This window comes from Benincasa hispida, chromosome 1 (genome assembly GCF_027475165.1).
Source record: "Benincasa hispida cultivar pf3 chromosome 1, pf3_genome.v1.1, whole genome shotgun sequence".
NCBI classification, from domain to species: domain Eukaryota; kingdom Viridiplantae; phylum Streptophyta; class Magnoliopsida; order Cucurbitales; family Cucurbitaceae; genus Benincasa; species Benincasa hispida.
The window spans coordinates 14,823,459-14,895,547 of NC_143478.1; the positions used below are offsets into that span (position 1 = coordinate 14,823,459).

The 72,089-nt window shown below is 33.3% G+C and overlaps 3 protein-coding genes across 5 annotated transcripts; 1 reads left to right on the forward strand and 2 right to left on the reverse strand.

Annotated features, from left to right (window-relative positions):
• Positions 1-20,171: 20,171 nt before the first annotated feature.
• Positions 20,172-20,975, reverse strand: LOC120067286 (protein LIGHT-DEPENDENT SHORT HYPOCOTYLS 4-like). The gene has a single exon (XM_039018828.2). The coding sequence runs from the start codon at positions 20,792-20,794 to the stop codon at positions 20,246-20,248; it is 549 nt and encodes a 182-aa protein (XP_038874756.1). The 5' UTR covers positions 20,795-20,975; the 3' UTR covers positions 20,172-20,245.
• Positions 20,976-25,637: 4,662 nt separating this feature from the next.
• LOC120088421 (putative E3 ubiquitin-protein ligase XBAT35) lies at positions 25,638-31,552 on the reverse strand. 3 transcript variants are annotated; one of them, XM_039045720.2, is made up of 10 exons: positions 31,289-31,552; positions 30,811-31,050; positions 30,602-30,716; positions 30,298-30,378; positions 30,095-30,183; positions 29,901-29,992; positions 29,574-29,655; positions 28,425-28,527; positions 27,052-27,137; positions 25,638-26,436 (listed from the first exon to the last, which is right to left on the reverse strand). In XM_039045720.2, the coding sequence occupies exons 2-10, from the start codon at positions 30,910-30,912 to the stop codon at positions 25,810-25,812; spliced, it is 1,377 nt and encodes a 458-aa protein (XP_038901648.1). In that variant the 5' UTR covers positions 30,913-31,050; positions 31,289-31,552; the 3' UTR covers positions 25,638-25,809. The 3 variants fall into 3 exon arrangements, with proteins under 3 accessions (XP_038901648.1, XP_038901631.1, XP_038901640.1); XM_039045703.2 differs by having other exon boundaries at positions 31,196-31,449; XM_039045712.2 differs by having other exon boundaries at positions 31,285-31,425.
• A 4,558-nt stretch (positions 31,553-36,110) lies between these two features.
• On the forward strand, positions 36,111-37,112 carry LOC120089795 (cotton fiber protein). Its single transcript, XM_039047195.2, has one exon. It carries the CDS (start codon positions 36,253-36,255, stop codon positions 36,850-36,852), a length of 600 nt encoding a protein of 199 aa, XP_038903123.1. The 5' UTR covers positions 36,111-36,252; the 3' UTR covers positions 36,853-37,112.
• Positions 37,113-72,089: the final 34,977 nt, after the last annotated feature.

Sequence of the window (72,089 nt, forward strand, 5' to 3'; positions counted from 1 at the left end):
ATATGATATAATTGGATTGGTTGATTATATATGATATAATAGGCTAAATGTATGGGATATATTATTTTAGAGGAAATTAGAAATAAATATGATTTATATCAGGTAGAGGAGAAAATACTATAGTAGATATGTGATATCAAACTATAGGATAAAAATATAATATGATTATATTTATTAATTAATTAGTTGATTAATTATATGATAATTAATCCAAATTCACGTTCGGACGTGGGTTAGTGGGGCAATATCGATTATTGTAACCGATGAATTAAAATGAAAAATGTTTTCATTTTGAATCGCCCTTCGTTCGATCGATCGCCCAAAAAGAAGAATTTTGGAAGCGTGCGTTGGAGAATTGTAAACGATCGTTTAAAGAATTGAGAGACTATACGATAGCTCCTCTCCGCCTAAACGATCGTCTACCTTGCGCCTAAATGATCGCTCACTGTTGCCTACACAATCGCATAGCTTCTCTAAACAATCGTATAGTGTGCCGTTTTTGCTAAACGATCGTTCAGTAAATCTACACGATCGTGTAGCTTCTCTTAAACGATAAGCATTTCTGCTATGCGATAGCGTCTTTTTCCCTCCCAATTGCTTATCGCCTACATGATTTGTGTTTCCTCCTTCCTCTACCAAATTTACCAAAGACCACCCTTTAGGTTTTCACTCCGAGAATACCCGGGGCTCTTTAGTGGTGGTGGTGTCCTTGCGGCATTTGTGTTCGTGCTGCTGTTGTCGACGCTGCTGCTGGGTGTTGGTAGACCGCGTGGAGGTTTCCGCTGCGGTGAGTTCTGGAGTTTCAAAGACGGTCTTCAACTGGTATGGAGCTCTCTCCTTTGTTATATCTTTTTCTTAGCATGTCATTAATTAAGATTTGTTTGCATGACTGTATATTGAATGTATATTGTTGTATTTCGGTCACTGTGAGATCGGAGCGATCCGAACGCGCTCATGGAACTCTTAGATATGAGATCCTTCAATTGGTATCAGAGACAGGTTCTGATACTCCGATTTCATTTGTTGCAACGAAATGAGATTTACATTCATGGTTGGTGCATTTCTACGTTGTTTAATGGTTAAACTTGTTGTGGATGTGCGGATTAATGGATGTTTTTAGGATGATTAGCCTTGGTTTGATTTAGATCCTTTTACATTTGCGGTTCCTTGTAAAGGCCCTTTCGTTTTTTGGCATTAATAATCGTTATCGAGTCTTTATTCAAATTTTGTTTGAAGTTTTGAGTCATTCTTCGCGATCTGGGCAAGCGTTGCGGTTCTTCGAGGAAGGAGGCAATCTAGGGTTGATCACATCGTGCAGAAGATGTTCTACGCGATCGCTGTTGATCGCATCGTAAAGATGAAGGAGTACGCGATCGCGGTTGAATGCATCGGTTAAATGATAGGGTATGCGATCAAGAGTTGATCGTATCGTTTTGACGATCGGTACGCGATCTCTGAGTATCGCATCGTGTAGACGATGAGATGTTCGCGAATCGCTTAACGCACGGGCGCGCTAGACGATTGCTTAGGTCAGCAAGCTTCATCGCTTAGTAACTGACTAAACGATTGCTTAGTATCGCAAGGTAAATCGTTTACCTGGTTGCACGCATCGTGTAAACGATGAGATGCTCGCGTATCGTTTAAAGTGCGCGCGCTAGACGATCGTTTATGTCAGCAAGCTTCATCACTTAGTAACGCTTGGTAAATCATTTACCTGTTGTCGCGCTACACGATCGTATAGACGATCAGGCTTCGCAACCTCGTCGTCGTCTACGCGATCGTTTAATTATGCTTTTATCGTCTAGTGCACGTTGAACGATCGTCTACCTATTGGAGTTTACTACACGATGGAGACCTCCTAGCGGTTCAAAACCCGGTTCGCCTGTGAACTGGTTTGCTCGATGAAAAAGGTTATAGATGGGGTTTTTTCATTTTAGTTTTTGTAAAGGCTCATCTCGGTCCATTAATCCTTTATTTATTACATACAATGTATGTTTTTATGTCATATGGTATGCACATATAGTAAATCCCACCTTAGGTTATGCAATAGTCATGCATCATCTCTTTATTGTAATTGTTATAATTTAGAGAATCATGATTTAATTATGTAAGAGCATGCTCATGCATCATATAATATAAGAATTATATTTATGCATGCATAAAAAGCATTGACATGCATCATCTTTATATTGTAATTGTTATAATATAAGGGTGAATGATAGCATGTTTGCTTGGTTGTTATGCGTTATATAAAAGTTATATATAATAATGACCGGAAATTGTATGAAGCATGACACATAGGTTATTTTATAAATGTTATAAACGCCTCGTTGTGCGCAATGTATTTTAGTTGTTTCTTTTTAAAAGTTAAAGAGAAATTAGAACTAAAAGAAATAAGAAAGACATGCATGCTCACTTAGGTTTAATTCATGGTTTTAAAGTGTTTAAAACTTGGATCACATAGACCTAAGATCATGGTTCTAATATGATTAGAAACCCTAAGGATTTAATCTTTTAATCAGTTTAATAGGATTAAATTGGCTAATAAAAGGTTAAAGTGTAGCAAATCCATTTATAAGGGACCTTTTTTTCTAAGGCGGGTTCTATCTAGGCTGGGGTATTTAAGTTGACGGAAATGTAACACCCCTACCTGAGAACTTACTTGGAAAGGTGAATTAGATAGATTTGATGCGTGCATGCAAGTTAAGAAAAGTCCATTAAAGTGTTTAAATGTGACTACTTGAACTTGTTCATATTTCATAGACAAATGTTGTTTATGAACAGCGTATAAAAAGATGACAGACTAAATTCAGTAGCCAGATTGTCTAGGTTAATGAATTCCTAGGTAGAACATTTAGTGGGAGGTACTTGAAGCATAAGATGTTTCACTTAAACCTTTCACGTTTCTCCTAAATAGTCCACACACCGTGAGATCTGCCCTCGGCCTCGATACACCTTTGGCGTGTCCCCCCAACAGATGATGTTTGGGTAGGTCAACATCAAGGTGGATGGAGAGAGTGTTCATAGTAAATGGGAGCGGGAAGTGTGACAGCATATCCTCAGTCTCCCTCGTTAGGTTGAATAAAGTTACTGCGTATCGCCTCGAGGCACCTTGGGAGTGTCCCCCTAAAGGATGGCAGTTTTGTGCGTTTCTTTATTTAATCTCCTGTAAGAGGATAAGGTAACTTAGTCTCTTATCCTAATCTGCTTCTTCCTTACGGTGAGCTCATTAGGGCGGGACTTTGGCATCGAAAGCGAGAGGTTACACTTACGCAGAATAGTTAAAAGTTAATGATTCTGGACCGAAAAATGGTAGCTGTTAGGTTCAGTTCCAAGAGTTGGTTCTGCCTAATGGTTGAGAATGTCTTATCCCAGCGAAGAGGCAACTGATCACTCCACCGGTGGCATTTGTCTTGCCTCACTGGGTATCATTGCAAAATAGAAGTCTATAACTTAGGGTACTTGAAACTGTTTTGCAAAACTGATTGGTTTAAAAGTGGTTTAGAAAATTCTAATAAAGTTTTGTTTGTATTTTCAACAACATTTTCAAAATGGCAACAACCATGTTAGCATTTCTAAATGCTGAATAACTTAATGGTGATAATTTCACAACATGGAAACATATGATCACGACGATCCTGATCATCGAGGATCTCATGTTCGCTCTCACGAAGGCTTGTCCTCCTATTCCAGCTCCTAATGCCACTCAAAATGTTCGTGAGGCATACGAGCGATGGACAAGGGCGAATGAGAAGGCTCAAGCCTACATCTTGGCAAGACTTTCTAAAGTCTTGGCCAAGAAACCTGAGCCTATGGTTTCAACGCGTGAGATCATAGAGTCCCTATGGGGGATGTTTGGATAACCACCTGAACAGCTTATGCATGAGGCTCTTAAATACATATTCAACTCCAAAATGGAAGAAGGCACCTCTGTTCGTGAACATGTACTAAACATGATGGTTCACTTTAATGTGGCAAGGTTGAATGGATCTACCATCAATGAGGGCAGCTAGGTTAGCATAATCCTGTATTCTTTGCCAGAGAGCTTCCTGCACTTTGTTAGCAATGTGATTCTTAACCAAGTGAAATGTAACCTTACAATTCTCCACAACTAGTTGCAGACATACCAATCTTTATTGAAAAGTAAGGAGAAGCAGAAGGGTGAGGTAAATGTTGTTTCATCCTCCAAGACGTTCCATAGAGGTTCGACCTCAGGAACGAAGTCTACACCTTCTACTTCTAACTCTACAAAAGGGAAGAAGAAGAAGGGTGGTAAGGGAAAAGGGAAGGCACCTGCTAACCCACCACCTGTCGCCCCAAGTATGCATCCACAAGTTGCTAAGGGAAAGTATTTCCATTGCAACCAAGATGGACACTGGAAGGGGAACTGTCCTCGATATCTGAAAGAGAAGAAAGCAGCTAAGGCAGGCCAAGGCTGATAAAGGTAAATATGATTTACTTGTGCTTGAAACTTGTTTAGTGGAGAATGGTGATTCTGCCTGAATAATTGATTCAGGCGCCATTAACCATGCTTGTTCTTCTTTTCAGGGGATTAGATCTTAGTGATAGCTGGAGGCTGGTGAGATGATGATGTGAGTAGGCACCGGACACGTCGTCTTAGCTGTGGCAGTGGGAGGACTCCAGTTACCTTTACAAAATAGGTTTCTTGTTTCACATGATGTATATGTTGTTCCTGAACTAAAGAGGAACCTTATTTCTATAAAGTGTTTATTGCAATGTAAATATACTATCTCGTTTAATGTGGATAAAACGTTTATTCATAAAGATGGTGTTTTTATTTGCACAACAAATCTGGAATCGAATTTATATGTGCTAAGGCCGTTAGCCATTAATTCCCTCCATAATACTGAATTGTTCGAAACTACCGTAACTCAATCAAAACGTCGACGAATTTCTCCAAAAGAAAATGCCTAACTTTGGCATTTTTGTTTAGGGCACATCAATTTCAATAGAATTGAGAGATTGGTGAAGAATGGACTTCTAAATGAGTTAAAAGAAAGTTCTTTGCTAGTGTGCGAATCTTGCCTTGAGGGTAAGATGACTAAACGACCTTTTACTAGAAAACGATATAGAGCTAAAAAGCCTCTTGAGTTAGTACATTCTGACCTTTGTGGTCCTATGAATGTGTGAGCTCGAGGTTACTTTGAGTATTTTATCAGTTTTATTGATGACTAATCCAGGTACGGGTATGTTTATCTTATGCAATGGAAGTCTGAATCCTTTGAAAAGTTCAAAGAGTTCAAGACTGAAGTTGAAAACGCATTAGATAGACGGATTAAAACATTTCAATCGAATCGAGGTGGAGAGTTTTTGGACTCGGTATTCTAGGACTATTTGATAGAGCATGGAATTGTTTCCCAACTCTCAATGTCGGGTACACCTCAGCAGAATGGTGTAGCGGAAAGGAGAAATAGGACCTTGTTAGACATGGTTCGCTTGATGATGAGTTATGTTTCCTTACCGGACTCGTTTTGGGGTTTCGCAGTGGAGATTACGGTATATACACTCAACTTTGTTCCCTCCAAGAGTGTTGCAAGAACACCTCTGGAGTTGTGGAATAGGCGTAAAGCTAGTTTATGTCACTTCCGCATTTGGAGTTGCCCTGCACATGTGCTTGAGGCTAATCCTAAGAAGTTGGAACCATGGTCGAGGTATGCCTCTTTCTAGGCTACCAGAAAGGTACATGAGTAGGTTATTTTTATGATCCGTTGGAAAATTGGGTGTTTGTTTCAACAAACACTACTTTCCTGGAGGAAGATCATATAAAGGAGCACAGTCCACGAAGCAAAGTCGTGTTGCGTGAGCTTTCCAATGAAACTACTGAAACTTCAAAAAGAGTTGTTGAAGAGCTTGCTTCATTAATAAGAGTTGTTGATGGAATTTCATCCAGTAGGTCGGTTTCACCTCAAGAGTTGAGGGAACCTCGACGTAGTGGGAGGGTTGCGAACTTATTTGTTTGCTATCTGGGTTTCACAGAAATTCTTGCTATGGTAGTAGATGGCGACGTTGAGGATCCATTGTCTTATAAGAAGGCAATGGAGGAAGTTGACCGGGATGGTGACGTTGATGAACCTTGTGTCTACAAGAAGATCATCAACGCTTTAGTAGTCTTTTTAGTGTTGTATGTAGATGACATCCTGCTCATTGGGAATGATGTAGGTCTACTGACTGCAGTTAAGAACTGGCTAGCTACCCAATTCCAAATGAAAGATTTAGGAGAGGCTTAGTTTGTTCTAGGTATATAGATCTTTCGGGATCGTAAGAACAAAGTTCTAGCACTATCTCAGGCGTTGTACCTTGACAAGATGTTGCTCAAGTACTTGATGCAGGACTCCAGGAGGGGCCTACTGTCACTCAGGCATGGAATCACTTTGTCTAAGGACATGTGTCCTAAGACACCTCAAGAGGTTGAGAAGATGAGACGCATCAGTCTAACACATGCCATTTTAATGTTGCTGACCCGTTTACGAAGGCTCTCGCGGCTACAATGTTTGAAGGTCACCTACGGGGCATGGGTCTATAGGATCGTCCATAGTTAGACTAAGGCAAGTGGGAAATTTTATTTTATTGGGTTTTTATGCCCTAGTTTTTTGTATAACTCACTTTCGCTTTAGGACAAGTGGGAGATTGTTGGGGTTGATGCCCTGAAGTCTCGTGTCCTGTAATTTGTAAATAGTTTGTATGAACGCTTGTGTTGTTAATATATGATATTTACTTCACATCTTGTATTTTGCTCAGTTACTTGTTTTATTTGCTTTATCACAAACCAATAAACATAAAATACCTAGTTATTTGTATGTGACTCAAGCATGTATGTGGTGACATACAAGTGGATCATGTCTTGAGTGATAACCAAAATGGTCTGTAGTATATGGATATAAGAAGGAAACCTTATCCTGGTAACACTACGGATGCGGCTCGCTTTGTGGAATGGTCACAAGTGTTGTGACTAGTCACAGATGATCTGATCTTGATCATTCGTGTTAGAGACATACGAGCAGGGGCGTCCTATACAAAGAGTTTGTATAAGACCTGACCACGAAGTGTTAACGTCTCGTTATATAACACCGTTCACGATAGAGACTTTACTTCACTAGAATGACCATAGGTAACATGATCTCAATCTTGAGTCATTTGGGAACTCCTGTCATTGAGGGTGGTCCTTTTATTTGTATGGGTGCGAGTGGCCAGGTCACCGATTCAAACCTATCATTTTAGGGATTCATCTGATTTGGGAGCTGAGAACTTAGCTACACAATATGGAATTCACTCCTTCCCCGAGGCAGAGGTAAGTAGATAGATAACTCCCTTAAGGGTTGATTCCGGGGCTTGAATGATGTGGCGCCACACACCTTCTCTTGGCCCGAGAGGCGTTCACATATAGTTGGATTATGTTGTATTGTTCATTAGAGGAATCAGTGGTACTTAAGGAGTGAGATGTAACTATAGAGGCAAAACGGTAATTTGGCCCAGCTGTACTTATGAGCATCTGTGAAGTGTCATCGTACTCATGATTGGTTATATCAAATGAACATAGAAATATATTTGTGGTAAGAAGAGTTCAACTGTTGGTCTTTAATGGAATGCTTGATATTTAACGGATGGTGGATCTCGTGGCTAAAGAGTTTAATCAGCTATTCACGGACCGTTGGAGCTTCAAGCCATAGGTCCATTAGGTCCCCTAGGTAACTTGGATAAAGTCGAGAACCAGTATTTGAGTTAATTGGAAATGTTCAAATTGACAAGTGAAAGTTCGATTATATATGATATAATTGGACTGGTTGATTATATATGATATAATATGCTAAATGTATGACATACATTATTTTGGAGGAAATTAGATATAAATATGATTTATATCAAGTAGAGGAGAAAATACTATAGTAGATATGTGATATCAAACTATAGGATAAAAATTTAATATGATTATATTTATTTATTAATTAGTTGATTAATTATATGATAATTAATCCAAATTCACGTTCGGACGTGGGTTAGTGGGGCAATGTCGGTTATTGTAACCAATGAATTAAAATGAAAAATGTTTTCATTTTGAATCATTCGTTGTTCGATCGATCTCCCAAAAAGAAGAATTTCGGAAACGCACGTTAGAAAATTGTAAACGATCGTTTAAAGAATTGAGAGACTATACGATAGCTCTTCTCCGCTTAAACGATCGTCTACCTCGCGCCTAAACGATTGCACACTGTCGCCTACACGATCACATTGTTTCTCTAAACGATCGTATAGTGTGCCGTTTTTGCTAAACGATCGTATACCTTTTCCTAAACGATCGTTCAGTAAATCTACATGATCGTGTAGCTCCTCCTAAACGATAAGCATTTCTGCTATGCGATAACGTCTTTTTCCCTCCCACTTGCTTATCGCCTACACGATTTGTGTTTCCTCCTTCCTCTACAAATTCACCAAAGACCACCCTTTGGGTTTTCACTCCGAGAATACCCGGGGCTATTTAGTGGTGGTGTCATCCTCGCGGCGTTCGTGTTCGTGCTGCTGTTGTCGATGCTGCTGCTGGGTGTTGGTATATCGCGTGGAAGTTTCTGCTGCGGTGAGTTCTTGAGTTTTGAAGACGGTCTTTAACTGGTATGGAACTCTCTCTTTTATTATATCTTTTTCTTAGCATGGCTTAATTTAGATCTGTTTGCATAACTGTATATTGAATGTATATTGTTGTATTTCGGTCACTGTGAGATCAGAGCGATCCGAACGCGCTCATGAAACTCTTAGATATAAGATCCTTCAAATTGATTCTCCAATTTCGTTTAATTCCAAAATTAAACATATAATTATATCACATATAATTACTAATTCCCTTAATTGTTATTTGAACGTTTCAAATCAACTTATCACGCTATTCTAAGGCTTATTCCGTTTGTGAGCTAGTAGGGGAACCTAATGGACCTACAGATCATGGGCTCTGACGATATGAGATTAATTGGCTAATATTCTTTACAAGGGGTCATTCCACCAAAGCCCAGTAATTGCACTCTCCTCACTATAGATATATTGTGTCCACTTGATATAATCATGATTAGTAAGTTAACTCTTCATAGGTTGTTCGTAATAACGGCTGGGTCAAATGACTGTTTTACTCCCGAGATTATCTCTTGTTCCTTAAGTCCCATAGATCCTCTAATGAACAATTGGTTTGTGATTCGATCATCAAACTGAGTCCCTCTCGGGCCATTGAGAGGGTGGAGCCCCTTGTTCAAGACTCGGAGTCAGTACTTAAGAAAACAACCTTTCTACTATCCCTGAAAATGAGTAGGAGTGAATTCCTTTTTGTACCTTATGTCCCCAGTTATCTAACCGATCTTACCCATGAATGGGAGGTTTATTGAGCCGACGTCGTTGAACCAACCCTCACCTATACAAATCTAAAGATAATCCCAAATAAATAAGAGTTCATAGTTAGCTCAGGATTAAGGTAACTTACTTAAGTCATCGTTATGAAATAGTCAGTCTTAAACAATAAATAACTTTATAAAGTAAGAGTGACTTTATTTCTTGGTCCGATCCTAAGAGAACTCATTGCACAGGATGCCCCAACTTTTCATGTCACCACATGAATGAATCAGGATCACTTCATTTGTAGCACTTTACAACTCCTTGTAACAACTACAGAGTGGGTCACGTCCGATAGTGTTACCAGAATAAGGTATCCAAGTATACTATAGATTATTTTGACTATTTACTCGAACTTGATCCACTCTTATTTCTCCACATAAAGTTCAAGTACTCATGTAATAGTCATGGATCTTTTAGTATATAGAAGCACTCAATGAACAAAACACGGTCTCAACAAACGTCTGAATGAGCCTCGATCCCAATCGAGTCCAACTCGATCCTCGAACCGAACAGGAACACCACCACAATTGTTACCTTAGTATTCTCGGTGTGAGAATACAAGAGTTATGGGGTCTGTATGATTTTGGATTGAGGAAAGCAGGAGGTAGACGACCGAGTAAGTGGGAGATGAAGACTGTCTATCATATAGATGAAATACTCGATCGTTTAGAAGATGAAGCCTATCGTATAGACTTTGCTACTCGATCATGTAGCAACAAGTAAACGAGTAACTATCGTATAGTCAGCTCGATCGTGTATGCTCTCTATGCTATCGCTTGGTAAAACCTTTTTACTTGATAGCCTTTTTGTGAGATTATTCCGAATGAATCATCAACCTAATTTTGGAAAACTATTTTCCTTTTTATCCCATAGTTATCATAAAACTTCCAATAACCTCCAACTCAATTCGGTTATTAGAGAAAAAGAATAATTAATTACCATATAATTAATATGTTATAAATAAATATAATAACCAACTTATCATATTATATTTATAACCTATAGTTTTAATATTTCATCATATAAAACATAAAAACCATAGTTCTTTTTCTATTATATGGTATTTAATATAAATCATATTTATATTAATTCTTGCAAATAATATGAATCAATTATATTACATATAATTGAATTTTCTTTTGTTGATTTGAACACTTCAAATTAACCTAAAATTTGATTCTCAACTGGAACCCATTGAGCTACCGAGGGGACCTTGTGGACCTGTAGCTTGAAGCTACAATGGTACGTGAATAACTAATTAAACTCTTTAATCATGAGGTCCACCATCTGTACGTGAATAACTAATTAAACTCTTTAATCATGAGGTCCACCATCTGTTAACTATTGGTCACTACCGACAGCTGCACTCTTCGCACTACAGATATATTTCTGTGTCCATATGACAAATCAACAGTGTGATGACCCTTCAAATCGCTAGCAAGTATAGCTGGGCCAATTTACCGTTTTGCCCCTATAGTTACATCCAAAATTAGCCCTTAAGGGAGCCACACTATGTTCAAGATCCAAAATTAGCCCTTAAGGGAGCTATTTAAGGTGAATTCCCAACTCCCCACGAATCTCCAAAATGGTAGGCTTGAGTTGGCAATTTGGTCATTCTCACTCATACAAATCAAAGTACGACGTCATAGACGGGAGTGAGTTGGACCGCCTCATAGACGAGAGTTAGTAACTCACTCAGGATTAAAGTGATCTATGGATATCTATATTTAATTGAAATATACATTTTCATTAAATTACTTAACGATAAAAAAAAAAAAAAAGGATCAATTTTGCTAATTAATATGGGTGGTTATGATTTGAAGTTTTTTTAAAATTACTGTGCAGTAGATTTTATTTTCCTTTTTTCAATGCTAATGGAATCTTAGTTTTTATGATTTTGATTTCAATGCTAATGAAATCTTAATTTCTATGACGTGGGTATTGTGGTCAATTAATAATTCTCAAATAATAATCTAGAAAAAAAACTTTGTTATTTATTTGATTTCAAAACTTTTTTTTGTTATCTTTAAAATGAAACTTCTTATTCTGTCGCTTCTCTTGTTAATCCAAAAAATTCTAGAAATCTGAATTACATTGAACTCAAAGTCAAAGGTATTTCTTTTATTTTTTTAAAAAGCGAAAGATATTTTTAGGACTAATTATATTTATGCTATAAATATACTTCACACATATTAATTGAGTCCCATGCTATTTTTAAAAATATGTTAATGTGACACAGGAATATGATTTTTTTTTCAAATACAAAAGTTCCTTTCAATTCTTCTTTTTGATAGTCATTATTTTATTTAATATTTTAAAATATTTCTTACTAGCAACAAGCTACATTGAGCTCAAAGGTTGAGTCTTCCTCCACTCTTAGACATATTTGATAAATTAGTATAAACTTTCGTGCATTGTTATTTGTTATGAAGTCATAGTGTGAACGTTTGTTATTCTACTAACTTTCAAAATTGTCAAAGTGGGTATAAGTCAACGGTTATTAACATGTACTCAATCAATTTTTTTTTTTTTGTTTTGTTTTATTTATTTATTTATTTATTTATTTATTTGGAGTTTGGAGGTTAAAAAATTATTGTACTCCACTTGTGTGTACCTAGAGAAAGAAACACCCAAAACTTTGGTATGAACTTTTATGTGCGCATGTTTTTGTGTTTCTATTTTTGCGTTTATGTTCATCGAAACTATTAAGTTATTTTAAAAGAATAATTACGAAAGATAATTTATATTTGTATGCCAGAGAAAGAAAATCCAATTGCCACTTGTTAAATTATAAGTTTGATCGGTTTTTATAAGCTTTTGAATTGAAAAATAAATAAAACGTATCCAATTATCTTTACCATTTCAATTTTATATCTAATTAATAGGTTTTTTTTTTTTTTTTTCCAATGTAATGTTGAATAGATCTCTAACCTAAATATCAAATAGGCCTTTTTTTTTTCTTTTTAAGTTTAAGGATCTAGTTAGTTGATATAAGAATTCAATGAGGTGTTTGATAGAAAATAAAAGTCTTTTCGTAGACAATCTTAAAAATTAAGTTTATTTCTTCCTTATGTCTTACAATGATTTGCATTTTAAGGACAACGGTTGAATTTTCAATCAAATTTCAAAAACAGAAATAAATTTTTAAAAGTTATTTTTTTTAATTTTCAAAATTTGGCTTGGTTTTTGAAATCATTAATAAAAGGTAAATAATTTTGGAGATGAAAGTAGTGTTTATAGGGTTAAAAATAAAAAAAAATTCAAAATATATAAATTAATATAAACATATATTTTTATAATAACTCCGACATAAATGATTTCTTACGTAGTAAATGTTGATATATATATGGAGTATTACATTTTCTTTGAACAGAGAAATATATTCAAATTTGTTTTAGTTTTCTAATACAAGAAAAACAAAGAAAGATCTATAAGTTTTGAAATAGGAAGATAACCTGAGCAAGGGTACCTATATCTATATTATGTTGCATGTGGATACTTTTAATTTGTGTGTTTTTTTTTGTTTGACAAAATTGTTGAATGTAACAAAAACTCAAGTTCCAACATACTCTGTTCAGGGTTCTTGAGCATATTTTCTCTTTGTTTAAGGTTTCTTGAGAAAATGAATAAGACAATGACTGTCTCTTTCAATGGCTTAGGTACATTTCACCTATTTCTCTATTTCAATATACAGCATGTGTTAGAAGAGACTAGCTCACACAGTGAATGTATCTCCAAGACATTTTTGTTGCCAAAATGTATATCAATTTTTAGTAACTCTCTTGTCCTTAAAAAAACCATAGTTTTTAAAAATAATTTGATGAGTCCTTTAACCCCTAGTCGTGGTTTTGTAAATATTGTCTCCTATATCATTGCTTAGTTAGAAACAGATACAATAGATCATCTTAATTAAAGAGGGTTATAGATTACTTTGTATGTGTCTCGTATTTAAAGATTATACTAACATGATTAAATAAGAGGTATGACTACGATAATACTAATACATATCTCTTATGCTCTGTTTGACATTAGAATTTAAATAGAAATAATTTCAAATTTCGAGATTTTAGAGGTAAGAAATGATTTTAAATTACTATTTGCTTAAAGAAAAACTGATTTGAAATCACTTAAATTAGTATTTCTTTAAAAACATAATGTTTTCACCTATTTAATAAAATATATACTTTTTTATTTGCTATTATTTGGATCTTTCATAACAAAATAAAACGACCTAATTTAATTGAATTATATTTTCAAAAGAAGATAGAAATCCAGTTAAATAGGGTATTAATTAAATTTTTCATCAACATGTCAATATTTTTACATATGAGTTCAATATTGACATAAGAGATAAATCCACATTTCCATAATAATAAAAAAAAAAAAAAAAAAAGAAGAATCAATTAAACATAAGAAGAAAAAAAAAAGCAATCAAACGTCACTTTGATGTAAATGTAGTATAAAATTATAACAAATATTTTAACTCATTTATACAATGTAGAATATATTTATAAATTAACTTTTAAATGTTTATTGTTTCTCCAAAAATACCTATCAATATCAATATCCACACTGCATCAATATTTTTTAAAATTAAGCCTTCAATATTTTCATCAATATCGACATTTTAAAATTTGATTCTACTCAACATAACTTATCTTCAACGCTCATTAAATATGGTTAAATTCTAAATTTGATATTTATGGTATAGAAAAAGTTAGAATTTGTTCATATAGTTTGACCTTCTCTTTACATTATAAATAGTCCCTACAATAGAAACTATTTATAGAAATTTTATCAAATTATAAATACCATTTATAAAATTTTATCAAATCATTAATAGAACTAAATAACTTTTAAAATTAAACTTTCTCCAAAAGCACAAAAAAGTTATTCAAAGAGGTTGTTGAAAATCTAATATAAATAGACTCTTCGAAACAGTACAATACATATGAATAGATTGTGACTGCAAGTTTTTTCCCAAGAAATTTACACTTGCAGCACTAAATTTGATGGTGTTCAAGTTTCAATCCAATGGCCTTTTCACAGCATCCATTCACTTAATCAAACCCCAAACTCTAACAACACACATAAAAAGACCATTTTATATATGTATGAATAACTGCGAGTTTTCTTAACTTGAGCAGAAAAATAAAAAGCATGTTGAATAATGAGATGTACTTGTGGAAAAGATATTGAATTAAGGAAGGGGACAAGCGCTAGAATCTTCTCTTATGGTAAAAAGATAAGCTCTAAGTACTCTAAAAAGAGTAATCTTTTGAAAATTTTTGAGAATGTGATAAGCTCCAAGTACTATAAAAACAGTGAATTTGGTTTCACTACAATAAAACAGTAGTTTTTCGACACTTTCGTCGAGATATAGTTAAAAATACGTTAGGAGATCCTCTTCCGATGCACTTAAAGTCGTCGGGAGAATAGTTGGGGAATGTCCGTTGGGAGATTAAATTCCAGTACATGCCACCTTCGCATCGGGAGTTTATGAAAACTCCCATCGCTTAATATATGTTGTTGAGAGATATGTTCTCCTGATGGCGTCGAGAAACCATCGAGTGTTAACCTTTCTCACCGTTAGAAGTTTGAATAAAAAACTGAGTTTCCGATTCAAACTCTCGGTGATGTCGTCGGGAGATTTTTTTCTTTGGCAATTCCATTATTGGCTTTTAATTATTTACCTATAATTCCATTATTCATTATTGTTTTTTTGGTAACTTCTTCAAAAGCACCTCCAAAGCATCAAATTTATCTACAATTCAATTAAATTAAGACATTAGAGTACATTATGATATTAAGATTAAACATATGAAAAATTCTCAACCCAACATTTGAAAACTATCTCAACATTTTTTAACCTTTATTTTGCAAGCCTTTCAGGTTGAGATGCAATAAGGCCTAAATATAAACTACTGAAAATCAATCTTAGACAACAATAGTTCAAAAATGTAAAGTTCATTAGATTGCAGGTAAATAACATAAGAAAGCTCTCGACAGCTTTAAATTCATAGTTTCTAGTATTTTGGCACTTTGCAAAAGAGAATCATCTAATCTCACATAAGGCAGGACATTGCAATACAATCGCTTCCAAACATAACCAATTGCAAGGTTCTTGCATCATGTAGAGAAATGAAGATCAAGGGCCAATGATTTGGAAAAGCCCATAGAAAAAGCCAACACCTAAACTTATCTCAACTCTCAAAAGGTATGCTAGCAAGTATGTTAAGAGTTGAAACTCGAAAAGAGAGCCAAAAACATACTATCATAAGAAACAGAAAGTAAAACAATCCAAAGCAGCATCATATCAAATATCTAATCTACATAACAATAAGCAAAAAAGTTTCTCAAATAACCCAAAATCAGGAAAGAATTGAAAACAATAACACTTGAATCAGAAAACATTAAAAAAAAAATCCCAATTGACAAAGAAGAATCAAACTAAACATAAACTAACGAGCTTATTCCAAGGATCATGGTATCACCCAATCTTATGACCCCTTTTTGAACTTATTTGAAGGTTGATTTTTACGGGTTTCAATGCAAATAATGTGGCAATAATTGAAACAAAATAAGATTGAAAGAATAGGCAAGCAAGAAGAGGCGAAAATGAAGTAGAAATTCATCTAATCATTCAAGTGATTAAGAAGTTAAAATCAAGTTCTTTCTTATCCAAGAGAAATGGAAACTAGACAACTCATAGAAGATGTGAAGAGACAAAGAAGAGGCAAAGAGGGGAAGAGGAGACAAAGAGACAAAACTTACCTCGAAGAAGAGCAGTAACGAAGGATGATGGAAGTCGAACGATCGAAGAAGAGAGAGACAGATGAAGTCGAAGTTGAAGGCAGGGGAAAACCCTCAATTGTATGGCCGATGTGAAGGAACTCTTAAACAAGAGTACGCATGAACGGATTCGGATCTTTCCTATTTCATTGTGATCGAATTACTACACACATTCTAACAAACAGATATGCATTGTAACACTAATTATAGACATGCTTTAACAAATAAAATACAACAGATTGAGTAAACGTACTAGTTGAAGACAATCTTCACTCGAACTCAATCCAGCGGAAGCGACTCCTCTACGGTCCTTATCGCCTAGCAATCAGTCGCCTAACAACACCACGTTCATCTACACGAACGACAACGCACGAATAAGCAGCAACCAAGGATGATACCACCACTCGAAGCCTTTGGTATTCTCAGAGTGAGAATCCAAAGAATGGACTTTGATGGAATTGGTAGAGGGAGGAGGAAAAAACGATCGTGTAGAACAAACAAGCAAGTGGGAGATAGTAGATGACTATCGTATAGTCTGGTGCTTGTCGGTTAGAGAAAGGTACACGATCGTGTAGGTTTTACTAAGTGATCATCTAGCAAATGTTAAGCGATCGTTTAGGCCTACTCAGCACGCTAAGCGATCATTTAGAAAAGGTAAGAAATCATTTAGAAATCGTGTGCAGTCGTTTAGTGTGTGGATGTGCGATCGTTTAGGGACGATGGACGCTATTGTATAGGCTCTCAACGCTAAGCGATCGTGAAGTTTTCAAGCCGTGAGCAAATTTTCGAACTCTTTACAAAATGACAACAATTTTCATTTTATTCTTCAGTTACAATAACCGAAATTAATCTTCCCACTTTCGAACGATTCAGGAGAAATTCTCGGTCAATTATCACATAACCGCCTAATTAATTAATTAATTAATATGATCATATTATATTCTTAATCTATAGTTTGATATCATATATCTACTATAGTAATTTCTCCTCTACTTGATATAAATCATATTTATATCTAATTTCCTCCAAAATAATATATCACATATATTTAGTCAATTATATCATATATAATTAACCAGATCAATTATATCATATATAAACGAACTCCCTCTTGTCAATTTGAACATTTTAAACTGACTCAAAAACTAATTCTCGACTTTATCCGAGCTACCAAGAGGACCTTATAGACCTGTGGCTCGAAGCTCCAACGGTACGTGAATAGCTGACTAAACTCTTTAGCCATGAGATCCACCATCCATTAACTACCAGACATTCCACTAAAGACCAATAGCTAAACACTTCTTACCACAGATATATTTCTGTGTCCATCGGATATAACCAATCATGAGTACAATGGCCCTTCACAGATGCTCGTAAGTACAGCTGGACCAATTTATCATTTTGCCCCTGTAATTACATCTCACTCCTTAAGTACCACTGAATCCTCTGATGAACAATACAACATAGTCCAACTATGTGTGAACACCTCTCGGGTCAATAGAAGGTGTGTGGCGCCACATCGTTCAAGCCCTGGAATCAGTCCTTAAGGGAGCTATCTATTTACTTATCCCTGCTTTGGGGAAGGAGTGAATACCATCTTGTGTAGCTGAGTTCCCAGCTCCTAAATCAGACGAATCCCCAAAGTGGTAGGTTTGAGTCAGCGATCTGACCACTCGCACCCATGTAAATCAAAGGTCCGTCCTCAATGGCAGGAGTTCCCAACTCACTCAGGATTGAGGTCATGTTACCTATGGTCATCCTAGTGAAGTGAAGTATGTCATGAACGGTGTTATATAACGAGAGGTTAACGCTTCGTGGTCAGGTCTTATATAAACTCTTTGTATAGGATGCCCCCGCTTGCATGTCCCCTATACGAATGATCAGGATCAGACCATCTATGACAAGTCACAACACTTGTGACCATTCCACAGCGAGCCGCATCCGTAGTGTTACCAGGATAAGGTTTCCCTTCTATATCCACATATACTACAGACCATTTTGGTTATAACTTAAGACATGATCCACTTGTATGTCACCACATACATGCTTAAGTTACATCCAGATAACCAAGGATTTTAGGTTTATTGATTTGTGGTAAAGCAAATAAAAGAAATAACTGAGCAAAATCAAGAAGTGAAGTAAAATATCATATACTATACATCACAAGCGTTCGTACAAATTGTTTACAACTATAAGACATGAGACTTTAGGGTATCAACCCCAACACAATGATGAAGACAAACGAAGTAAATTGAAATGAAGACAGTCGGCGATGAAGATTTGGACCTGATGGACAATGAAAAAGATGAGATCGAGAGAGAGGTGCATGGAAAAACCCTGGAGATCTATCGATTTCCAGATCTGAAACAATTTGAGAATTTTAAACCCTCGTCGGGAGTCTATTCTGACTCCTGACGGTTCATATACGGTATCGGGAGCTTATACAAACTCCCGATGTCCGTTTTACAAAATCAAGAGACAACCTCTCTCCCGACTCCTAAACTCCAGATATTTGTTTCGAGCATCGAAAGACTCCCTTTTCTTGTTGTGTTTTCAAGTTGTCCCTAATTAGAAACACTTTTAAACTTAGTTGTGTTAACTTTAGTTAAATTTCTTTAAGTATTCCCTAGTTTGAGAGTAGAAAAAGCTCTGAGAGAATATTCTTGTAGTTGAAAAAAAGCTTTAAAGACCAAGATCATAACTCTAATATATCTTTACAATATAAATGATATTGTCTATTCTGAACACAAGTATTTATAAAATTTAGTTTTTTGTTTCACCTAAAAGAAGTCATATCATTAAAGATAGTTGTTCTTACTTACATATTACTTATGATCTTCCATTTTTTTAGACAATGTGAAGCCTTTTTGCTTTTCTAACAATCTTTCCATCGAACAAAGTACCACTAGGCTGCCTCTATCGCTATACTTCTTTGTGGGCACCTGAGGATTATGCTAATGCAATTATGTCAAGGACAAGACCGTGCCCTGATGCCACTTGATCTTTTGTGCCTCCAACTTTTAACAGTATTGACTCAAGTTCCAAAAACTCTCCCAACATTTTCAATTTTGTTTCCAAATAAGTTAAGTCCTTCCCCAAAATAATAAAACAATGAATGCTCCCTTAATTCTTGGGTGAGTTTGACAATGCATATTATTTGAGTCATTTCCATGTACTTCCTTCAATAATAAAGGTGGAAAATATTTTTTAAAAAAAAATTATTATATGATAACTTGTGATTGAACATTTGAGTGGGCTACATAAGATGAGTGTAGACCGAAATACGCTCTAAAAATCAATTAGAGAACCTTGAAAGAGAGTTTCAATATATATATATTGTCTATTTTATTTCAATTTTTTTTATCATAAATGTAACTTAGCATATAAAATAATATATTTTCCATAAACTTTTCTCTCACAATTTTGAAACTACAAACTAATAATATATATAATTCTACTGGGAAAAAACCTTCAATATTATATGTAAATCATTTGAGAAAATCCATAATCAATGAGCCCCATAAATTCTTCTCAGTTTTAATTGACTATTTTTAAAACTTGTTTACTGTTTATATTTCCATAAAACCTTATAAATTTCCTTTAAATAGTAAACTCATTAAAAACTCTACCATAAATATATTGGTGTAGGTTTGACCAATTTTAACTTTAATTCCCTCTCTCTCAAGTTCTCATTCTCTTTGTGACCTCCCACCTCCAACTGTGATTAATCAATTTCAATTGCTAGGATAGAAATCCAAACTTTAAAAAAAAATGAAAAAGAAAAAATAGTAATTACTGTCCCATGTCATATCATTTCTCAATTATACCAATCTCAAGCTTCATTTTTCCTTTAAACTATATTTAATCATTTCAACTACACTACGTGTCATTCTTGCATTGGAGAAGAAAATGGGGGAAGATCAAAAGGAGAAATACAAGATGTAGTTGGTGAAAGGAGAAAGATATTGGTGCAGAGTGTAGACAATGAATAATAAATAATTACCATTTAGGTAATTATATTTCATTCTTCAGTAAATGAAAAGCTTTAATTTAGTTATATAGTTTATAACTTCAACTGGCTTATTGTACTTTCACCATTACTGCTAGCAGCCCCAAACACAGCCGCATGCTGCCGTGGCGGCGGCGGACTCAACGACAGCTTCCGCTTCTTCTTCTTCTGGTAACTAATCCCTCTAGCCTTAGCTTGCAAATCTCGGACCTCACGCAAATAGAGGCGCACGGGGCGAGCCCCAAAAGGGTTGAACTCAGCATTCCCACCGTGCTCCTCATAGGCAGCCCGAAGGCGGCCCACAAGCGCGTCGAGGCTGCCCCATGCTTGGCGTAAGGGGCAGGAGCATGGGCCCGAAGGGCTGGGGTGGCCAAAGAAAGGGCAGAGGTTGGAATGGATCTTGGTCTTGCCAAACTGGTCTAGGTAGCGGAGGAACTCGACCACGTGGGCGCCGTTGCAGCAAGCCAAAGCTAAAGGTGGGGTGTGGTTGGTTATGTAGTGGCCGAACGTGTTCCAGTCGCGACGCTTTTGATTCTCGTAGCGGCTTAGAGTCGTGGAAGATGGGGATGGTGCGGCTTCAACGGTGTCGTTTTGAGAATCCATAAAAATAGAGGTTAATAAATTGAAGGTTTGAGAAGGAAAAAGAGTGAAGGGCGTAACGTGGGGAATTAAATTGGTTAGACCTCTCTTTATATACTTTATTCTGATTTATAAATCATTCAAAACATACAGATTTTGGTTTTGTCCTTGTACGACGTCGGTTTCCCCAAAATATTCCTTTCTCTTCTCACACTGGTCGGTGTCGGTTTTTCTCTTTCAATTCACTAACAAAAAATGGTAAAAAGTATTTTTGATCCACAAATTTTTTAACAATTTAGTTTTCAAACTTTAGTTGATAAATATTTAGATTATGTACTTTTAAATTTCTAGTAATTCAGTCTTGAATTTTAATGAGTAACAATTTAGCTCATGTCATGAAAAATTTCATCAAAATTAAGTATTGACTTGTATTACATAACGGCTCAGTTTTAAAAATAAATTTGATTTCAATCTGTTTATCAATAATTTACATGTTTAAGTTTTTTTTTTGTATCTTAATAATATTTTTCACAAGAGGGAATTGTAAAGCACATCGACTAATTTGTCACTCATTAAAGTTTAAGGGCTAAATTATTACAAATTTTAAAACACATAGACCAAATTGTTACCAATTATAGCTTGAAGACTAAATTATTAATTTTATGAAAGTTTAAAGATTATCGAATGGTTTCATAGCTTGTTGGTTTAGAGAGTGGACTAAAATGTAATCCAACCATCTGACCATATGTTCGAAACCTTAGTAGGTAATGAAGGAAGAGAAAAAGAAATATGAAAGTTTAGAGACTAATAATGTTTTTAACCTAATATATATATGTGTGTTTTTATACTTATGTGCATACCAAGCTACAACCATTTGTATATCTCACCAAAATTTTCAATTATAATTTGTTATGTGACACATTTTTTCGATTTTTTTGTGTGTATATGTGATGAGAGTAGAATACATAAAGAATGATGTATCCACATATGTATTGCTCTAAAAAATACTCTAAACTTCGTCATTTGTTTAAAATCTACTCACAATTTTTTTCAAATATTATAATATTACCATTGACTTTTTGTTAACATTTCAAAAACCTTAGACCATAAAAAATATGGTTTAGAATGTACGGTGAAAATAGAGACCTGGAATTTTGTGGTTATGACATCTGCCATGTGTGAAAATCTAAATTTTTTTTTCTGTTCTTGATCACCTCCTTGGCATAACACCATTCCAAATTTCAATTTTCATTCAACATTATTAAATATATATACTTCGATAGAAATTTTAAAATATTAGTAGGAGACCATAATAATATCGATAAGAATATGAATATTTTAGAAAGTAATAGTAAACATTAAGAATATTTTATAATTTAGCTTTTAAATTATTATTAATATTTGATTTCTTTCAAAGAATAGTAGTTACCTACTGCACAGGTAAAAATATTTGATGTCATTTTTAAACTTTTTGAAAAATGAGAAAAGAATATGTTTATTTTGTGTTTTTCAATCCTTTCTCTTAGTGGTAAAGAATAAAACGATAGTCCGTCGTATAAATTAGTATCTATATAGTATACTATGCTATGTATAGTGTATATAGTTCAACATTCTAGATTAGAAAAATAATAATAATAGGTCTTTTATTTATAGAATAAGATGTTAAAAATTGCAATTCAATACTTTGCCAGAAAAAGAAAAGTTTAAAATTGCTTGAAGAAGGAAAGGGAAAAAAGGAAAAATAATAATAATAATAATAATAATAATAATGACAGGATGTTGTGTCATCATCTTCCCTTTCCACTCAATGGATTGTACCTTTTTCCATTGAACCATTTTTCGCTTTCTTCCATCATTTTTATTTTACATCTTTTTTATCTACTAATTTACCATTAATAATTAATTAAAAGGTAGAGAAAAAAAAACTCATTATGGTGTATCGTAAGATCGTTTGGAGTGTTAAAAAAAACTCATTTTTATTTAAATATTTTGATATTTTAAACTAATTTTATTTTTTAAATTAAACACTTAAAAATATCATCCAAACACGTCGTAAATCTATACCACTCTAGCTTTGTCCAAATTTGGGTAATTATGGACTAAAATCTGTTTGTTGCCATCTGATATTCCTTCAAGATTTTTCATTGAAAATAATGTAAACGTTTATTACTTTCTTGTTTGGGCAAGAAAAAGAAAGTATACATTTACTTAACTTTTTCTTTTTTTAAGGAATTGCTTCTTCAAAAGTGCAAGTTTCCTAGGAATCTCTTTCTTTAAAAGCAGCAATCAAACTTACAATTATATTTCATAATATTTTTGTAAGAAAAATTTACCCAACTTGGCATGTAATATATAAAGCTGAAAATAAAGATAAAAACTAAGGAAAAGAAAAAGTGGTTGTAGTGTTGTGATTCTGAACAAGGTACAAAACTGTAAATTCTTAGACCAAGATCTCAATTCTTTTAAAAGAAACTTGGTTAACTGACTTGTATTTCATGTTTTTAAACGTGTGTTTTGTGATAGTTAATATAAGCATTGCTTAGCTAACATGAAATACTATAATTATTCAAGTATTTATTTTTTTTTATAAAAAAATCATACATTTAAGGACTCGTTTAGTAACTATTTGGTTTTTTTTTAAAAAAAAAAAAAAAAACTAAGTCTATTTTCTTACTATGATTTGCATCTTTCTTAAGTATAATGGTTGAATTTTAAGCTAAATTCTAAAAACAAAAACAACTTTTTAAAAACTATTTTTTTTTAATTCTCAACTTTTGACTTAATTTTTTAAATCATTGGTGAAGGTAGATAATAAATGGAGAGATTTAGAGATGGAAGTAGTGTTCATAAGTTTAATTTTTTTTTTAAAAAAATAAAAAATAAAATGATTAACAGGATATAAAATTTTCAAATTTAATATCTGAATATACTAAAAATACAAAACTCAGTAGAGATGAGCTCTTGCCCTTGATATCCGCTTGATCCAGAATATCATTTTCTGGATTGTGAATTATGGTTGCTTTTTAGCTCTTAGAAACAAGCTTATTGTGGACAACAATTGCCCTTTACTTTTATAATGCATTTTTATAACTTTAGCCAATTTTTAAAATCTAAATAAGTAAAGAGCTATTTGAATTACTTTCTTGAAGTAGCTTTCTACTTTTATTTTTAGAACTATTTTTAAGAATTCTAATCGAGGAATCTACTACACATTAAAATTACTATTATTATTATTATTTTTGTATAACAATGGTAAGTGGGAGATTGAACATCCGATCTAGATCGGAGAACATGCCAATACCATTAAATTAAGTTCACTTTGACCTTAAAAATCATTATTTACAAATTAAAATGTTCTAAAATGAATTAACCTAGTTTAAAAAATGAATTAATTATACCAGTAAAAATAAGGTTAAATTATAAATTTGATCCTTATAATTTGAAAAAGAAATTAAAATTTAATCCATATAGTTTGAAAAGTTAGAATTTTGAGTCTCTAGCATGATAAAATGGATAAAAATAGTAACTATCATGGAGACTATTAGGCAAACCATACGACCACATTGATAATTTAACCTAAACATAATTGTCAGTACTTTAACAACTAATTAATCCAACAAATATATATAATATATATAATCTGAATACATTTCGAGAATTGTTCTTCACATTGTTTGAAGTAAAGCAGAATAATCGTTAACAAAGTACTGTCTTATCAGTTATAACTAAATAATCCAGCTAATATTCCAATGGAACACAATTGATATTGAAGCTTTGTTCTTTAAATCGAGGATTAAACTAGCAAATATACCTGTGGAAGATCAAAATCAAGATATGGGTAGTGGAAAAATGAAGCACAATTAAGCAAGCATTATCCTTCTCTCTTTGATTCCTAAACAAGACAAAGCAAAGTAAACAACAGGGTATCATGTCTCTCTTCAGTTTGAGCCTTGTAGTCCCATCGTCGTTTAATAACGTTTTCGTTTTTTTGTTTTCTATTTCTGTTTCTCATTTTTTTTTAAAAGAAATAATCTGTTTGATAACTATTTCTGTTTTTTGTTCTTAAAATTTGAGAAACGTTCCTAAAAATGAGATCAAAATTGAGGAACTACAAAAAGTAATATCTCCTGTTCCATTCTTTATTTTATTTAAAGTTGTTTCTAAAATGTAAGGAAGCATCCCAAAATACACTAGTTTCCCCTTATAGTACTCTATCACAAATAGACGATGATATTTTGCTATTATTTATAAATATTTTCAACGATTTTGTCATTTAAAATAATTTTCCTTTTCGATGTATATATAAATATTTTTTTAATTTTAAATTTTAAATTTTGCAATATGAAATTTTATTTTTATTTTTCTTACATATGAAACTAGTTACAATTTTACAATATATAAATTTCAACATTTACATAATAATATAATTAAATTAGATTGAGTCTACATCATTTAAAATTTAAAATAAATGACTTGAGTGGGAAATAATATTATAAATCAAATTTTGGTAACATATAAATGATAGAAACAATTTTATTATTGTTATTAATTTTACATCCGAATATATGTGTATTTGATAATTAATTTTTATATTTTAATGCATGCCATATATTTTTTTTGTATATATAATTAAATTATATTTAAAGTATAAAATATGAAAAAAAAATGTAAAGAAAAAAATATAAGAAACAAGAAATAAGATTAGTTATCAAAAAAATTTTGTTCTTGCTTCTCTTTTTTTTCAAGAAACAAATAAATAAGAATAGTCATCAAACATGTTTTTCTTGTTCTAAAAAAAAGAGGAAATAGGAATCCAGAAACAAAAAAGGGGAACGGAAACAGAAACCCAGAACCTGCAAATTGGGGCTTCAAGAATATCTGCGCTGTTTAAGGGATATTGATAAATTGTATTCAAATTACATTACCTCTTGTGTCCACCCAATCAGATAAAATACATTGGTTTATATATCTTGAAAATTATATAAACAGGAACTGTACATTTAAAGAGTTTACTCACAGTATAATTCACCGTTCCGGACTCATACAGCATACAATCTGACAACCTGGTCAATTTTGGCGCGACAAACAGGGCAACCCCATTTCTTGGACTTGATTTCGGTCAAGCAATCCATGCACCCAGCCATATGTCCACATGGAATGCAGGCTCCTTGAATAGGGGCATCCAAGCATATGATACAGGACGAAGAACTTGTTTCCTCTTTTCCTTCACCCGCTTGTAAGGGACCGTTCTGAGCAGTTTGAGATAACTCAATTGGACTTGAATCGATCGAAGGATAGTGAATCACACCATCGTCCAGAATCTCATCTGCTGCCAATGGAGCTGAAGGTACAGCATCTGGAGGGATACTGTTAATCTGGATTTGAGGATGTTCGTTTGAAGTGCTGCTCTGGCCAGCTTCATGCACTTCTGATTCTTCAGTGACTAACTTTGTAGGATGTGTTGTCGGTTCAACTGGACCTGTATGGCTACTAGAGGTACTTGCTTCAGAACTTGGATGGGGATCAGGAATGGGTGGTCTCCCATGGATAGCTGACTGGATGGAAGCATTAATCGCCATGGCTAGCTCCACATCTTCTGAGTCCAGTGGTGCAGTTGCCGAAACACCCGAACCATGGGTACCATTCATAAATGTCGGGTGCATCATCTGAAATATTCCAACAAATTCTAGGTTATTGCAATTGTACTCGACCTTCTTACTTAAGGCTAACACAAGCTACAAGAGACCTAATCCATCAGCCGATCCCCCCTTGCTTTCTTTGTTATGAAAATATTGGGAAAAAAATATTTCAAGAGATTGCATAGTATAAATTCAAGGTGGCATTGGCAAAGTGTTCATAACTTAATAAATTAGATCCCTAATCAACCATCTTGGAGATTAACCATAGTGTCTGTCTATCTAGGTTTTAATATCTAACGAGTTTCTTTGATATCCAAATGTTGTAAGGTTAGATAAATTGTCCATGAAATTAGTTGATAAGCCTAGCCTAAACACTTACGGATACCAAAAAAAAAAAAATCATGATTCCTATTTTTGATGTTAATATCAACATAAGTCATGCAGAGAAACGGTCAGTTAAAAAATTCTAAGATCACAAATATAAGCCATGGAAAGGATAGGCTAGGTAACAAACTCAATTATCTGAAGTAGTCCACACGAAAAGGCTCATAAACATGCACAGAACAAGGGCAAAAAAAAAACTACATAAATCTATTATGTATCTTCACCATGGGCCAAGAACGGAAGAGAAAGGACATATACCGAAGGAATTCCTTTGCATGCATTGCAAAACCACTGAAGTTGTTCCTTGTCATTTTCATTCCCAGAAGCAAGTTTCAAGCGAGTTTCTTGAGGAAAGAAAAACAGACAAATAATAATTATAGTGAGTTCAAAACAACAAACAAAGATTAAGTCAAGAACGGAGTTCCTTGTATATTAAAAAAAATGAAATTAGTCATTCCTCGGATGTAGGAGAGTATTATTTCATTATGAAGGCAAAGGAGACCGACAAAGTACAAGATCAAAGTCATTAACAAATAAAAGAGATCTTTGAGTTCGAAGGATGCTCCAAAATCCCAAGTCTCTTGGTAATGTTTACCATGGAATACAAGGGGGGAATTGTCGAAATAACACCTTTAAAGTTTTCACCTCACCCCTATTGAAAACTCATTCAAATAGTTTTTCTCAATCCATCTCCGACGAGATCGACCACCAAGATTTAAATTAAAAAAAAAAAAAAATTTCTAACTTATCGATTACTTTGGCCTTTTTGGGTCTTTCTCGGTACATCTCGGAGAGATAAATTTTACTAATTTTTTCAAAATATGATGTGACCTTCCTAAATCTTATGCCATATCTTATATATTTTTAAAATTTTCCCAAATTCGATTATCTTTACCAAATATTATATCAAAATTTTATGTGATTTGTTAAATCTTTAATCCAATTTCTAATTTCCAAATCAATTTACCAAATAACCAAATGAATTTTTTAGATGGATCTCAAGTGATTGATTTTGATTTTTAAATTTTTGGAAAAATTAATTTTTTTTTTTAAAAAAAGATAAAATATGAAAAATATATACAATCCCGGTATGAATCTCAGGCAAGTTAACACCAAGGTCGATGAATTCTCGGACAGATTAATATCAAGATTTTATATATTTTCCACATCTTACTTTTTTTTTTTTTTTTTTTTTTTTTTGCAAAATTTAAAAATCAAAATACAATCATCCATCTAAAACAATCTAATTGTATATTCGATAAAGATAATCAAATTTGGACATAATATTCGATAAAGATAACCGAATTTGGAGAAAATTTGAAAATATATAAAATTTGGTATAAGATTTGATAAAAAAAACGTGCTAGTTTTTTTAGGGAAGAAAAAGTGAAAGATGGAAAGTTGAAGGTGCTATTTCTGACAATTTTCCCATACAAGTTTGGGAGAAATAAATAAATTACAGTCATTATACAAATATAATGTTTTAACCCCATAGCTCACCAGTAGAAAGTTGGGAGTTATAATGTCTTTTCCACTCTGTTTATAAGGATTGTGCTCGGCTATTTATGTAAAGGCAATAATGAAATGAATGTATTGAGTCCCAAGATGACCAAGATAGAGTTATGACTTACTTGCGGCATTATCCACAATCATAACCGATGGATCAGAATGCTGTAACTTTGTCTCCTCCAAATCGGCTCGCCACAGTGGAACAACAATACGTGGTTGAGCATCCTATCATTTACAAAGAAGGATTACACAACAAAATCATAAACATAAGATACCCTACGGCGATATAACTTCATCATACATCTTCAACATATAAGATCAAGGAGAGAGTGGGATGAATAACCAATCCCTCACTGTAAGAGAATGTACAAAAAAAAAAAAAAAAAAAAAAAAAAAGAAGGCGGTGAGTTTGTCCAGTGGACCATTATTATAAAAATGGACGACACCAAAAGGTTGCCAAGGACAAGAGACAACAGAAAATATAAATACATCAGTCAGATAAAGTACTAATTGGATCACATCCACTTCCACTCCACCTTGTAAGAATCTACTACATAGTAAATGCTATGAAGGACCGGGGACTTCAAATGGGACTAGTACCACTGCTTATTACAAACAAAAAAGGAAATCTAAGGGAGCGTTTGGGGCAAGGATTATCACAAAAATATAATAACCATCTCTTACTACAGTAAAAACTATTTCAAAACCTCTAATCTACGGTCAACACTATTTCAAAATCCCAATTTACTACAGTTTTTACTATTTTACATTCATCATTTTTTTATTATTTGCTACGGTGTTTATTATTTCCTTTTCAAATTAAAATAGTTTACACCTCAAACACATACTATTATAATCCAAACTAAAATAATCTATACCCCAAACACAAACTATCATAACCTAGGACTATAATAACTAACTCATTGCCCCAAACGCCCCTTAAGATTTTCTAAATAAATTGTACACTTGCATGATAAGTTACGTGGTTAAAGGGGGCACAATAAGTTTGGAATATGAAAGCTAGAGAAGTGATAGACAAAATTATTGTCGCAATGTCGTCTCAAGTCCAGAACTAGCAAAAGATAACACATAAAACGGAGGTGATCATACTTTTTTTGTTTTCATCCCTGGCAATATCATGCAAAAAGCTAGCCGTTTAAAATTTCTTGATTGCAATGGACACATGAAGGGGAAAATTTTAGTTACTAAAACCTATTAAATAACATTAAACATCCTAATCTGCAGAATGGTGTCAATATTATGTGCTATACCTGTAGAGTTGCGTAGATTGCAAGCTCCAGCTTGAAAGGCTTTGTAAGGTTTCTCGCCCCACATGGTAAAATAACAGCCCAACTGCAATTGGAATTTACATATTTGCCAAGAAAAATATACTCAGAGTTTGAACAGAAATAGAAGTTACCATCAATCATGAAAATTTTGTCAAAAAAAATAAAAAGAGAGAGAAAGAAGAGAAAGAAAACAAGTCATCAAGTCATGTTGGAACTTACTGCATGGTAATTGAAAAGGCATACATCGGATAGAACTAGGAAAAGAACAAACTTAAATTTAGGATTATAGGATAGGAATAAAGTACTTACACTTTCCTTGAGACCAATTGAGGAGCCAGTAGTTCCAAAAATCCTGGTCCATAAAATTCCCGCAACCAACCCGAGAACAAACAAATATGACTCTACAAACAACTCTTGAAGCATAAGTTGCAATAATCATCTTGAAACCACGGGTTCAACTAAAATCTATTTGGAATTTAAATAGAGTTACAAGGTAAACAAACCTCGATTGTTCGAACTACATTGCTATGACCTTTTGCTCTAGCAACATCAAGAGGACTTTGACAATCATCATTTATGATCAAAGGATTTGCTGCAAATTATGACAAAGGTATCCATTACACTTCCATGAAAAAGACTTACCAAACATACTTGTAAACAAATATTGAAAGGAACATTGTGTTGATATGGAGAGAGTAAAACAAACCTCCATGAGAAAGGAGTAACTTGACATTATTTTCAAGACCTCTTTTAGCTGCATGATGTAAAGGAGTGCCAGCATGACGCCCTAAAATGCATTGAAAAGGGTTAGGCTAACCAAAGCAGAGCTCAAGTTGAGAGTAAAGAGGAACTTAACACTAAATGCACCACCAAAATGCAGTGAAAAGAAACCACATGGAAGTTATGTTGCTGAGACACCCAGATAAGCAAAATGTATAACATCAAGAAAGAAAAGAAAGATTTTTACACAACATACTTGAATATACGGTTGTAATAAAAAAGAAAACTACCAGGCCGATACGCATTAACATTAGCACCAAGTTCTATCAAAGTTCTCGCAACATTGTGAAGCTCAGGACTCATGCAGGCCACAATCAAAGGGGTTTTCGCCTCCTTATCAATCCACTGTACATATTAATGAAAGTAAGAACAGCAGCACCATATGCAAATAATCACACTTTTAACATAACAAAAAACGATAGAAAAATTCAATAAGAACCTCAAGGCCTGCACCCTCTCGGCAAAGGGCTTTAATCCCTTCTGTGTTTCCATAGCTAACTTGCTGGTACAACAATTCATCTTTCGATTGTTGTTGCCCCATTTCAGTACGACCCACAAAAATTAATCTAACAAGTTTAATCAGGGCTGAAAGAAAAACCCGAATTTGGCCTGAAAATCTCCCTGGAAAATTCAATTCAAGACCCCTCCGCAGCAATGGGAGCAGCCCAAACTCCCAGCCCTGAAAGAGCAGAACAACGATGGAACCAAGTCAATGGAGCATTTCAGGTTAAATCGATCTAATACTTGGGGCCGAAGAATAATTAAGAGAAACCAATCGCATTTTTTTGCCCAAAAATCAAAAGAGAAAAACAAGAGATGCTTACGATGGATTCCAATTTCTTAACCGATAAGAGTTCCGAATAAAGATGAAACGCAAAAGTCAAATAATCCAGACCTTGATGTTATCCCTTACCTACCCTGTTTCTGAGAATGAATTTCAATGGAATTTCGCACGATATGTCGTTCCTGGATTTTCTGAGGAAACCTTACGAAAAACCAAAGAAGCTTCTGTGACGGAGACCGATTGTAGGGGGCCCGAGAAAAAATATCGTCGATCATGAAGTGGATTATCAGTCACGTGAACGACATGTCGTCTTACGCCAGTTAATCTTCTTCCTTGACCATTTTGAAATCCCGTTGACTTAGGGAGGATGGACTTGGTTTCGTCGCTGAATATTTACGACAAGTCGACTCGTTAACGGATGATAAAGCGAACGGTGATGGGCTTTTTAAAGGAGCTCCTATGAGTTGGGCCGACGAAAGCTTAAGAAGGCCCATTGGGTATTTCGTAGCCCACTGATGTACTTTCTGTATTTTCCCTCTCATTTTCTTACATAATAAGCTCAGCTAGGCAGCCAAAATTTTGGCATCGACTATGCTATTTAGATTAAGAAGTTTAGAAAAGCAAACAATTAACAAATTGGTTTTAAATGGTTCTTCTAAAATTCTTAGATCTCACTTGGTTTAAGAACCTATTCTTTCATAAGGTCGAAAGTTTGAACCTCCCAACTCTATGTTGTTGAACTAAGAAAACTGATAATTTTCTTATCTTTACCATCTTTCTCGATATTTGAGCAAAATGCAAAAGAAACCAAATAGAAATCATAGAATTCAGTAAGGAGTCATTTGCTTCGTGGGACATCTTAGATTCCCATGGATTGGACATCTAGATTATCACGTTTGTTTTGCAATACTGTATAGAGATTCCTGGGCATTCTAGGATGCCTTTACTGAGGACATCTTGAGATTTTTGGACGCCTTCTTGAAACATGAGTTTTCCACATTCTCGTGCTAAGGGCAACCCTATTTTAGTTTTTTGTCCTTTATTTTATATATATATATATATATTCACTCTTCTTTATGGGCATTATATAATTAAATTAAATATTATTGACCATATATATCACCCATTTTTGGTTATATCGTACTTGTTATTAATTATTAACATTTTAGTAAGATATTCAAATTTAAATTTTAAATTGATATTTATTTTATAAAGAAGAACTTAAATTATTAAGTATTACTTTGTTGAGAAAAATAACCTATAAAAATATTTTTAAATTATATTAATTAATAAAAATAAATCTATTATATAAATTCAAAATATATTAAATTAATTATAACTTAGAGTCCGTTTGAATTAACTTGAGAAAAATTATTTTGTCAATAAATTTATTTTTATTTAAACACTTTTGACAAAAGAAAGGTTGAAAATACACTTCAAAAGTTATTTTAAGTGGTTGCCACTTTAATTTTTTTTCAAATGACTTATTTTTTAAATTAAACACTTAAAAATACATTCCAAACACAGCCTTGTTAAATAGTCGTAAAACATTCTTGGAACATTATGTAAATTTAAGATATTTTTTTAGTATGAATCATATGAAATAAACACAATTATCAAAATATATCTATATATTTAGAAAAAAAATATTCTTACAAAACAAACATAGTTATCTAAGATACCAGATATATACCTATAATTTTGAACATCTAACGAGTATGTGCATTCTCCAAAAACAAACAATCCCCAAATGTATTGGAAACTCATTATCTACCTACTCAATCTCTATAAATACCAAACTCATTGGATGCCAAGTTTCATTAATATCATAGAAAAAAAAAATTATGTCAATTTTTAACCTAACACTATTTTTTTCAATATATAACCCTTGACATTTTTAGGGTAAAAATTTTGAAGTTTTGATATATAAATAAATTTTTATATACATATATTTATGATTTATATTGTAGCATTTTAAACCTAAATATTTGTAGGTTTTCTAGTTGGTGGAACAAATGGCCAGCTAGAAAGAAAGAAGAAAAAGAAAAAAGTGGATAAAATCCTAACAAAATAAAAAGGGGTTCTTTCGCTTTGCCAAATGATCTGTAAAGCTACAAAAAGAGAGGATGAGAATTGATATTGCTTTTTTATTGCCATTTAAAAGTAGTATTTTTTTTCTTTCAATTTTATTGAAATGTCAAATATCTTGCCGCCCCACCCCACATGCCACACAAATAACGTATAACCCTAATTTTCTACATCAATAAGTAGCATATATAATTAATGTGTAGAAAAAAAAAAACCATTTTAGTTCTATTTTATAATATATTGTAATTAGCGTGTTCTTCTCGAGAAGTCGGAGATTCGATTATCCATTCATATAACTGTTGTAAAATATCATGTCAAGGAAATCATTCTAATGACATAAACATTGAACTTCATTCAAAATCAATTGAATGTATGGTAGTAGAAGCTCTTTCATTTTCTTTTAAAGATTGTATCTTTTTAAAGATGGTAAGATCTCTTTATCTTTTTAATGTAGAATCATCAACATGTCTCTTCAAAATATCGTCTCTTTGGATTCACCATTTTTTATTAGGATCCTTTTCTTTTTACCTAATACTCATTCGGGCTTCATGAACTCTAATACCGTATTAAATAAATATAAGTTTCATCTCAAAATTAATTGGTAATATAAGAGTAGTCGATATATGATCTTTTGAAGCTCGTGAAGTCTCTCCTTATCTTTTATTTGGGATCTTCAACACTTGAGAATCAAATATACTTTTATTTTTTTTATATTTTCGTCATTTTAAAATTAAGTCGACTGTAAATCTTTAATTAATTTGTCAAATTTGAGCACAATTCAACTAATTAAGACATATGTATTTAATGATAAAAAATTTCGAGGGATCCACCTACTAGCATTGAACAAAAAAGATAGTCTCTAGTTAATTTAATAAGAAATATATGTGGGTTTTCTACTAAAACTACATAATATACCCCTTCATACATACATATATATATTGCTAATACAAAATGTATTATCAGGTTGAAAGTTAGATATTTTATTCCCTTTATGTTGTAAAAAATAATAATAATAACAACTTTTTATATCTTAAAAAATTGCAATTTACTTAACATGATTTTTTTTTTAAATGTGTGACTGTGTATATTTGTGAACCATATGAATTGGCATTATCATGGAATCAAGTAGAACTTAGAAGAGGCTTTAGTCAACTTTTTAATCATTCAATTATCATTGTTCCTATATATATATTTTGAAAAAACATGAACGAGAACTTAGGACCCAAGTCTGCTGTGTTTTTATGGACACAGGGCTCGGCCGAAAGTGGGATTTCCACTGAAAATACACCTCATCTTTGCAAACAATTTCCATTTTGCCATTGTTTTGTTTTTTTTTTCTTAATTAGACTAGGAATGCTTAGTGACAACCTCTCAATTGTCACCGCCTGGCTTCTCTTGCTATCACGGTAGCACCTAGTGTGGTCAGTACCAATCGTGTCGAAGCAGCTTGACCGATAGGGAGAGGAGCGAAGCAGTTCGATCGAGCAGTTCATGTCCTCCACACCTCAACCCTTTGGATGAACTAATGCGAATGGGTGTAAGCCTCACTACTCGGAAACACCCAGTGCTGATCACACTGAGAGACACGAAAGCATAAACTCCACTGTTTTATTTGTCTCTGTTGTCTTCTCCAGTAGAAAAAATCGCATGGTGGATTTTCTTTTAAGTTATTTTTATTTAAATCCTTTTGATAAAAATCATTTAAAATAAATTTTGAAAAGTATTTATTTTGAGTGGTTGTTGAAGAATTATTTTTTTAAGATAACTTATTATCAATATTTAATCTTCGATTAAACCAAATACAACCTTAATTTTTTTTTAATTTCTTTTAAGAAAAAGAAAACTTTGAAATTCAAAGTTTTACTTGCTATTATAAATTCAAAGGGTTTGTTTGAAATAAATCTCAAAAGCATCTTTGATAACACATTTAGTATTAGTTTTTTATTTTTGAAAATTAAATTTATAAACAATATTTTTACTTATAAATTTCTTGTTTTGTTATACACTTACTAATTATATATTTAAAAAGCAAGCTAAATTTTAAAAATAAAAAAAAACATTTTAAAATTTTATTTTTATTTTTTGAAGTTCGACTCATAATTTAAAATATTTCTTAACTAAAGTAAAAATCGTGGTAAGAAAATAAAGAAAACAAACATAAATTTCAAAAATTAAAACTAAAACTTAAAACATAAAATGTATCAAACAGTGTGCCTAAATATTTATATGTACTTAAAAAGTTTCAAAAGTAATTTTAGAATGTTTTAAACCTAAGTAGTGAAACCCTCGTTTTTGGTCTCTAAATTTTCATGAAAAGAACAATTTAATCCATCAACTTTAAAGTTTTAATGATTTAGAAGTTATACTTTTAATTTGTAATAATGTAGTCTCTCAACTTTAGTATGTCATGGTTCAGTCGTATTACTTTCAAATTTTTAACAATTTAGTCCCTATTACAAAAATTATTGCTAAGACTCAATGACATAATAAGTGACAACCCAATATGTTTATTAGCCACAAAGTTTAATAATAAAAGCTAATATTTAATTATCAAAATGAACATAATTCAACTAGCTAGTTTAGTGTTTGAATTATCTAGCTCGAAGTCACAGTTTCAATTCCCCTACTCTACATATTGTCAAAAATACAAATTGATATTTAATTTTAATGAAAATTTTATGGTAGGAATTGTCTTATTACAAATTTGAAAATACAAAAACTAAATCATTATATACTAAAATTTAAGATCTAAAAAGTGACAGTATAGGGTTAAATCAGTAATAATCAAAGTTTGAGGGACTAAATAGTTAGGACCAAAATTAATTTCTCTTTTAACCCAACTAAATTGATTATTCAATCTCATTTTAAAAGAAAGTGATGCTTTACAACTACGCTGCTTTTTCCTTTGAGAAAAAAAAGAAAAAGAAAAAGAAAAAGAAAAAGGATTTTCGTTTGATATCTCCATAAAAACCATCCATTAATGATTTTCTTCTGCATTCTCTCTCTGCAATGTCTCGTTCAACAATGGAGAAGAAGCTCCGTACGGCGAAAAAAGCATGGAAGAAACTAACTAAATCATTACAATCCAAATTCCACGCGCTCCATATCTCCAAATCCATCAACACAGCCACGCGCCGTCTCACCTCCGCCGTTCAAAGGTCCCTCCGCCTGCTAATTCCCTCCAAATTTCGCCGCCGCCTTCTCAGCCCTAAATCATCCCCTTCCCCATATTACCGTCGCAATCAAAATCAAAATCAAAACCAAATTCTCCACCAATACGATCAACACCTTCACAATCCAAACAACTTCGCCGCAATCCACATCGACGAGCTCTTCGCAGAGCTGCCGGAGCCAATTGCTAAGCGCTCCGGCGGTGAAATTACAGAGACGAGCAGAGGAAAAGAAGTAATGAAAGAGGAGAAGGATGAAGAGACGAGTGTTTATAGCATTGAAGATGCTTGGAAAATCGTAGTGGCTTCGTCGCCGCATCTACGGCCGGTGGATGAACGAGCGGAGGAGTTCATAAGAAAATTCCGGCGAGAGATTATTCTTGAGAAGGAGAAATCGCTTCTGGAATTTGAACAGATGTTGGCTCGCAGTGCCGCTTGATGTTTGTGAATTCGTTTGGATTATACATAATTCATAATTATGGATCTTGATTTTCTTTTTTACAGGTAAGAAATTATTTTATTTTATTTTATTTATTTTTAAACAGTGTGGCTTGAATGTAAAGTGTATAGAAGATATACTGTTGAAGGGGTTTTTTCGGCTTGTTTTGTGATCTCCAAAATTTTGATGTGGAGATATATTCTGATGTATTTTCTGAATTTCTGGTTTTAATTTTATGCTAAGTTATAGTCTTTTAATAATATTTCAAGTACTTAATTTCAAAAATGTTTAATAACTACTCAAAAGTTATTTTGAAACCTATTCAAACCTTATTTTTTAAACTATTTTTATCAAAAAGATTTAAATAAAAATGACTTTTTTTTAAAAACATTTTTTTCTTCTAGTCAATTTAAGCATATACCTAGTTTATGTAGCTTAAGTTTTTTTTGGAAATCATTGGGTCTATTAAAGTGAAATTTTGTAAGATATAGTCTCCCAGTGGAGAAAGATCTTGCTAAGAATTACGTTAGAACAATAAATTATTCAAACACCAATGGTACATTTTTAAACTATATTGTACTTGTAGGTGAAGCGCTTACATGCATTAGAGCTAACTTTGAATTTAGGTCATGTTTACGGAAGGTGTGTCGCAATAAATGAAAGGTAATTTGAGAAGTGGGATCCATTTTTTACCTTTGTTAGTATTTACCAGCATTCTACATTAAGATAACAACAAGCGTGAGGTGATCAATTGAATTGCATCCGAAAATTATGTTGTATTTATAGTTATGGTTATGGTTATGCTTACCATTATTGTTACTAATTCAGAGAAAAAAACTATGAATCTTGACCCAATTATTGTTACCGTTACATTACGGTTTGACTCTTATACTTAAAGATAACCATAATAGTAACAATAAATTTGACAAAATTCTTAATTTTAGGTAAATACGATCAGAAGCGATCTAATTATTTTTGCGATGGGGGTCTATTACGATTGATCGCTCAATGAAATTCAATTATAATTATAACAATTTTTATTATGAATTGGTAAACGTGGTCTTAGTTCAATTTGTTAAGATATATACAAACCTAATAACTTAATTGGATTAAGCTAAATTGGTACCTTTCATTGTTTCAAAAACATTTCATCAACAAAGTTATTGCAAATTCACACTACATAGATCACTAAAATATGGTATGAACTGAATAACATCTTAATTTAAACAATCATATAATTTGTCCACGTAGTTATAAAAATATTTGAAATTATCTATATGTAATTTACTTAAATATGAAAATAGAAACTCCCGCTTAAACAAAAAAAAAAAAAAAAAAAAAGAAAAAAAAAGAAAAAAAACACCAAACGAAAATAAATAAAACGTTAACTTGGCCAATATTTTGTAATTAGAATTGATCTGTGATAATTGATATCCACTCTTTTATTTGTCAAAAATGTATTACCTTATTTTTGTGATTGGTGCTTTTAAAAAACTAATATTTTACCATATATTAAATTGACATAAAAAATTATTTTTTTTAACAAGTTCTTCAAACAATTGCTTATCAACACGTAAAATTTATACACATTAAGAAAAAAAATCATTGTTAATATTTAGAAGTAGAAGTAGAAGTAGAAGTACACCTATAGAGTTGATCAAAGAAGATCTTCATGGGTCTGCGTACGTGGTGAGACACAGAGGCAAAGAATAAGCCTTTACTTGCAATACCAACTTTGTAATGGAACCGATAGGTTGGAGCAAGCAAGAATCACATGCATATTCCTCAATATTTTGAAATGTCGGAGATGTTCAAATTCTCTCCATGGGATGTCGTTGAATAAAATATTATCGGCGAGTTTTGGTAACCATTTGTCTTTTTATTTTTATTTTTTGAAAATTAAACATACAAATATTCCTACCACCGATATTTTTTGCTTTGTTGTCTACTTTTTATTCTGCCTTGATTATTAGTGTACAAGAAAGACATATGTATATGTTCAGTTACATAGGAGTTAGAAAGTAACTAAAGTTAATATACAATGGTTAAAACCAACTAACATGTAACTAACTCTAATTAATAATCCCGTCAAGATGGAGTTGGGAAAGTTTACAACACCCATCTTGGATAACAATGGAAGAAAAGAAGATGGCAAAAGCGGCTTAGTAAGCACATCGACAAGCTACAGACAAAATTGAATGGGCATCAATTTAACGGTGCTTTTAATAACAAATCACAAATAAAATGAAAATCTAATTCATGAATGTGCTTCGTGTGCTCATGATGAAGGAAATCTAAACTTAGAGATCCTGTGAGCGGAAGCGGATCGTTCTAAATCCCATTGAGAAAGAACATAAACAATTACAGTCTAAATGGGACGATTATGCATAAACAGAAAATTACAAAATACTTATTTAAAAGACTGAACAAAGGATAGGGTATGCAAACCTTTGAATAACCTTTCTTCAAGTATCCCTCGATCATTCAACAAATCGTTCAACAGTACGAACTTGAACGCAACGATCAGAACTCGATCTCAACGAACGTCTGAATGAACCCCGATCCCAATCGAGTCTAACTCGATCCTCAAACGGAACTAGAACACCACCACAATGGTTACCTTGGTATTCTCGGTATGAGAATCCAGGAGTTGTGGGCTCTATATGATTTTGGATTGAGGAAAGCAAGAGGTAGACGATCGAGTAAGTGAGAGATGTATGAAGTCTATCGTATAGACTTTACTAATCGATCATTTAGAAAGAAGCAACCTATCGTATGGACTTTGATACTCGATCATTGAGCAACAAGTCAACGAGTAACTATCATATAATAAACTCAGTACTCGATCGTGTATGCTTTCTATGTTATCGTTTAGTAAAATATTTTTACTTGATAGCCTTTTTGTGAGATTATTCCAAATGAATCATCAACTGAATTTTGGAAAACCATTTTTCTTTTATCTCACAGTTACCATAAAACTTTCAATACCTCCCACTCAATTCGATTATTAGAGAAAACTAATAATTAATTATCATATAATTAATATATTATAAATAAATATAATAACCAACTTATCATATTATATTTATAACCTATAGTTTTAATATTTTATCATATGAAACATATAAACTATAGTTCTTTTTCTATGTTATGGTATTTAATTAATTATATTTATATTAATTCCTCCCATTAATGTATCTAATACATCATATCAATTATATCACATATAATTTAATTAATTTAATTATATCACATATATTTAAACTTCCTCTTGTTAATTTGAAGACTTCAAACTAACCTAAAATCTGATTCTCAACTTGAACCTATTGAGCTACCAAGAGAACCTTATGGATCTGTAGCTTGAAGCTCCAATAGTACATGAATAACTGACTAAACTCTTTAATCACGAGATCCATCATCCGTTAACTGTTTGTCACTCCAGTAAAGACTAACAGTTGCACTTTTCACACTACAGATATATTTCGGTATCCATTGGATATAACCAGTCAACAGTGCAATGACTATTCATAAATCGTTCGTAAGTACAGTTGGGCCAATTTATCGTTTTGCCCCTATAGTTACATCTAACTCCTTAAGTACCACTGATTTCTTTAATGAACAATAAGTCATAGTCCTACCATGATTGAGTCCTCTCTTCCAAAGAGAGGGTGTGGCCACTATGTTCAAGACCTGGAATTAGCCTTTAAGGGAGCAATTTATCTACTTACCCCTACTTCGAGGAAGGAATGAATTCTGTCTTGTGTAGTTGAGTTCCCAGCTCCCCAATCAGACGAATCCCCAAAATGGTAGTCTTGTTGAGTTGGCAATCTGGCCACTCTCACCTATATAAATCAAAGGTTCACCCTCATAAGCAGGAGTTCCCAACTCACTCGAGATTAAGGTCATGTCACCTATGATCATCATAGTGAAATGTAAGTCTCAATTATCAACGGCGTTATATAAAGAGACTAATTATTTCGTGGTTCGGTCTTATACATACTCTCTGTATAGGATACCCCACTCACATGTCTCCACATGAATGGTCAGGATTAGACCATTTATAGCATTACAACACTTGTAACATCTACAAAGTGGGTCATATTCGTAGTGTCACCATGATAAGATATCCCTCCTTTATCCTTATACTACAGACCAATTAGGTTATTACTTAAGGCATGATCCACTTGTATGTCTCCACACACATACTTAAGTTACATGAAATAACCATTTATCTTAGTTTATTGGATTTGAGTAAATATTTATAAAATAACATTTATTTTATTAATTAACAATATATTTACAGAGGTGTTTACAAACTACGAGATCATTAGAAGAATTAGGGCATCAATCCCAAGACATGAAACATCAAATTGGATGCAATGTGAATAGCAACATCATTGATCATAGAAGATAAAAAAAGAGTTGCATTGGAGAGACTTGAAAATCAGAAATCAATTGATTAAATCAAATGAACTCTTGGTCGTGGCAGCCAAAGCACGATATTTTGCCTCAACAAACGATCGAGACATTGTGCTTTGTTTCTTTGCTTCCCAAGAAACAAGAGATTCTTCAAAAGAAAAAAAAAAAAAAAAACCAATAGTAGATTTGTGTGAATCTAGGTAAGAAGCCCAATCTGCATCAAAGGATGCTTTAAACTAGAAAGAAGAAGAAGCTTGCAAGAACATTCCCTGTCTAGTAGAAGACTTCAATTACCTTAACAAAGTGTGACCAACATTTAGATGAGAATACCTCGATTATTTAGCAACAAATTGTCTAAGTTTATAAATAGCAAAATTTACATCTGGAAGAGTGATAGTCAAGTACAAAATCTTTCTAATCAACCGACAATACAAACTTGGATCATCTAATAATCAGCCCTCATCACTATTCATCTTTACATTAGGATCCATTGGAACGAAAGACAGGTTAGAAGCTAAAAAACCAGAATCTTCTAACAAATGCAGTGTATAATTTTGTTGAGACAAGAAGATTCCCTTTGCTGATCGAGCAATCTCCAATCTTAGAAAAAATTGCAAAGAACCTAAGTCCTTCAGTTTCAAAACATCATTAAAATGTTTTTTCAAGAGATTAATCTCATTAATAGAAGCTCCAGTAATGATAATATCATCAATCGTAGACGAACAACACAATGAATGAATGACCAGAGCCACAAACAAAAAGTGAATAATCACTTTTAGATTGTTTGAAACCAAGCTGTAGAAGAGAATGGGAAAATTTATCAAATTACTATCTGGATACTTGTTTCAAACCATAGATGGATTTGTGAAGTTTACAAACAAATTTCTTCCCCTTAGGTATAACATGATCATGTTATATCCTAAAGGAAGATCCATATATACTTCTTCTATAAGGTCACCATGCAAAACGTATTATTTACATCCAAATGTACCAAAGTCCAACTCAAAGAAACAACCACTATTAACAAAACTTTGACAGTTACTAGTTTAGCAAGTGGAGAGAAGGTTTCAAAATAGTCCAGGCCTTCTTGTTGAGTATATCCTTTGGCAACTAATCGAATCTTGTACCTTTAAATAGTACCATCGGCCTTGAATTTAACTTTATAAATCCATTTGCAACCAATCGAATGTTTACCTGCCAGAAGAGATATAATAGATCAAGTATTATTGGTTTCCATAGCCTTCAACTCATCTTTCATTACTAGACATCAATGCTTATAAAGAGCAGCTTGATGATAAAAATCAGGCTCAAAAGTGGACGAAAGTGTTAAAGAAAAATGTTTATAAGAAGAAGAAAGTTTATCATACACCAAATATTTGTGTAAGGGAAACTTTAATGTCAAATGAATTAAACGTTGGGACTGTAAAAGGCTGGAATGAAAATCTTTCAAGTATGATGAAGGCTTAACAAGTCAAGTAGACCATCTAGGAGTTGGAGGAAGAACTAAATTTGTGGAAGAAGGAATAATCAACTCATCGGACACAACATCATTGACAACATTGTAATCCGAAGGCAAAATATTAGGAGTACATGAATCAATCTCAAACAAAATAAGTTGTGGTTGAACTGTAGTTTCACTTGAAGCTAGTTGAATCCCAGTGGAAGCGTGTGATTACATTCTTCAATTTCTTGAACAAATTAAAAGTACAAATAATCAAGAAAAAGGTTAAGCAACATACCTTTGTCAATCCATAATTGCAACAAAATCTCCTCCTCGAATGGGTAGTCTTCTCCTCGAAATCTTCCTTTTCCGCAAAATTTTTCTTGCTATGACTTTGGCAAAGGTCGGGCTTGTGGGAACCGCTCTTGAAAGATGAAGGGAAATGGGGGAAGAAGAATTTTTTGAAAACCCTTCTCTAAAAATTGGGAGAATTCTCTGCAAAATGACTGTAGAGATTATGTTGTAGAGAGTAGAGAGTTTGAAGTGAGTTCCACGAGGGTTCCCTAGCTAGGGCCCTATTTATAGATGGTCACTTCTAATCCTATTAGAATAATCCCTTTGTAGATATTTCAAAATAAATATTCAATAATATCTAATAAAAAGTATCTTCCCATTTAATATATCATATTAAGAGATTCAAAATATTAAAATCATATTTAAATATTTATTTTCTGCATTTTCTCTTTAATTTGAATCTCATTCAAATTAATTTATTAATTAATTGAATCATATTCAAATAAATTAATTCTCCCATTATCAACTTAATTTAAATCTTATTCAAATTAAATAATTTATTTATTTATATGGATCTTATCCACATAAATAGTGAATTATTCGAATCATATTCATATAAATTAATTCTCCATATTATAAAATTATAATTTGAATCTCATCCAAATAAACTTTATAATGAAATATATATTTAATTATATCCAATACAATTATTATTTTTCTCATAAATTTGAACATTTCAAAATTTTTCTTTCAACATATTTGATCCTTATTAGTCCGTGGTGAGCTAGCAATAGATTATAAGCTTCAATGATACGATATTAATTAATTAAACTCTTTAATTAAATTAATATTTCATTCATTAACTACAGAGAAAACCATTATAGACTCATAGTTGAATTCTTATGCACTGTGGGACAAGTTGTGTCCATGGATATAATCAATATAAGCAAGTCGATCATTCACAAGTTGTTCATAATTACAATTGGATCGAATGACTATTTTACCCCTGTAATTACCTCTTTTTCTCAAGTACCACTGGTTCCTCTAATGAACAATTTGTTTATGATCCAACCATAAACCAAGTCCAACTCGGACCAGTGAGAGGGTGGGACCTCTTGTTCAGGATCCAAAACTAGCACTTAAGGGAACTACTCATTTATTTACCTTATGTCGGAAGGAGTGAATTTCATCTTGTGAATTTATGTTCTCAGCTTCCCATTTAGTCAAGTCCTCAAAATGATAGACTTATTGAGTCAACAATTTGGGCCACTTTCCCCGTACAAATTAAAGGACCGACCTCACAGATAGGAGTTCATAAATCACTCAAGATTAAGATCGAGTCATACATGATCATCCTATGAAATATTAATCTCATCAATTAACGGATTTACAAAGAGAGATTAAATATTTCGCGGTCCGGTCTTATAAAAACTCTTTGTATAGGATACCGTCACTCACATGTCTCCACATAAACGATCTGGATCAAACCAATTGTAACTATTACAAAGTGGATCGTATCCATAGTATCACTAGAATAGGGTGACTATTACAAAGTGGGACTTCATGCAATAATTAAATTAATCAACTAATAAATTACGAGGCTTTAAGGCACAAATCTCAACATCACCAACAAGTTTTGAACTTTAGTTTCATCAGCAGCTAAAAAAGCCAAAGGCTCGGCCTCATTCAAACAACCAATTGCATTCTCATGTATTATTGTAACGAGAGTTCCACCAAAAGTAGCAGAGAAATCAAAAGATGAAAGATGAACAAGATCAAGATTCAAATCAGCTACATGGTCTTATTGAGTGATCTTATGAAAAAGGTAAACTATTTCATGTAACACAACATCCCTTGAAAAGAAAAGGAAAAAAAAAATTATTTTCAATGTCATAAAGCCTATAACCTTTCATACTAGGAGGATACCGATGAAAACAGGTGGAATGGCACGAGGATGAAACTTGGATCTATTGGCAGAAAGTGTGAAAGTAGAACAGGGGCAACCAAACACTCAAAGGTGTTGTCTTTTTAGCCTTGAATCACAAATTAATTAATTAATATTTTGATGATAACAAACCTTCTTTTATTCATTAATGATTTGAGTATTTTTAAGTGTCCATTGCGTAAAGCTCAAAATAATGGTTCCAACGCAATTTGAATCACCTAAATCGGACCTCAAACGAAGAAGATATGGCCGAAACAAACTTAATAGAAAAATCCCGAGCTGATGACGTGGCAGAATTTTTCTCATCAAAATGAATTAATTGAAATGTGCCACTTGGAGCAATAGAGAAGTGATACATAGTGGACTTTTGATTTTTAAATTGGTTTTAAAAAGAAAATGAATTTAATTTATCGGTTAGTTTTAGATACATGGTGGACATTTGTTTTTTGTTGGGTTTTAAAAGATATATATTATTATATTTGTTTAATGGTTAGTTGAGTTTAAATCTTCACCATTCAATTTTCTTTTACTAATATCCAATGGCCCAAATTAAATTTGGATTTCACTATCCTCCTTCTCTATTTAAACACATCTTCTTCGAAAAATTAACACAATAATTTTACATTAATTTTCAATCCATAACTCAAAGCCACCATTGTTATTCTTTCTCTCTAAGTTTTAATTTTCTTCTTTTCATCTAATTCCTTAGAGAGATCTTACGTATTGTGAGGATTGATTTGTTGTGAGTAAAAGCTTGTAAATCTACTATTCAAAAGTGTTTTTCTCATATTGTTCTTCATTTCCAAATTCATTGTAAGAGTTGCTCTTTATCCCTAAAAAGAGTGGTTGTAACGGTTTGATCTTCAACTGTAAAAGGGATCGGGGACATTCTTGCTCCTAGGAAAAAGAACATTATAGTGGTTCGACTCTAAGTTGTGGAAAGAGTCAAGTTCGTAATGACATACCCCAGAGGAGCTTAGGAAGTGGATGTAGGCCAGTTGAGTCGAACCACTATAAAATTCACGGTGTCAATTTATCTATCCCTCTCCTATTTAATTTTGTAATTAATTTATTAATATATTTCATTGCTATAGTTTTTCTTGTATTTGTTTATGTCAATTAATTGATCTTTTTGAATTGAATATATTTGTATAAAATTTTTGTTTAAATTACTAATTAACAAAAGTTATTCACTAGTTTAAATAAACCTTATTCACCCCTCTAGGGTTGCCATACTAATCTTACAATTGATATTTGCTCTTGTTTGTAATAATAATAATAAAAAAAATCATTTTTGATTTATACCCATTGTTCGAGTTTTTCACTCCAACAATTGGTATCAGAGCGAGGTCCCTCTTGTTTTTAACCAAAATTCTTATTAAGAGTTATTTCATTTGACACTTATCAAGAGTTATTTCATTTGACACTTATTGTTGAGTTATTTACCTAAGAGTAAGAGGTTTCTCTTTTGATAAAATTATTTTTGAAATATTGTTTTGATACTTGAAATATCTTATTAATTTTTTGAAAAATTACTAAAAAACTTAATTGATAGAGCTTATGACGACTTTAAATAGTGATTGTGTTGATAGACCTCCTTTCTTTGATGGTATTAGAAATTATGATGTTTGGAGAAATACAATGAAAACTTTTGTGCTTTCTTTAGATTTTAACATTTTGATGTTTGTGAGCATGATTTGTCAAAATTAGAATTAAGTAATGAGTTGCTTACCTTTAATGCTAAAGCCATGAATATCATATATTGTGCATTGGATAGACAAATATGTGATAAAATTTTATATTTTAATTATGCATATGATATTATGGACTTTCTTGATAATATGTTTAGTATAGAAAATTTTCCTTGTACTACTATTGATTTATTTGATGTGAAGGAGAATAAAAATTCCCAAAATCAAGGAAAAATTCTTAAAGTAAAGAAAAAAAACATGATGGATCCTCGTTGTGCTTAATGACTCATTCAGATAATGATTCTAGAAATGAAATTGATAAAAATGAGGTATTTCAAAAATCTCCAACTTATGATGAATTACATGATGTATTTGAAAGCACAATATGATCTTGAAAAAAGTTAACTCTAAATATTTAAAATTATCAAAGAAATATGAGGTCTTAATTATTGAGAATAAAAGTTTGATGGATGAAAATGCTTGCATGTTAAATGGAGCTAATGATATATTATTGCCTAATAACATTGATGTTTTGTTGTGTTGAGAAAAATGTATTGAATGATATACTTGATAAAGAGAATAATGAGCTCAAATCTTTATAATGTTATTTGAAAATTGAATTGAATGATTTGAGAGATGAAAATGAGAAAATTAGATCTTGTTCTTTAGAGCTAAAAGATGAATTGCTAGTTTGAAAAATGAAAATTTTGAGTTGGAAAGTAGCAATACTTCTTTGGAAAAAGAAAAAGTTTCTCTAGTGGATAAATTAAATTTCTTGAGCATGATATCTTTGATATAAATGAACTTGTCAGAGCTCAAAGAGAAAAATAGTCAAATCTTATGAGTGAGTTTAAATGTGCTAAAGAAAGTAATAAGAAATTGACTATAGGTGCTAAAAAATTAGATAAAGATAAATCTTATAATGACAAAATAAAAAGAAAAAAGAAAAAAGAAAAAAAAAGCTACGTGGATGAAAATTCATAATCTAGTTCTAAGACTACTTTTGTTAAAGCTACTCCTTATATGTCTCAAAATGTTTTATCCAATGTGATTAATTTTGTTGAATCTAAATATGTGCCAAAGTACAAAAAATAAAATTTTGAACCTAATAAATTTCATGCTAGATCATAATGTGAATTTTGTGAATGAGCATGAAAAGACTAGAAATGTTTTTGAAAAATTAAGCTTTACGCCTAAACATTCCCATGTCAAAACTAATTGCATGGATAATACTAAATTTGTGCCTAATCATAGAAATGTTAGAGATATGCATGTGAAATCAAAGTTTGTACCTACATGTCACTATTGTGGAATTAAAGGTCATATTAGATTAAATTGAAAAATGCTCCTACAAAAAATTTTGAATAGAAATAAAGTGCAAGATCTTTGTGTTAAAAAGAAATTCTTGCCCAATTTGACTTGTTATTCTTGTGGCAAAATTGGTCATATATATCATACTTATTATTTGGTGAAATGAATGCTAGTAATTTTATAACTAATTTTAAATGGGTTCAAAAGTCTTTTCTCACTAACAATGAAGGGCCCAAGAAATGGGTACCAAAATCTTGTGGTCGAGCTTTCCTTGTAGGTATAATTGAAGAAGCAATTGTTGCTTGGATTTCAAATGAATAACTAATTCAAATTGGAGCAACTAAAAAGCTTACTTGAATCCAACAAAGAAAATGATATTTGGTAACATTTTTTTTTATTCTTGAAATAATTATGTTTTTGGTGTCTTTGTGAAAATTATATCTCTGAAATGATTTTGAAATGTTTGAGTTTGAATTCCATTGATGATTGGATTTAATGTCATGAGAAATGATTGAATATTTATTTATTTGGCATTTATCTATATTGCATATTACTTAGCTTTTTGGTCAATTAGTTGTTTGTTTTATCCTTGTGTTTTTCTTGGAAAGTATAGAAGCAGAAGGATATTGCATCTTGCAAAAGATTGTCAATATTTTGATGATTGATACATATTGTCTATGCTCTTGAATGAAATAGATTAAACTTTTATTAAATGCTTTTTAGCATGAGTTATGCATATTTTATGGCTTACTTTGTCGAACTATAATCTTAAATGAAAATTATTTTTGAGCATATTATATGTCCTATGTTGAAAAGAATGTGATATTGCAATGTTGTTTGGAAGGATTGTTAAATTCCTTTTTATAAGAGGAGTATTTATGAAATTAATTTACTTTCTTGATCCCTTTTAGTGATTTGCTCAAAATTGGTATTATTCTTCCTTCTGTTGCACCATACTTATATTGATTTGTTAATGTTTCTTTGCTTTTATTTGGTATCATCATTTTTTTCAACAAATGGTGTTTATATATAATATTTAATATTTTGGTATCTCAATTATTTGAATTACTTGAATGGTTTTATCTTCTTGGTTTTAATTGATATTTCTTATTAGAAGGAGAGTGTTTGATTTTAGAGTGAGTTATACTTTTATATATGAATTTCAAGTTTGAATGAAATTATTTTTCCTATATTGCTCATTGTTTTGTATCCCTCTTATGCATATTATTGTTTATCCATTTAGGGAGAGTTATTGTATTTGGAGTACTAAAAATATGTTTTGAAAATTTGTTTGATATTTCTACCTCTCAAGTTGAACTATGTGCTAAATGTCTTTTTTTCTCTTACAACAATTGTAACAACTACAAAGCGGGTCATATCAGTAGTGTTACTAGGATAACGCACCTAATCTTATCCATATACTACAGACCATTTAGGTTATCACTTAAACATGATCTACTTGTATGTCTCCACATGCATGTTTAAGTTACATTAGATAACCTTGGATATTAGGTGAATGGATTATTACACAAATAATATAAAATCAATCAATCATTGATTCAACTAATATAAAACTACGAGGCTTTAGGACATACACCTCAACACCTTGTGGAGATGTCCAGTCTTTTTGCAATTAAAACATACCTTATTCCTTCTAAAACACTCTCCCCAATGTTACCTTTTACAACCTACACATTGAGGCTTCTAGTTACTTCCAAAAGTTCGTGTACCACTCATAGAAAAAAATAGTTGGGTAAAGTCATTCCACGCAGCACTGGCAGTGACTGGAGTACGAATCTCCTTTTTCAAACCATCTTCAAATCTTTTGCATTTGTCCTTCTCATCCTCAATTACTGAAATGACATACTTGGACAGTTTTGTATACTTTTTCTCATATTTAGCCACCGTAATCGTTCCTTGGACTAGCTTAAAAAATTAACTTCGTTCACGGAATGACCTTGGATAGAACTTGTCATTGAAGAATCCTCCGAATTCCTTACAATCGATCACTCTATCTCTATGGTGTAATTGAGTCATATGCCACCAATCTTCTGCCCCTTCTTGTAGTAAGAAAGTGGCAAGTCCCACTTTCTTGTCATTTGGTCATATCATTACACTGAAACACGCTTCTATTATCTCCATCCATTTCTCGCATCTGTAGGATAAGTTGTCCCTTAGAATGTTGTGGTGCCTAAGGTCATCAAACGTTCTATTCCATAGTTCTTCTCAGGTTTCTTGCACGGCTCTCACACTAGTAGCAAGTTCCTGAGCAAATCTAGCCATCATCTGCTCCCCAAAATTCGTCTCTATGTGGGGTTGATTAGTTTCATATTTTGATTCCTCGGTTCCACTTATTACACCACCGGGAGCATTACTTGTTCCGCGATTGGTTGTTTCTCCATCCTGCCATGACGAGTTATAATCCCTCATATTACAATATGTGACACCATATTCAATAAAAATCATGGATATCTTGCTACATGCAAGCCTAAAACATCCTGACTCTCTAACACATAACCCTCAGGTCTCCCAAAATCATGCTTTGATACCAAGCTGTCACACCCTCTCCCTGATTACCCACCTAATCTAGAAAGAGGTATAAAGATGCTAAACATCACCTCCCTTGATAATATTTAGCATCCAACTAATCAACTCAACTTGTACCTGAACCTGAATAGTTACATAGTAATCATTTAATATATTTAGTTTCCATTCGACATATTCTATATCATGAAATTCACAAACACATTTCATAGCTTTCTATCTCCTGTTATATACAAACATCAACAAAGTTTATGTAATACAGAAACACCTTTTATATTGTACAACCACAACTACTTGTCCTACACTCCCAGAACTCAAATACATATGGTTCGTGATATGCAAGCTATGTAATAAGAGACTCTCGTCGTGTGGCAGTGAATAGTTCTCTTGAATCAAGAACTTGATTGCTATCTGGGGGAAAAACATACAACATGGAAAAAGTGAGCTAAAGCCCAGTGAGTTGTAATTTAATATGAACACATTCTTTCTCTATAGAAAATCATCAATGAAAACCAACAAATTTAAAACATCAATAGGTCTTCATGTCAATAGTCATTAAGTAAATGTCATAAACATAGAACTCATATATGAAACAATTGTCAACACACAACATAGTAAACAACATTTTGATCATCATTAACCCTTGAAACATATAAACTTTTATAGTGGCACGATCTATACATCTAAACATAATAAGTAGTCAACCAACACATGCCACTTACTAATAGTCATATCCAATCTATCCTCATATGTTTTACGCTCCATTAAGTCATACGTGCATGTAAAGTTCCTTACGATTTCCAGGTTAAGCCATATTTCAGCCCAGGAACCCAACATATCAAACTGACTCCGAGCTAAGCCATCTTTTAGCCCTGAAGTAAGGTTACGACCTCTGGATTAAACCATCTTTCAGCCCTAGAGCAAGGTTGAAACTTCTGGGTTAAACCATATTTCAGCCACAGAATCTCATAGATATCTAACTCTGAGTTAAGCCATATCTCAGCTCCAGAGTCCCATCACTCCCTTTCCTTCTCGGAGTTAAGCCATCTCCCAGCCTTGAATCATAAGATATGTCTGACTTCATGTTAAGCCATCTTTCAGCCTCGAAGCCAAGTTTCTCTCTGAGATAAGCCAACTTTCAGCCTCGGGGTTTCATCAATCACATAGAGATATTCTTAACTCTAGTAAGTCAGTGAAATGCATAAGTAACATTCATACGCAACTCATCGCCTCAAGCTTAGATTCCTCTCTAGCCACATTAGCTTGTGGAGATTTCCTGCTACCCAAGGTGTACAGGTCTAGGGTTTTGAAGTCTCTTTCTACAAACTTATACAATTCAAGAAAGCATTTCACACATTTCTCATTACATTATCAAATTCAACGACCACGAGGTTGTTTATGAACCATCACCCTCAATCACCATATCTCATGGTGTAAAACCACATGTGCAACAATCATCACAACATCCTACCCTTGGAATACACATTTCATTCTACATTCTTTATCAGGTTTATTATGAAAACCATGCTTGAACGACCCGGAGTTCAATCACATTTCAACATCCATGTCATATGAAAATCATGATAATCATAAATCATTGCATAGGTGAGGGATGGCTCAATAGTACTGGCTCAATAAGTCTCCCATTTCAGGGGTAAGCCTGAGTAGATAGTTGGGGACATAGGGTGCATGATGAAATTCACTTCTAGCCGTTTTCAGGGATAGTAGAGAGGTTTTTCCCTTAAGTGTTGACTCCGGGTTTTGAACAAGGGGCCCCACCCTCTCATTGGCCCGAGAGGGATTCAGTTTGTTGATTACATTTGTAACAACCCTACTTTCTAGGACTACTAAAAAGGGAATCGCTACTGTATACATGCATAAATATTCTCATTGAAGAAAATAAAGTAAACTAAAGAAAATAATCATAATCTTAAACTGCATTAAGTATATAAAAAAAAATGTTCTAACATATCTCAAAATCTTAAATTTGTTCAACCCGGGCATCCCTTTTTAACAAGAAACAATTTATAAAAAAAAATGAATAAATAACTAGATAAATTAATTAATTGAATTATGATAAATCCATGAATGGATAAAAACAAAACATGCGAAAATATAAACAGTCAAATGTGGAAGCGAATTCTGGTTCCTTTGGCACTGTCACGGATTCCTCTTGTCAGTCACCTGAGTGTCCTTGCCCTTACCTGGAAAAAAATAAGGATAAAGGTTGAGTATAAAATACTCAGTAAGTGATCCCATTACCGGGATCAGACTATGCATCTATGAGCAAAGAAAGAAAAAATAAAATTAGCCCGTGGCTCATACAGTTACATCGGTTTTTGATGACGAAAGGAAAACCAAAAGACGTACTATCTTGCCTTGAAATGCATGTCTAGCGGCCCATAAGCACACCGTCAAAAATGATAATAACATGAACGTGAACCCGTCGACCCACGCATGTCTAGTGGCCCGTAGGCACACCGTCAAACATAATAATAACATGAACGTTAACCTTTCGATTTACGCATGTCTAGCGGCCCGTAGGCACACCATCAAAACATGAAACATGAAAATAAAAGTAACATGAACGTAAACCTTTCAGCTCACGCATGTCTAGCGGCCCGTAGGCACACAGTCAAACATGATAATAACATGAACGTTAACCTGTCGGTTCACGCATGTCTAGTGGCTCGTAGGCACACCGTCAAACATAGTAATAACACGCGTTAAGGCAAGACAATAAACCGCTCTACTGGTCTATTCATGCATCACATACATAATATCAGTACTGATTATAATTTTAACATGCTCATAATACTTGTAACCACCATGCAACTAGCAAAACATAATATCAAACAAAATCATGCTCCAGAGTCAACCAAGTAACTTCATAGGTCTAATCTAGATTGCCTGGCATGAAGGCACCAGTAATAATATCACTTACCTCAACTTGGTCACAAAAGTCCATGCAAATAATTCCTTAAAACCTTTGGAAAACTTGAATCAACCCAAAGTTGTGGCTTGATCCAAGACAAATTCCAAATCTTGATTCAAGTAGCCAATTTGATCAAGAATAAATTCCAAAATCAATAACTTATTTTTTTCTACTATTACTCTCAATCCAAAAGAATGACCAACCAGTTTACACAAAATTTACCAAAACTGAAACTCTTCGATGAAGAGAATGGTCCTTTCTTTGTTAGCAATGCCTCGAAATCCAAAACCTGAAAGTCGACACAATGGGTAACTCTAAAATCGTTTCCAACACCAAGAGGCACTTTAAAAAGACTCAACACCGAACCTTGCCCAAAACAATCCAATCTTACCCAATCTTACAAAGGCAATGACGGGCGAACGGTGGCACAAGCAAAACTAGACGGCGGGGCTGACGTCGGTGAGGAGAGCGGCGGTCGATTGGCATAGCGGTGAGACAGCGGTGCTTGCTGCAGCGACGGAATGACGAGGCTGGCAGCGCTGCTCGCGGCGTCGACGGAACGGCAAGGTGAGGCTAGCAACGCTGGCAAGGAGGTCACGGTGACGTTGCTTGCGGCAGCGAGGAGCTCACAGCGGATGGCGGACGGTGTTGGCAACTAGGGCAGGAAGGAAAAGAAGAAGAAGGAGAGAAAATGGGGCTGCTTGCATGTGGAGAGAGAGAAAAAGAAAATTTACCTTTTTTTTTCTTTTTCCTTTTCTCTTTTCTTTAACCTTTCCACAAATATATATAACCAAATTAAACTCTTCCTTTTCCCTTAAAAAACCAAATTCCTTAATTATCTCCCAAAAAATATATATACTTATATATATTTTCCTTTTCCTAAAAAAAAAAGAATCTAATATACACATTTAATTATCTCCATAGATAACCAAATCTCCCAAAATACAAGCCAAAATAAAACTCAATTAATTCCAAACAATTAAATCATATTTTAGCTTGGCCAAAAAAAAAAAAACATAAATCTTATATAATTTATCCAAGTAACCAACAATATAAAAAACTTAATTACAAAATAAAAAATCAGGATGTTACAACATTTCAAACCAATTGTTCATAAGAGGATCAGTGGAACTTAAGGAACAAGAGGTAATCTCGGGGGTAAAACAGCTATTGACCCAGCCGTTATTTCGAACAACATGTGAAGTGTTAACTTACTAATCATGGTTATATCAAGTGGACACAGTATATCTATAGTGAGGGGACTACTAGACTTTAGTGGAGTGACTCGGTAGTTAACGAATGGGGTAATTCGGTTTAAAAAGTTTAGCCAATTAATCTTGGATCGTTGGAGCCCATGATCTAGGTCCATTAGGTCCCCTTACTAGTTCACAAAGGGAATAAGCTTTAGAATAACTTCATAAACTAATTTGAAGTAGTCAAATTCGAATTAAGAAAATTAGTAATTATATGTCATATAATTACACGTTTAATTATGGAATTTAATGAAATTGGAGAATCGATTAATATTGAAACTAACATTGACCATATACTGCATAATTCTCGCAGGGGAGTGATGCACAAGACTTTGCCATTATAAAAACAGTGGTGCAATCATGAGTAAATCAGTGCGCCAAAAATAAGCCAAACCAAATGAAACCAAACAACTAAACCATATGGTTTAATTAAGTCGAATCGGGTTAAAAAAATTGGCAACTGATCAGCAAGGCTCGAACTTAATTCGACGTGCTAGGCTTAGCTAGAGAGATTCGACTCGGCTCAATTCAGCTCGGCTCAGCTGCAGAGTTCGACTCGGCTCGATTAGAAGATGTGGCTTGACTCGATTCGACTAGAAGAGAAGGCTCGGCTCGAATGGTGCAGTACGACTTGGCTTAACTGAAGGGATGGCTCGGCTTCGGCTTGGATCTCCACAGGTGGATACTTCGACAAACGGATGCTGCAATAAGCGCTTCGATGGTGGAAGAACTAACAAATCTGGTCGGATCTGGGATGCGGTCGAATATCCACTGGATCTGGTGATGGCAGCCACGAGTGAAACAAACCGGATTAAAAGCTGCACACGAATGGATGGGCGAATCCTCACGAATCGAGATGCCCACACACAAATGAATGAAGAACGGAGAACGTACGAAACGGTGGGTCACATTATGCTAGGTGTCAAGCTTGTGAAATGGTCCGACAGAGGCGAACGGTGCACAGAACCCAAGGCGGAGAGCAGAAATGACAAAGCTAGAAAAAAAAACTAGGTGTTGGGACATGAACGATGCATGGGATCCAAAGATTGATGGAAAAAGATTGAGGCATGGATCATAATGGTATGCTTAACCCTAATTTTGGCTATGATACCATGTAGAAATATTAATGTATTCCGTATTTCTATATATTAGTAAGTACAAGGATAGGGTATTTATATACATAAGGATACCTAAAAATAGATTACAAGAAACTCTCAACAACCCTCAACAATCCACATATTTCTCATAATTATTAACCAACAGAAAGAAACTGCAGTATCGATTAAGACATTATTCAATGGACTATGAAAAAAAATGAACCATTCATAGAAAGAAAATATCAAGAATTCTTTCACAATATTCAAATATCAAAATATAATCAAACAACAATTCCAAGAGTTCTTCTCTTTTTTAAAGAAATTAACTATAGCATTAAGAATACCTGATGTAGTGGCCATCTCTAACAAAAATAGAGAACTGCGACAGAACAATAGAATTCTGATATCAAATGGAGAACGTAGACACGGGGAAGATCTTATATACGGTTTTTGTGGGTAAAAACACTTAGAAGAGGGAATTGATGCATAAGAACTGTTGAGTTTTATGTCCTAAAACTCATGGTTTGTAAACATTAGAACTTATTCTCAGAATTCAATAAAGTTTTTATTGAAAATATTGTTTTTTAGAAATCTAGTGAACCTAAGTCCCTTGACTATTATATGAGTACTTGAACTTTATGTGGAGACATATAAATTGATTACGTTCGAGTAAATAGTCAAAATGATCTATAGTATATGAATAAGGTTGGATACCTTATTCTGGTAACACTATTGGTTGCGGCCTATTATGTAGTTGTTACAAAGAGTTGTAAAGTGCTACATACGAAGTGATCCTAATTCGTGTATGTTGAGATATGAGAAGTGAAGGTGTCCTGTGCAAATGAGTTTTGTGCAAGATCGGACCATGAAACTTATCACTTGTACTTTATAACGTTGTTTACTGTTTAAGACTGGCTATTTCAAAGCGATGACCTAGGTAACTTAACTTTAATCGGATCTATAGTATATGAATAAGGTTGGATACCTTATTCTGGTAACACTATTGGATGTGGCCTACTCTGTAGTTGTTACAAAGAGTTGTAAGGTGCTAAATATGAAGTGATCTTAATTTGTGCATGTTGGGACATGAGGAGTGGGGGTGTCCTGTGCAAATGAGTTTTGTACAAGATCGGACCATGAAACTTGTCACTCCTACTTTATAACACTATTTACTGTTTAAGACTGACTATTTCAAAGCGATGACTTAGGTAACTTAACCTTAATCCTAAGCTAACTATGAACTCCTATTTGTTTGGGATTATTCTTTGATCTGCAAACGGTGAGAGAAGACCAATTACCTCTGCTCAATAAGCTTACCATTTTGGGGATAAGACCGAATGAATAGCGGGAACATAGGGTGCAAGAGGGAATTCACTCTTACCCGATTAGGCTTAGTAGAGAGGTTGTTCCCTTTAAGTGTTGATTTTGGGTCTTGAACAAAAGGCCTCACCCTCTCATTGGCCTGGGAGGGATTTAATTTGTTGATTGGATCACAAATTAATTGTTCATTAGGGATCAGTGGAACTTAAGGAACAATAGGTAATTTTAGGGGTAAAACAGAGATTTGACCCAACCGTTATTACGAACAACCTGTGAAGGGTTAACTTACTAATCATGGTTATATCGAGTGGACATAATATATCTACAGGGGAGTTCAGCTATGGGCTTTAGTGGAATCGCCCATTAGTTAACGAATGGGAATTAGATTGGCCTAATGAGTTTAGCCGATTAATCTCGAATTGTTGGAGCCCATGATCTATAGGTCCGCGAGGTCCCCCTACTAGCTCGTAAATGGATAAGCTCTAGAATAGCGTGATAAGTTAATTTGAAGTGTTCAAATTAGAATTAAATGTATTTGGAGAAATAATATTTAAATATGATTTAAATGTTTGTAGATGGAATTGTGTTAAAAATTAATTTAATATTTGATATTGAATTAATTAGAATTATTTAAATTGTTTAAATAATTATTTATTAATTTTATTAAAGAAAATTAATTTATGAAATTAATTTGGTAAAATTAATAATATTTTTCAGTTTTATTAAATAAAATTGATTTCTGAAATCGATTTTGATTAAATTAAAAAGAAAAGAAAAACACAAAGTTGGAAAAATTGATTTTACATTTACTTCATGAACTAGCTCCCCAACAACTCACTTTAACTCTTCATTAACTCCAAGCATGAGATACATCTCATGCAACAAACTTCTTTGCATGAATGTCTGCAATATATAGAAGAATTGGAGTGTTTTGAATGGAGAGCAACCGAACAAAAATTTTGAGAAATTTTTTAGAGAAGAATGGTGTTCTTTTACATGGTTGTTGTTGTGAGCTTCTCCAAATTTCCTTAATTCCAACTTATGTTGAGTCCCACTACTCAATCTTGAGCTCTAAGAGGATAGTAGGGAAGATCTTGGGGTGGTCTACAATAAGATCCTATGGAGATTTGCAGCTGAATCGAAGCTTAGAGGAAGTTCTTCAAAGGTATGTCATGAAACCCATTTTTTTCTGTTGTAGCATGTTTTCTTTTCTACCAAAATTAATGAATTAGAGTGCTTATGGATTCTGGTTTCTTCCGCTGCACATTGGTACCTTCCAACAAGAACCCGCTTGTTTTTAAATCTTTAAAATTCCTTATAATAATAATAATAATAAGAGAAATTTTTACAAATCACTGATAGACACTGATAGACTTCTATAAACCTTTATCAATGATAGATATGTATTATTATCTATCATTAATAGTGTCAATGATAGACCTCTATCAGTTTCAATTACTAATAAACACTGATGTACTTTTGTCAGTTTCTTTCAATGATAGACTTCTATCAATATCTACTTGTGATAGACATTGACAACACTTTCTATCATGACTATCTAAAAGCAACAAAATTTTCAACAATAATGTCTAATGTATGTATCATAAACTATCTAAAAACAAAAAAAAAAAATAATAATAATAATAACAACAACAACAACAACAACAACAACAACAAAATGACTATCTACTGATAGGTAATTGATGTAGTCTATCACTGTCTATCACTAATAGACAATGATAGAACTCTATCAGTGTCTATCAATGATAATAATGTCTATCACAACTATCTAAAAGCAACAAAATTTCAATAACATCTAGTTTCTAGTTGATGGCAACAAAATTATGAACAAAATCATTATCTATTAATAGACCATTGATACTAATCTATCACTGTTTATCACTGATAGATAGTGACAGAATACTATCGTGTTTATCACTAATAGACAGTGATAGAAAACTATCATTGTCTATTACAGATAGATAGTGATAGACAACTATCAGTGTCTATCTGTGATAGATAATGATAGTGTTCTATCGTTTGGTCTTCCATTGTCTATGATTATCATTCTAATTACTACTTTGGAACTAGGAACAAAACTACCAAAAACTACTATCACTTAGTCTATAATTGGCCTTCCATTATGTATCATTGTCATTTGACTAACATTTTTTAACTAAACAAAACCATAAATAGAGGAGGAGGAAGAGGAGATTTATAAATGAAGAAGAACTAATTAACATTTTTGAACTAGCAATAAAACTATAAATAGAGAAGAAGAAGAAGATTTATAATTGAAGAAGAATATTGCTAAGGTTTATAATTGAAGAATGAGAAGGAGAAAAGGGAGAAGAGGAAGAGGAAGAAGGAGAAGTCGGAGGATGGAGAAGGAGAAAATAATTAAATTTTGCTATTTATGTAAATGAAAAGGCCTGAGCGTATATATTGGCAAGTCTTTCTGAAGTCTTGGTTAAGAAGCATGAGTCCATGCTCACTGCCCGTGAGATCATGGAGTCCCTGCGGGGCCTCCATTTATAAATCATGACGCTCTTAAGTTCATCTTCAATGCCCATATGAAAGAGGGGGCCTCTATTCAAGAACACATTCTCAACATGATGGTCCACTTTAATGTGGTTGAGATGAATGACCCTGTCATTGATGAAGCCAATCAGGTTAGCTTCATCCTGAAAACTTTACCTGAAAGTTTCCTTAAATTTCGTAGCAATGCTGTTATGAACAGAATTGATTACAACCTGATCACTTTGCTCAACGTGCTGCAAACTTTCCAATCCTTGATGAAAGTTAAGGAACAGAATGGTGAGACAAATTTTTCCTTGTCCTCTAAAAGGTTCTTCAGAGGTTCGACCTCTGGAACTAAGTTTGTGCCTTCCTCTTTTGGTACCAAAAAGTAAAAGAAGAAAAAAGGTGGAAAGAGGAAAACTAACCCACCAACTGCTGCCCAAAAGAGCAATAAGGTCAAGGCTGCAAAGGGAATTTATTTCCTTTTCAACCAGGAGGGACATTGGAAGAGAAATTGTCCCAAGTACTTAGCAGAAAAGAAAAAGGCCAAGCAAGGTAAATGCGATTTACTTGTGTTAGAGACTTGTTTAGTGGAGAATGATGATTCGGCTTGGAAAATAGATTTAAGACCAATTTGTTCTTTATTTTAGGGAATTGATTCATGGCGGCAGCTGGTACTTGGTGAGATGATGAAGCGTGTTGAAACTTGAAACGTTGTCTCCATAAGGGCAGTGGGAGGACTCTGGCTTACTTTACAAAAAAATCATATTTTATTAGAAAATTTATTTGTAGTTCTTGATTTAAAAAGGAACTTAATTTTTGTAAAATGATTAATTGAAAAAAATGTTCTCTACATTTTCTTTGAATAAAGCGTTTATTTTTAGAATGTTATAGAACTATGGTCTAATAAGTTGGAAGATAATCTTTATGTGATAAGACTGTTAGCAACAAAAGTTTTCATAAACACTAAATTGTTTAAAACTGAAGTAACTCAAAATAAAAGACAAAAAATTTCTTCTAAAGACAATGCCCATCTTTGATACCTAAGATTAGGACACATAAATCTCAATAGGATTGAAAGATCGGTCAAGAATGGACTTCTAAGCGAGTTAGAAGAAAACTCTTTACCTGTATGACTCGTGAGTCATGCCTTAAAGGAAAAATGACTAAAGGATTTTTTACTGGAAAAGGTCACAGGGCCAAAGAACCCTTAGAACTTGAACATTTATACCTCTGTGGTCCGATGAATGTTAAGGCAAGAGAAAGGTTTGAATAGTTCATCACTTTTACTGATGATGATTCTAGATATGGGTATGTTTATTTAATGCAACATAAGGTTTGAATAGTTCAAGGAGTACAAGGCTGAAGTTGAAAATGCATTAAATAAAAAAATTAATACATTTCAATCCGATTGGGGTGGGGAGTATATGGATCTAAAATTCTAAAACTGTTTGATAGAAAATGGAATTGTATCCCAACTTCTGATACTTACTACACCTCAGCAGAATGGTGTATCAGAAAAGAGAAATTGAACCCTGTTGAATATGGTTGAGTCTATGATGAGTTATACTTCCTTACCTGATTTGTTTTGGGGTATGCAGTATATACTACATCTTACATTTTGAACTACATTCCATCCAAAAGTATTACAGGAATACCTTTGGAATTATGGAATGGTCGTAAAGGAAGTTTACGCCATTTCAGGATCTAGGATTGCCCAGCACATAGGCTTGCGGTAAATCCTAAAAAATTGGAACCTCGTTCAAAACTGTGCTTATTTATAGGCTACCCTAACGGAATGAGAGGTGGTTACGTCTATGATCCTAAAGATAATAAAATGTTGTGTCGTCAAACGCTACCTTTTTAGAAGAGGGCCACATAAATGAGTATAAGTTCTGCAGTAAGATGGTGTTAAATGAACTTTTCAGTGAATCTACTGAACCTTCAATAAGAGTTGTTGAAGAACCCAATATCTCAACAAAAGCTGTTAAAGTTGGTTTATCAAGTAGGTCAAATTCACCTCAAATGTTAAGAGAGCCTCGAGGGAGGGTTGTAAATCTGCCTATTCGTTACATGAGTTTAATAAAAATCCTAGTTATCATAGCTGACGAAGATGTTGAGGATCCATTGTCTTACAAGAAGGAATGGAGGATGTTGACAAAGATGAATGGATTAAAGTTATGGATCTCTAAGTGGAACCTATGTACTTCAATTCAATTTAGGATCTTTTAGATCAACCTAATGGGGTTAAACCTATTGGTTGCAAATGGATCTACAAGAGAAAACAAGGTGTTGATGGGAAGGTGCAAACTTTCAAGGCTAGACTTGTGGCAAAAGGTTATACCAAAGTTGAGGGAGTCAACTATGAGAAGACTTTCTCTTCCTGTAGCCATGTTAAAGTCTATCCGGATACTCCTATCCATTACTTCAATTATGACTATGAGATTTACAAATGGACGTCAAGACTGCTTTTCTGAATGAAAATCTTGAGGCGACCATATATATGAAACAACTTGAGGGATTCATAACCCAAGGTCAAGAGCAAAAAGTTTTTAGGCTTAATTGATCTATTTATGGATTGAAACTGTTGGGTTGATGTCCTAAATCTCGTAAAGTCCTATAGTTTGTAAACATTGTATGAAAAACTCTTTATGTGATTAATAAAATATATGATAGTTTATTTACTTTGTCTATAAAATATGTGATATCTTAGTTTCATTAACCACAAACCAATAAACTAACATCCAAATGTTATCGTTATAACTTAAACATGTATGTGGTAACATATGGGTGGATCATGTTTAAGTGATAACCTAAATGGTCTGTAGTATATGGATAAGGTTAGGTACCTTATTCTGACGACACTACGAGTATGGCTCGCTTTGTTGGTGTTACAATTGTTGTAAAGTGCTACAAATGATCTGATCTTGATCATTCATGTATTAGACATGCGAGCGGGGATATTTTATTCAAAGGAGTTTGTATAAGATCGGACCACGAAATGTTTAGTCTCAATATATAACATCATTCATAATAGAGACTTACAGTTCACCAGAATGACCATAGATAACATGACCTGAATCCTGAGTGAGCCGTGAACTCCAGCTTATGAGGGTAGTCCTTTGATTTGTATAGGTAAGACTGGCCAGATCGCGGACTCAACAAGCCTACCATTTTTGGGATTCATCTGATTGGAGAGTTGGGAATATAGCTACACAAGATGGAATTCACTCCTTTCTCGAAGCAGAGGTTAGTAGATAAATTGCTCCCTTAAGGATTGATTTTGGGTCTTGAACAATGTGGTGTCACACCTCTCCTAGCCCGAGAGGGGTTTAATCATAGTGGGATTATGATCTATTGTTCATTAGAGAAATCAGTGGTACTTAAGAAGTTAGATTTAACAATAGAGGCAAAATGGTAATTTGGCCCAGCTATACTTACGAGCAATTTGTGAAGGATCATTGTACTGTTGATTGGTTATATCCAATAGATACATAAATATATTTGTAGTGCAAAGAGTACAGTTGTCGGTCTTTAGTGGAGTGCCCGAAAATTAACGGATGGTAAATAATGTAATTAAAGAGTTTAATTAATTATTCATGTACCGTTGGAGCTTCAAGCTATAGGTCCATAAGGTCCCCTTGGTAGCTCAAAAGGATTTAGTTGAGAATAAGCTTTTGGGTTAATTTGAACTGTTCAAATTAATAAATAGATTTAATTATATGATATAATTAAATTGTTTCAATTATATGTGATATAATTGTCATAATGTATTTGATACATTATAGCTTAATGGGAGGAAATAAATATTTGAATGAGATTCAAATATATTTTTCTATGAATGTGATTCCTAGTTGTTAGATTTAATATAAATGAGATTTATATTAAATGTCATAAAATAGAGAAAAGAAACTATATTTTATATTATATGTTATACAATATGAAGACTATAGATTATATGTTATATTTGATCAAACATATAATTTAATATAAATATAATATGATAAGTTAGTTATCATATTTATTTATCTTATTATTATTATTTGAATAATTTTGAAGGGAGTTACAACTCCCTTTCCCATCTTTTCTCTCCTCCCACTTTAGTGGGGCGGTTATTATTTTTATGGAAAAAAGGAATAAAAGAAAATTTTGTTTTTCTTCTTCAAAGAACGTTGAACTTTTTGAATGATTGAGAGAGTTTTACAGAAGAGTTCTGTCTTTTGAGTTTTGTTTGAAAATTCTCAATCTTCTTCCTCCATACACTAAAATCTTTCCCTCTAACCAAAATAGTCAGAGCCTACCACTTATGGGTTCTCACCCTGAGAATACCGAGGACTCCATTGTGGTTATATCCGAGTTTGGTTCGAGAAAAACTTAAAGAAGGTCTTCAAGAAGTGGTTGATTTCGTTCAAGGGACGATTTATGAAGAAAAAGGTCTTCAAAGGTGAAATTCTTGAAACTCTTTTTCTCATATAGCATGCTGTAATTTATTTTAAATGCATATCATTTGTATGTTTAGATGATCTACTTCTGCTCAAGGTTTTCCTCACACGAGTTCCTTCAGAAAAAATTTTCTCGATCTTGAAATATAAGATTTGATACTACGATCAAATCTTATGGCTTTGATCAAAATGTTAATGAGCCTTGTGTTTACAAGAGAATCATCAACAATTTAGTAACTTTTCTTGTGTTGTATGTAGACATATCCTACTCATTAGGAATAATGTAGGTCTACTGATTGAAATTAAAAATTGGCTAATGACCCAATTCCAAATGAAAGATTTGGGAGAGATGCGGTTTGTTTTGGGCATTCAGATCTTTGAAGATCTAAAGATTAAAACGATGGCCCTATCTCAGGCATCATACATTGGCAAGATGCTTGTCAAGTTTTCGAAGCGGAACTCCAAAAGAGACTTGCTCCCTTTTAGACATGGAATTATTTTGTCTAAGAAACAATGCCCCAAGACACCTCAAGAGGTTGAGGAAATGAGACGGATCCTCTATGTATCAGATGTTGGTAGCCTGATGTATGCAATATTATGTATTAGACCTAACATCTGCTATGCACTGGGGATAATCAGTAGATATCAGTATCTTCGGAGAATGAGGGACTACATGCTCATGTATGGTTCTAAGAATTTGATCCTTACTAGATACACGGACTCTGATCTTCAGATTGATAAGGATTCTAGGAAATTCACATCAGGATCAAGGTTCACTCTTAATGGAGGGGCAGTAGTCTAGAGAAGCACCAAGCAATGGTGCATTATTGACTCTACTGTGGAGGTTGAGTATATAGTAGCTTGTGAAGCTATTAAGGAAGTTTTGTGGCTCAGGAAATTCCTGACTAATCTGGAAGTGGTTCCAGACATGTCTAAGCCTATCACCCTTTATTGTGATAATAGTGGTGTGTTGTGGCTAATTCTCAATAGCCTAGGAGTCATAAATGCAGTTGTATAATCTCATTCGAGAGATTGTGCATTGAGGGTATGTGATCGTCACACAAATAGCTTCGACGCACAACGTTCCTGATCCATTTATAAAGGTCCTCACGGCTATGGTGTTTGAAGGTCACCTGCATAGTCTGGGTCTATAGAACATCCCACGTCAAGTCTAGGGTAAACGGAAGATTTTGTACTGGGTGTGTTTTATGTCCTAGTTTCTTGTTTTATGTACTTTTGTATGGCTTTTATGATGTACACCCCACTAGCTTTAAGACGAGTAGGAGATTGTTGGGGTTGATGCCCTAAATCTCGTGGGTCCTGTAGTTGTAATTGTATTGTACAAATAATTTATTTACTTAATAAAATTTAAGGTTTTTTTATTTGACATTTAGTAGTATTATTAACCCACAAAACAAATAAACTAACATCCGAGGTTATCTTTTGTAACTTAAATATGTATGTAAAGATATACAGGTGGATCATGTTTAACTGAAAACCTAAATGGTTGGTATAGATGGATAAGGTTGGATACCTTAACCTGATGATACTACGAATACGATCCGCTTTGTAGATGTTACAATTGTTGTAAAGTGCTATAAATGATATGATCCTGATCATTCATGTAGAGACATGTGAGCGGGGGTGTTCTATACACAAAAGGGTTTGTATAAAATCGGACCACTAAATGATTAGTCTCGTTATATAACACCGTTAATAAGAAAGACTTACATTTCACCAAGATGACCATATATGACATGACTTGAACCCTCAGTGAGTTGTGAACTTCTACCTGTGAAGGCGGTTCTTTGATTTGTATGGGTGAGAGTGGTCAGATCGTCCACTTAATAAACCTATCATTTTGGGGTTGGGGAGTTGGGAACACAGTTACACATGACGAAATTCACTCATTTCCTAATGTCAGGGTAAGTAGATAATTGCTCCCTTAAGGGCTGATTCCAGGCTTGAGCAATGTGGTGCCACATCCTCCCTTGGCCTGAGAGGGGTTTGATCATAGTTGAATTATGACTTAGTTCATTAGAGGGATGAGTGGTACTTAAGAAGTTAGCTGTAACTACAGGATAAAATGGTAATTTGGCCCAGCTGTACTTACGAACAATTTGTGAAGGGATTGTATTATTGACTAGTTATATCCAATGGACACAGAAATGTATCTGTAGTGCCAAGAGTGCAGCTGTCGATCTTTAGTCGAGTGAACGGCAGTCAATGGATGTTGGATAATTTAATTAAAGGAGTTCAATTAATTATCCAAGTACTATTTGAGCTTCAATCTATAGATCTATAAGGTCCTCTTTGTAGTTCAACAAGTATTTTTTAGAATTAATTGTAGATTAATTTGAATTGTTCAAATTAATTTAGGGAATTAATTATATATGTTGTTGGGTTGTATGTCCTAAACCTCGCAGTTTGTAAAGTTAACCATATTCTATTATCAATAAAAATGTTATTCAATATTCCTTCAATAAAGTTATTATTGAATCTTTAAATTGCATTCGTAAAGTCTAAATCCAATAACCTAAGATCGATGGCTATTACATGAATACTTGAACTTTATATAGAGACATAAAGATGAATCAAGTTCAAGTAAATAGCCAAAACGGTCTATAGTATACGAATGAGGTTGGATGCCTTATTTTGGTAACACTATTGGATGCGGCCTACTCTGTAGCAGTTACAAGTTGTTGTAAAGGTGCTACAAACGAAGTGATCCTAATTCATTCATGTATTTATATAAGGAGTAGGGGCGGCTTATACAATGAGTTTGCATAAGATCGGACCAAGAAATAATAAGTAACTCTTACTTTATAACGTTGTTTACTGTTTAAGACTAACTATTTTGTTTAGATGACCTAGGTAACTCGATCTTAATCCCGAGCTAACTGTGAACTCCTGTTTATTCAAGATTATCCTTAGACTTGCATAGGTGAGGGTTGGCTCAACAATGCAGACTTAATAAGCCTCCCATTTCAGGGGTAAGACTGGGTAGATAGCTGAGGACGTAGGGTGCAAGATAGAATTCACGCCTACCCAATTTATGGATAGGAGAAAGGTTATTCTCTTAAGTACTGAATCCAAGTCTTGAACAAAGGGTCTCACCCTCTCATTGGCCTAAGAGGGATCTGGTTTAATGACTGGATCACAAACCAATTGTTCATTAAAGGATTAGTAGAAATTTGAGGAACAAGACATAATATCGAGGATAAAACAGCATATTGACCCAACCGTTATTACGAACAACATGTGAAGGGTCGACTTACTAATTATGGTTAAATTATGTGAACACAAATATATCTACAGTAAGAAGAGTGCAACTATCGAGCTATAGTGGTGTGACTTGATAGTTAATGAATATCAATTAATTTGGTCTAAAGATTTTTAGTCAATTAATCTTATACGTTAGAGCTCATGATCTGTAGGTCCATAAGATCCCTCTACTAGCTCGTAAAACATGAACACCTTGAATCATTAAATTGAGTGAATTTGGAATGATATCAATTTGAATTGTTCAAATTAAATTTCAATTTTAAAATGTTCAAATTGAAATTAGGGTTTGAGTTTGAATAATGTTCAAATTCATATTAGGGTTTGTATAATTATATATGATATAAATAACATTTAATTTATTGAAATTAAACGAAATTGGGGAGTTTATAATATTTAAATATTGATTTACATATCAATTACACAAATAAGATTCATGTTTTAAATTTAGTGTGATTAATTTGATATTTGATATTAAATTTATTTAATTAATTAAAAATCAAATTAAATTCCACTTTTAAATTCAATTTGAGAAATTGAATATTGAATTTCATTAATTATAAAATTAAATAAAATTAGATTTAATTAATTTAGAATTAATTGAAAATTTGGAATTTTTAAAAATAAAGCCTAAGTGGGTTTTTCCCATAAAACACCCAAGCATGAGGTGTTCTTCATGCAATCACACACAATTCCACTTCCATCCTCAAGTAGTTGCTGGCAATGTTGCTGTTGGTGAGTGCCTGCAGGGTGAAGAGTGATAAAACACTCAGAATTAAAGAAGAAGATAGCGAATTTTTTAGCTGAGAAATGAGTTTCCACACTCATCTTCTTCTCCTTCTCAAACCCAAAAAAATAACCTCACAAATTCACTCAAACTTGAGTTCCACCACTTAAATTCAAGCCAAGAATAGTAAAGAAAATCTCTTAGTGGTTCACTAACGATTTGGAGTTGAATTACATGAAGTGCGGCTTGGATTAGGAAGAACTCATCAAAAGTATGTTGAACCTGAAACCCATTTGTGATTTTATGCAAAAGCATGCTTTAGAACTCAAATTAAATGTAACTAGAGTACTTATTGATTCTGTTTGCTTCTGTTCCATGCTTGTATATCCTATCAATTGGTATCAGAGCATGATTTAAGCACTCAATTAACGTTGATTTGAGTTTTGGTGGGTGATTTTCCAAAATTGCATGTTTATAGAATGATATGGATGTTTTTCAGTTTTGGCATTAGATTTCTCTTTGATTTCCAAAGTTAAATTTGTAACTGGCTCTTCATTAATGATTTTATATGTGTGCTCTAGAGTCTGTAATTTATTTGGAGTCATTAGAGTCCGAATTAAGTTGTAATTTAGTGTTTGAAGCAAGCGAGGTTGTGGAGTAACTTCTGGAGAATAGCCTACTTCCCAGGCAATGTTGCATCGCTCCCTTGGGCGTTGCAACGCTGTGCTTAACACAGTCCGCAACATTGTAACGCTGGGATGAGCGTTGCAACACTGCTCATATTGCTGACCGAGATTCAATCGAGCAGCGAGCGAAAGGGAACGAGCATCGAGTTTCAACTGACCGAGCATCGAGCAGTGAACGAGAGGAAGCGAGAAGCAAGTTTGAACCGGTTTAACGAGCGAGGACGAGCGACAACAGTCGGTTCGACAAGTTTTCTTCAGGTTCTGTTCGATTCAGCCTCAAATGGTTTTTGGCCGGTCCGGTTCAACCTTTCTTGGACCAAATCAACACTTTTAGAATTTTTGGTGGTCTGGTTCGAGCAGTTCGGATTCTGTTCAGGGTGGGTTTGAGCGGTTCTACACCAAATTGAAGTTGTTTTTGGACCTGTTTTTATTAAGTTATTTATTTTTGCTTGCTTAGGATGCTAAAGTTGAATCATATAAGTATTATTTAAATAATTATGCATGTGATGTATGTTGTATTTAAATTTAAATATGTTTGTGAATATAATATGTCATTTAGATTTAAAATCCCACCATAGGAAGCATGTTATCTACATTATATATTTGTTATAAATTGTTATAATGTATAGAATGCATGTTTAGGGTTTCAGTTATTTAATATAACTGTTATATTAAATTAGAATTCCTTTGATGTATGTTATGGATGTAATAGCATGTCTAATTTTTTATAAGTTGTTATAAAATTGAATTGGACATTAAAATCCATAACAAAGATAAGTTGCATGTTCACGTAAGTTAATTACCTGTTTTAATAAGTTAAAATAGGTTGACATCTTGTAACACATGGTTACGAACTCAACTGGTATATAATCTTGTCTAAGGCTAGAGGTATTTAAATTGACGGTCTACGGAACACCTCTTACCTGGGGATTATGGCCAAATAATTAAGGGTTGTTAACCAGTTTTATAAGCGTACGTGAGTAGTGTGAGGTAATAAAACGGTTTATCACCTAGACATAGTAGGTTTAAATCCATTTATAAGTATTATATCTGGATAAACCACGTAGACTTAGGGTTTTTTAATCAGCCGAAATGAACCTAAGTATAAATATACCCAAATTAATAGTAGAACACTTCAATGGGAGTTTAATAACTTATATGATAAAGTTATTAGAACACTTTAGTGAGAGATTAATAATATATACGATACGTTATTTTTAGTTTTCGTGTCCCTAAGAGTTCACAATCGAGATTCATGCAATACTTCGTGTCAATTATACCTCAGCTGCTCCATTCGGAAAGTATTTGCATAAATCAAGATTTAGGTGAATAAGGGGAAGCCGTTCAAGTATAAAATCAAATATATGATATATTGATTTCAACTTTCACATCCCTATAAAATTCACACCGTGAGATCCATACAATGTTTCGTGTCGATTATACCTCGACTGTTCCATTTGGAAAATGTTTGTATGAGTCAATAATAAGGTGAACGGGGGAAGTATTTCAAAGTAAGTGAGTGAAGGATATGTGTCAACATGTCCTACGGTCTCTTCCGTTAGTTTGGACCGTGAGATTCCTATGTTGCACCTGTTGGTTTGCTTTAGACGGCCCTTGCTAGTAGTTTAACGACGACTATCTCCTCGAAGGGTAGTAACATAGGATTTGGAACAACTCAAACTCCAAAAATGGATAGGATTTCTTAGGTCCATTCTCAACCTTAACTCTCCATTTTGGTAGCATAGTTGGGGCCACCTCTAAGGTCTGAAAACAGAGGGTTACACTTACAGAATTACAAAAGATTTAGTGATTTCTGACCGAAAACGGTAACTAAACGACTATAGGAATAAGAGTTATTCTGGAGATAGTGTCTGGTCAAAATTGTTTTGCGTTAGTAAAGAAGTATTTAACTGCCCCTCTGTGGCACTTATTCTGACTCACTATAGTATCGTTGCAAATAAATAATGATTATGGGTACATTATTATTTGTGTTTGATAAAACTTGATTTTGGATTTAGATGCAATTTTACTAAATTAGAATTTGTTTAAATTTTTCAACATGTATAATTCTTCTAGAATACTCGCTTCCAAATTAGTTAACAGTAAAATTGAATCAACATACAAATTACTAATAGTTGATGGTGCTAAAAGAGTTTTAACAAAGGATTATCCTCTATCTCCCAATTCATCTAAAGTTTTCAACGGTATAGATCAGAATGCAAAATTTGAACAACAAGATAAATTTGATTTACTTATTATCAAAACATGTTTAGTAGAAAACGATAAAACCTGGATATAGATTCAGTGCTACTAATCATATCTATACTTTCTCACAGGAAACAAGTTCCTAGAGACAGTTGACAGAAGCCGAAGCAATCTTTAAGGTAAGGACCATGGAGGTTGTTTCAGCTAAAGTAGTGGGAGATATGAAGTTATTTAAAGGAGATAAATACATTTTACTTAAAATGTTTATTACATTCCTTCTATGAAAATGAATCTAATATCTATCTATTGTGAAACAAAACTATAAAGTTTCTTTCGAAAATGACGAAGTATTCATTAATTCGAAGACTATAAAAAAATCCGCAAAAATAGAAAATAACCTGTATTTATTAAAATCGACTAAGATAAAGGAAGTTTTGAACATAGAGATGTTTAAAACAGCTGAAACTCATAATAAAAAAAATTTTAAAAAAAAAAGAAAGTCTCTCCAAATGACTATCTTTGGCACTTGAGACTCGGTCACATAAATCTCAACAGGATTGAGAGATTAATTAAGAATAGTCATCTAAATAAGTTAGAAGACAATTCATTACCGCCATGTGAATCCTGTCTTAAGGGTAAAATGACTAAAAGATTTTTTTTCTGGAAAAGGTCTTAAAGCCAAAGAATCCTTAGAACTCGTACATTCAGAAATTTTTGGTCCTATGAATGTTAAAGCTAGAGGGTATGAATATTTCATCAGCTTCATTGATGACTATTCAAGATTGGGCATATTTACCTAATACATCAAAAGTCTGAAACATTTGAAAAGTTCAAAGAGTATAAGGCTGAAGTTGAGAATCAATTAGGTAAAAAGCTTAAAACATTTTGATCAGATCAAGGTGATGAGTATATGGACTTGGAATTCTAGAAATATTTGATAGAACATGGAATCTAGTCTCAACTCATAACCCTGGCACACCTTAGCAAAACGGTGTGTTAGAAAGGAGAAACAAAAACTTGTTAGACATGGTTCGTTCTTAAGTTCTTTTTGGGGTTATGCAGTTCAGACTGCAGTATATATTTTGAACATGGTACCCTTGAAAAGTGTTTCTGAAACACCTTACG

Excerpts from the sequence above, each read along its gene's own strand:
- LOC120067286 (XM_039018828.2), bottom strand. The coding sequence starts at position 20,794 with ATGGATTCTCAAAACGACACCGTTGAAGCCGCACCATCCCCATCTTCC.
- LOC120088421 (XM_039045720.2), bottom strand. The coding sequence starts at position 30,912 with ATGGGGCAACAACAATCGAAAGATGAATTGTTGTACCAGCAAGTTAGC. Across the intron at positions 29,656-29,900 it reads CAATTGGTCTCAAGGAAAGT|TTGGGCTGTTATTTTACCAT; the intron begins GTAAGTACTTTA and ends TTCCAATTGCAG. Across the intron at positions 26,437-27,051 it reads CATGCAAAGGAATTCCTTCG|ATGATGCACCCGACATTTAT; the intron begins GTATATGTCCTT and ends GGAATATTTCAG.
- LOC120089795 (XM_039047195.2), top strand. The coding sequence starts at position 36,253 with ATGTCTCGTTCAACAATGGAGAAGAAGCTCCGTACGGCGAAAAAAGCA.